The 72,089-nt window shown below is 42.2% G+C and overlaps 2 protein-coding genes across 2 annotated transcripts; both read right to left on the bottom strand.

Moving 5' to 3' along the window:
* Positions 1-10,755: 10,755 nt before the first annotated feature.
* LOC115796808 (ALK and LTK ligand 2-like) lies at positions 10,756-31,247 on the bottom strand. The gene is made up of 6 exons (XM_030753259.1): positions 30,754-31,247; positions 29,850-30,067; positions 19,687-19,737; positions 19,283-19,363; positions 16,471-16,546; positions 10,756-12,456 (listed from the first exon to the last, which is right to left on the bottom strand). Exons 2-5 carry the CDS (start codon positions 30,055-30,057, stop codon positions 16,482-16,484), a joined length of 405 nt encoding a protein of 134 aa, XP_030609119.1. The 5' UTR covers positions 30,058-30,067; positions 30,754-31,247; the 3' UTR covers positions 10,756-12,456; positions 16,471-16,481.
* Positions 31,248-43,085: 11,838 nt separating this feature from the next.
* LOC115798374 (mucin-17) lies at positions 43,086-70,248 on the bottom strand. The gene is given in 11 exon segments (XM_075074455.1): positions 43,086-45,973; positions 47,122-47,209; positions 47,727-50,060; positions 50,063-51,746; positions 51,985-52,463; positions 53,325-53,559; positions 53,864-53,938; positions 54,314-54,459; positions 57,031-57,141; positions 62,428-63,088; positions 70,147-70,248. Coding segments are annotated over 11 exon segments (6,624 nt in total). The 3' UTR covers positions 43,086-45,264.
* Between the last annotated feature and the right edge of the window lie 1,841 nt (positions 70,249-72,089).

Here is a 72,089-nt window from a genome sequence, read left to right as displayed (position 1 = left end):
ATTCACAACTATTAACATTTTCTAAAGTGTACAAAGAGTTCTTGTTTTCATTAAAACATCATACTGTTGCACTAATAAAAATCCATCTATTCTCTTCTGCTTATCCTTTTCAGGAGGGCTGGAGCGTATCCCAGCTGTCATATGGAGACAGGCAGGGTAGACCCTGTGATAAACAGATAAACCTATATTTCACAATTTATAGGGTGCAATAAACTATTTGAATTTGAATGTGAACTGCACTACATACATGCAAAATGTACATGCCATCACACTGTACACAGTGGCAGTGGAGCAATTTGTCATCTGAATAGCCGGTCTTGTGCCAAAAAGTGCTTTCTGCCCAAAAAATGATTGGTTGTATTTAAATTTCTGCAGATTATTTTTGGCCTAAAATCTTTGAAACATGTCAAACAGCTCTCTCATGAATGATATTACATCATTTTGTGCAAGAAACAAAACTCCTGTCACAAGGTAGAAGCTGCAATCACTTCTTGGCAAAGTGACTTTCATATATTCTTATTTAATGAGAGCAAAAACTATCATTGGCATTAAAAATATCTTTTATCCCGAGAGATCTGCCAAGAGGGCTGCAGAAATTGCAACAAATATAACATTACAGTTCTATAAAGAGTAGCCAAAAACGACTGCATTGATTTTAATGTAGATACAATAATGCAGAGTCATAAATACACTGCTCAAAAAAATTAAGGGAACACTTAAACAACACAATATAACTCCAAGTAAATCAAACTTCTGTGAAATCAAACTGTCCACTTAGGAAGCAACAATGATTGGCAATCAATTTCACATGCTGTTGTGCAAATGGAATAGACAACAGGTAGAAATTATTGGCAATTAGCAAGACACACTCAATAAAGGAGTGGTTCTGCAGGTGGGGACCACAGACCACTTCTCAGTTCCTATGCTTTCTGGCTGATGTTTTGGTCACTTTTGAATGTTGGTAGTGCTTTCACACTCGTGGTAGCATGAGACGGACTCTACAGCCCACACAAGTGGCTCAGGTAGTGCAGCTCATCCAGGATGGCACATCAATGCGAGCTGTGGGAAGAAGGTTTGCTGTGTCTGTCAGCGTAGTGTCCAGAGGCTGGAGGCGCTACCAGGAGACAGGCCAGTACACCAGGAGACCTGGAGGAGGCCGTAGGAGGACAACAACCCAACAGCAGGACCGCTACCTCCGCCTTTGTGCAAGGAGGAACAGGAGGAGCACTGCCAGAGCCCTGCAAAATGACCTCCAGCAGGCCACAAATGTGCATGTGTCTGCACAAATGGTTAGAAACCGACTCCATGAGGATGGTATGAGGGCCTGACGTCCACAGATGGGGGTTGTGCTCACAGCCCAACACCGTGCGGGACGCTTGGCATTTGCCAGAGAACACCAGGATTGGCAAATTCGCCACTGGCGCCCTGTGCTCTTCACAGATGAAAGCAGGTTCACACTGAGCACATGTGACAGACGTGACAGAGTCTGGAGACGCCGTGGAGAGCGATCTGCTGCCTGCAACATCCTTCAGCATGACCGGTTTGGCAGTGGGCCAGTAATGGTACTGTAATGGTACAATACTGAGCCTCATTTTGACTTGTTTTAAGGACATTACATCAAAGTTGGATCAGCTGGATTATAGTGTTTTTCCACTTTAATTTTGTGTGTGACTCCAAATCCAGGCCTCCATTGGTTAATAAATTTGATTTCCATTGATGATTTTTGTGTGATTTTGTTGTCAGCACATTCAACTTTGTACAGAACAAAGTATTCAATGAGAATATGTAACATTAATGTACATATCTTCTGAATAAAACCTATTGCTTTCTGTGGTTTACTGTGTATGCTTTCCATTTTTGATTCAACTTCCTTGTTGAATTTTTCTCCAGCTGTCATGGTCCTGGGCTGTGCCCAGTGTTTTTGTGTTTCTGGTTCAGGTTTATCAAGTTCTGGTGTCTTAGTCTTGGTGTCCACTTCCTGTTTTATTTTGGTATAGTCTTGATTTTTGTGCAGTGTGTTTAGTTATGTTTCCCCTTGTCTCATCAGTGTGATTGTGTTCAACTGTGTTACCTGCTGTTTCCACTTTCCCTCGTTATTCCCAGGTGAATTTAAGTCCTGTGTTTCATCTGCTTGTTGTCGTGTCGTTGGTGTTGTTATGTTGGAGTGTTTGTGCGTTGTCTCGCTTGGTTTTGACTCATGCTCTTTGTCTGGCTCTCCCATGGATTTTTGTATTTTGTTTTTCTGTTTTATTTACAATAAACATCTTTTAAATTATGTTTGTATCCGGTGTCCTGCATCTGGGTCCATCTCTGCCTGTCACACCGCCCGACATGACACCAGCACCTTTGGCTGGTTTCCCTACCTGCTGTGTGTCATCCATGTAGCAAAATATTAATGATTAACCAAGTGTTGTGGATGGATCGTTCTCTTTGCAGAAATTTGGTCCATTTTTGGTGTCCCCTTCTTATTGAGAACAATTTAACCCTCATGTTACATCTTACCTGTGCTAAAGTGGCTATAGCTCTACAGCTAGCCACCACGTAGCACACCATGATATCTCAGCTCTCCCAATTTAAACAACCCTCCAAATGTTGCTGCTATTTAGTTTTGTAACTTTGTTCACATCCAAACAGTACTAGAAATACTTAAGTCAGAATGTGGTATATTATCTCTAGATGGAAACTGCAGCTAACTTTCAGCTAGTCTAACCCCAGTGTTAATTTTGACAGCAAATTTTGATTTAGTTTTAGTCATCCATCCATCCATCCATTCTCTTCCACCGGGTCGCGGGGGCAGGAGCCTAAGCAGAGAAGCCCAGGCTCATCCGGGGGGACCCCAAGGCGTTCCCAGGCCAGCCGAGAGATATAATCTCTCCAGCGTGTCCTGGGTCTACCACGGGGCCTCCTCCCGGTGGGACGTGCCCGGAACACCTCACCCAAGAGGCGGCCAGGAGGCATCCTAATCAGATGTCCGAGCCACCTCAACTGGCTCCTTTCAATGTGGAGGAGCAGTGGCTCTACTCTGAGCCCCTCCCAGATGGCCGCACTCCTCACCTTATCTCTAAGGGAGAGGCCAGCCACCCTTCGAAGGAAACTTGTTTCTGCCGCTTGTATTCGCAATCTTATTAGTTAGTTTTAGTCATAATTTAGTCATGTGAATAGTTTTAGTTTTAGTCTAGTTTTAGTCAACGAAATTATCGTAAGAATATAGTCGACTAAATCTACAGTCGATTTAGTCGACTAAAATATAAAGGGTGTAAAATGTAAATGCTTTTTCTTCAGTTCCCTTGAATTAGTTATTATACACACTTACACAAAATTAAACATTTATTAAAAGTTATGGAATATTATTAATAATATTAACATTAGTGTTTCACCTGCTTCCCACACACCTGATCATTAACACCACCTTACTGAGATAATCCGAGCGTTTTACAGCAGGACGCTCTGAAAGGTACAGGGCAGTGTTCAGGACTAAGATTAGGAAAGGCTAATCCACCGCGGTGTGGAGATTTTCTCTAAACACAAACGCTAAACTGGGAAAAACACTTTACCCTGCATGACATTAAAATGCTGACCTTTACATGGAGATCTGGGTGACTGGTTTGCAGATGTTGTTTGCAGATTTGTTGTGTTTTTACCCGAGATAGTCGCCCCACATGGTTTACACATCGTTTTGTTTGTCACGACGTCAAAGGACAAATGTGTCCACACATCGGGTCTTCTCTTTCTCTCTGCTGACATTGTTTACATAACTTAGTTCTATCGGAAGGAACGACCAATCACAGTTTGTCCTTCCCGGGTTTAGAGCAAATTTGCGCAACTGTGCGTTTGATTGGATGTTTTCCTAACTTGTCCCGCCCTATCACAAAATTAAATCAGTTCTGATTGGATTTCATCCCCACCAAACATTTTCATCTCGTTTTCATTCGTTGATGAAAGCGTCAGTTAATGTCGTTATTGTTTTTATCCTTTTAGGTAGTTTTTGTTTAGTTATCGTCTCGTTATCGTCATGAAAAAAAGAGTCGTTGACGAAAACTATGACGAAAATATTTCGTCAATGAAGTTAACACTGTCTAACCCTTATAAATCCTCTTTTTTATGGATGCCCTGACTTTAAACTTTGATGTAACACTTGGGAGAACAACCACACTGTTTGTTTTATTTAGTGTTTGTTTTCTTTTGGGAACCAAAGATGAATTTGGCCCCAGAAATGGTTAATGATGTCATAATTAATAAGCAGACAGATAGGTGACGTATTTCCCACTAGCTGGAAGTTATAGTGTAGTTACACTCATACAAACATACCAGCTTAGAAACTGTTTATCAAACATCAAACATGCAAGCAAACTGGACCAGAGTTGGCTTTGAAGCAGACTCAGTGATGTACATGTGGTCTCTGACTGTTTGCTGCAAAACAGATTGTTGGCTTTCATACGAGCCTCGATTAACCAAAGCAAACTGCAGCGAGTTCACCTCAGCAGAGAACTGCCAGCACCAAGAGTGTGTAAGTGGGACAAGATGAATACAAGCTGTTGGCAAAACTGCAGTAGAGCTGGTTGAACTGCAACCAGATACACACACACACACACACACACACACACACACACACACACACACACACACACACACACACACACACACACACACACACACACACACACACACACACAATAATTAATTATTATAAAATTACTGTAAGCAATATTTTAGGCACATCAAGCCAAACGCAGACAGACAGATCACTACCTTGTTAAAGGAATTACATCATTGCTATTATTACTCCAGGTGTGTTATTACTATATCAGTTACCATAGGAATAGTCAGGAGAAATTCCTGCAGCTGCAGACATGTTTTTGAGTTTTTTCCTTGTTAGAAATTGAAAAATAATAAACAAAACATTTAACCACTTGTCTTTTTTTCCTTAGTTTACACCACTTTGAAATGTTCTACAGTTATTCAGCAGTTCAGTCACACACTATTGTTTGTGAGTGTTTTGTTGGCACTAAAATTAAAAATAAAGACCTGTGCGTGTTGTGTGAAAAGGTCAGAGACATTAGTCAGATTGGCTCAGAGACAAGAGAGAAAATATTCCCTTCAAACATGAAACTGTGCAGCAGCCAAAGTCAACAATTCTGCTATGTTGTTCGCCCTGTCGGAGACAAACGGCTCCTCCAACAGCAGCTTACGCATTCACATCCGGGCTCATCAGAAGCATGGTTTCCCTCTGACGGTGAACGACCTGACAGGACAAAGGCTTCTTAAACCTACTCACTATAAAACACCTGAAAAAGACATTAACACACCCATAAAGAGATTAAAAAATGATCAATCATAAAAAATGACTGCAAAGTAACAGCAGAACAACAACAAATGATCACAGATGAATGTAAAAATGATGCAGAGAGACCTAAAACCAGTGCCAAGCCAGCAAATACAAACCATAGCGTTCTCCAATCCATCAATCCATTAATTAACTGCTTATCCAACCCCAAATGGCATTGCAGCTGGAGTGGATCCTTACAGTCACAGGAAGAGACAGCCTGCCAATCGATCACACAGACAGCCATTCAAGCTAACATCCACACCTACAACCACCTTTGGAATCACCTTCTGTGGGAGCAAACCTGAGCAGCATCTTCCTATTAATGTTCATTTACAATGTACATAACCTGAAGAAAACAAAGTGCCTGATTTAGCCATAATATGTATAATGGCTTGTGAATGGGGTGGTACCTTCTAAAGTACTGCTGTTGTACCCTTGACTAGGTACTTACTGTACATTGTGTACCTCAGTTTGGTTTGGTAGCCTGACTGTGGCAAATAAGAAGAAATTAGACGGGACTGTTAGAACTGGAGGAAAAATCGTTGGCCGACAACAAATCTGTCTGGATATCCTGTATCGGCGTGCTGTCTTAAGGAAAGCTGGTCTATTGTTCTGACCGAGAGCAGCCTCTTTATTCTGATTTTGAATGGATGCCCTCCAGACGATGTTACAGGCTGCCCTTAGCCAGTAAAAAGGCGTATAAAGGATCATTTGTGCCAAATGCAATTAGTATACGGAATAATATGATGTAGTGTCTTTTAATAGTCTTATTGGAGTTTTTATGTATTTATGTGATTGTATATGTATGAATGTGTGTTGATGATTATCATTGGTGGTGAACCGAAGACAATTTTCCACTAATGTGGACAATAAAGTTATTCTTGATTCATTGTAGTTTGTACCTTATGGAGACCAGTCTTTAACCTGTGACGATAACAGTACAAAATATTATCTTTAAAGAAGGTGCAGAACAGGGTATCCATGACAAATATGTAGCTACCTTGAGGTCAAATAACAACAGAGCACTTCGCTCTCAGACTGCTGGCTTACTTGTGGTTCCTCGGATACTTAAGAGCAGAGGTGGGAAGTAACGAAGTACAAATACTTCGTTACTGTACTTAAGTAGATTTTTTAGGTATCTGTACTTTACTTGAGTATTTATTTTTCTGAGTACTTTTTACTTTTACTCCCTACATTTTTACACAAGTATCGGTACTTTCTACTTCTTACATTTTCAAAACAGACTCGTTACTTTTTAACACGTCAGGGAGAAGTTTGCGTTTCCGGTCAGTGCGCCGTCAGTCATCAAGCGATCTGAGCCTAAACGGAGGAATATTAACATATAAGAGACAATCATACTGGCGTATCCTCCATCATCAGGGCTTATCGGGTACAAAGGGATTAAATACACAAACCCATGTAATTAATGTCTCATTTATAGCGCTATAATCAGGGGTCACAGCGGGCCGGACCGAATCCGTAAGTTATGCTCGCGGGACATAAACAGCTTAGCTAGCGCTACTGAAGAGGAGCGAGCATGAAGGGAGTAACGTTTGGCAGGTAAATGCAACGTTTCTAAATGCTCAACAAATATCAGCAAACACACAAAGTGTGTGCAGTTTGTCACACAGTGTGTCTGCTAGCTAAAAGAAGAGCTGCTGTATTTCAGGGAGAGCAAAGAGAGAGAAGTTCACTCAGAGATGGAGAAAGAGGACAGGAGAGGAAGAAGAGAGGTTAGATTAAAGGTAAGGACTGGAAAAGAAACTGAAGTATGCTGACTTTGTGTAATTCAAAGATTCTATGAAAATACTGCAGTTTAGTGTTTAATAAATAGGTTAGCTTGTTGTACTGTATTTACAGTAAAGCTCTGTGTTGGTGCACTTTGTGTTCATGGTCAGAGTTACAGGTTACATCAGTGCAGCAGAGATGAGTCTGAATCAAAGCTGCTGATGCTGAGATTCATTCATTGAATCCAACATTTCTACAGCCTGTATGCTGTCAGTGTAGGGGATGGAGATCAGCTCAGATAGCTGTGAAATACTGGGTTACATCTTTGTGAGTTCACTTCATCCACACAGAGCAGTAAACCTCAGAGCAGCAGCAGCAGGTCAGCTGGTCACAGCCTGCACAGCAACATCATTTACTGCAGCTACAATAGAAAGCTGTGATTCTTCTCCCCATGCAGAGCCACTACAGCTGATCTTAGGGTTCCTCCAGCTTCTGAATCCCACTGTAACCCCTGAGTATCCTCATGTTTGTGTTTAGGTGGCGACACAGTCACCCTCTACTATGGAGGACACAGAGAACAGAGCTGTGTTTAAATTCCCTTTCACAGTTTGTGATTCAAGCTGAGTACATTCATTAGAATTAAAATTTAGATTGGAATAACGTTTGTGTTCTCATGTATTATTTTATATCATTACAATAATATATAATAAGGTTCAGTTAGCTTTACACAAAAATAGCAGGTAGAAACGTCCTCCAAAGAGCTACTTTTACTTTCTTACTTTGAGTACATTTCAGAGCCTGTACTTTTTTACTTTTACTTAAGTAAAGAAGTTGAACCAGTACTTCGACTTTTACCAAAGTATTTTTTAACACAAGTACTTGTACTTCTACTTAAGTACAGAATGTCAGTACTTTTGCCACCTCTGCTTAAGAGTAGAATGGGAGGCAGAGCCTTCAGCTTTCAGGCTCCTCTTTTGTGGAACCAGCTTCCAGCTTGGATTCAGGAGACAGACACCCTCTCTATTTTTAAGATTAGGCTTAAAACTTTCCTTTTTGATCAAGCTTATAGTTAGGGCTGGATCAGGTGACCCTGAACCCTCCCTTAGTTATGCTGCTATAGGCCTAGGCTGCTGGGGGGTTCCCATAATGCACTTTTTCTTTTCATTCACCTTATTTACTTTACTCCACTCTGTATTTAATCATTGATTATTATTGATCTCTGTCTCCCTCCCCTCAGCCCCAACCAGTGACAGCAGATGACTGCCCCTCCCTGAGCCTGGTTCTGCTGGAGGTTTCCACTGTCACCAAGTGCTGCTCATAGGGGGTCATTTTGGCTGTTGGGTTTTCTCTGTATTATTGTAGGGTCTTTACCCACAATGCAAAGCGCCTTGAGGCGACTGTTTGTTGTGATTTGGCGCTATATAAATACAATTGAATTGGACTGAATTAATTAGTCTTAGAAGGAAAATTGGGGTAGATTGTACCCGTAAGAACAAAAACTTACTTTCACTGTGCCCCTCTGTTTCTGAAAGTGAACAGTCTGGTGACAATGTTATATTCAAAAACACAAAATTTACACTCAAATTGAAAAAATTTTAAAAGATAAACTGCAATGACAACATTTATGGGACTTAATGTGTGTAAATTTTGAAAATTTTCCTGTTTAGCATATGATGAAAAAACAAAAACAAACAGCTGAGTCACCAAGGTTAAGCTAGTCTGAGGTAGTGATGAGTCCTGAAGAGTACCCACCTTCACAAAAGAAGATTTGGACCCTCTTCCTGACCTGTAAGACTTCTTTAGGGATGTTTTCATTTTCACAGACTCCAGGCATTAAATTTGTGAGAATGTTGTTACTGTAGCTAAAAATTATGGAAACGACTATATTTCAAGTTGAGCTTTGCTTAAGAAAATACTAACCTAAGGCCCCACGGGGTTTATTTTGGCAAATACTCATGTAGAAACTCATATACTAATGGACCAAGTACAACTTTCACCCGAGCAGCCACAAAACAACAACAAAACTCAACGGAGTTACTCCTGCTACAAGTATAGCAGGAACAGGGTGACAAAATAACGTCAGCTCTAAATATAATTACATATTAATACAATGTGTCACTCAGCATTCCTCTCGCAACAGAGGATTCATTAATTTCAGGTGCACTATTTAAACCAAGAGGAATTCCTTTGATGCCACTTTAAGGAAACCCTGCAAAGAGATTGTGCAGTCCAGCACAAAGTAGTTACGATTCGAATCTCTTCACAATTTTTAACCATTAGAAAAAAATATTCATAAACATCTCACAGATGTGTCATTATGTACAGCTACTTTCAATACCACATATTTTCTCTCTGATTGGTCTTTCTCAGTTAACATCAGTAATTGCTACCTCCAAACTATCAGCATGTCCATTAGACCCCATCCCTACAGCACTGCTCAAAGAAGTCCGACCATTAATTAATGCTTTGATCTTAAATAAGATGAATCCATCTCTGTTAATGGGCCAAGTACAGGACTTTAAGGTGGCAGTAATTAAACCATTTCTTTGTTGACGATAATATTTTATTACAGAGAGCATGTCTAGGCCTAGGCTGCTGGGGGGTTACCATAATGCACTGTTTCTTTTTTACTCACCTCTTGTCACTATGTGTTTATATACCACTCTGCATTTAATCATTAGTTATCATTAATCTCTGTCTCTCTTCCACAGTGTGTCTTTTGTCCTGTCCCAACGAGTCACAGCAGATTCAATTCAATTCAATTCAATTCAATTCAATTCAATTCAATTCAGTTTTATTTATATAGCACCAAATCACAACAAACAGTCGCCTCAAGGCGCTTTGTATTGTGGGTAAAGACCCTACAATAATAGAGATAACAGAGAAAACCTAACAGTCAAAACAACCCCCTATGAGCAAGCCTTTGGCAACAGAGGGGCCTGAAAGCTGAAGGCTCTGCCTCCCATTCTACTCTTAAGTATCCGAGGAACCACAAGTAAGCCAGCAGTCTGAGAGCGAAGTGCTCTGTTAGGGTGATATGGTACTATGAGGTCTTTGAGATAAGATGGGGCCTGATTATTCAAGACCTTGTAGGTGAGGAGAAGGATTTTAAATTCTATTCTAGATTTAACAGGGAGCCAATGAAGAGAAGCCAATATGGGAGAAATCTGCTCTCTCTTTCTAGTCCCTGTCAGTACTCTAGCTGCAGCATTTTGGATCAGCTGAAGGCTTTTCAGGGAGCTTCTAGGACAACCTGATAATAATGAATTACAATAGTCCAGCCTAGAAGTAATAAATGCATGATCTCTCACAGTGTTACTGGAGGCCAAAGTAATGCCATCCAGTGTAAGTATCTGGTTTGACACCATGTTTCCTTAATGTCTTTAAGACATTCCTGCAGTTTAACTAATTGATGTGCGTTATCGGGCTTCATTGATAGGTAAAGCTGAGTATCATAGCAATAGCATAGCATAGCAATGAAAATTGATGCAATGCTTTCTAATAATACTACCTAAGGGAAGCATGTATAATGTAAATAGAATTGGTCCCAGCACAGAACCCTGTGGAACTCCATAATTAACCTTAGTGTGTGAAGAAGACTCCCCATTTACATGAACAAATTGGATTCTATCAGATAACCATGATTCAAACCACTGCAGAGCAGTACCTTTAATACCTATAGCATGCCGTAATCTCTGTAATAAAATGTTATGGTCAACAGTATCAGATGACTGCCGCTCCCTGAGCCTACATCTGCTGGAGGTTTCTTCCTGTTAAAAGGGAGCTTTTCCTTCCCACTGTCACCAAATGCTTGCTCATAGGGGGTGTTTTTGACTGAACTAGAATATTTGTGAATGTCCCATTAGCTGAACAACATCCATAGGCTTCGGGACAACATGTGCTGCAATCCAGGCTATGACTTTACAGGGAAGATCTTGCTTATTTCTGAAAGACAACACAATATGCTTTTCTGTAATGATCTAAAGACGTATGATTCAGGTGCCACCCAGCCATCATTTTCCACTTGTCTGAAGTGGGTTGTGGTAGCAACAGACTAAGCAGGGTACATTATACAAGGACCTAATGGCCCTTAACAGTGGATGGCGAACTTTATACTCCTGCAGTATACCCCACAGCTGTCCCCTTGAAACCCATTTACAAGCCTTCTCCAACTATACAAGTCCAAGTAGGCTGGCTAGTCGAACTCCCATGGCTCTTCCGTAAGTCCTGCAAGGATGAACGGGAAATGCAAGGATCCATGGCCAGGATGGATTCCAAACTGCTCTCTTTGAATCCAAGGTTGAACAATCTCCCGAAATCTCCTTCCCAGCACCCTGGAACCCTGATAACTGGCATACACCCTCCAGTCCCTCCTTTTTGAAAATGGTGACCGCTGCCACAACCTGCCACTCCAAAGGTGCTGTCCCAGACCTCCATCCAATTTGAAAGGGGCATGTCTCACAATGTCTGACCACTGACCAATCAATTTCAAGGCCTTTATATCTGTCAGGTATATAAGGAAATATTAATAAAAAAACAAAACATAGGCTCACATTTGATATGATGGCTTTGTACTATTTTCAATTAAATATAGGCAGCATTTTAAAAAACTTTGCATTCTGTTCTTATTCTAAGCATTAAATTTTTTTTTTAAAATCAATTTCATGAACTGTAGCAATCTACAGTAGCAGCATAAAAATTATAAATAAAAAAGCAAAAATGAAGTCAAATTCGGACATGAATATATATCAAACGATTATCTTTATTCCTCTTTCTGTATGTACATATTGCACACTGGGTGGCAGCTTTAACAATATAAATATATGGAATATTACTTTAATTATAAGTAATTATTATATATCATGTATCATAAAACACATTCAGCATCCATTCAGAGGTTTTGTCCATTTCATTTCCTCCTGCATCTTTGAATGGAAGGTAAAACCTTGGCCCATCGTCCAAAAAATCTGAAGACGTTTTGTCCCAGGTAAAAGTTTTTTCTCAATTCTGTTTCCAAACAGCTCTGTGAGAAACCAGAAGCTTGTCAGAGGTTGTCCAGTACAGCAGGAGTAGACCAAAGAACAGAGTAGAGGTAAAAAAAAAAAAAAAAGGCAAAAATGAATCGACTAATGCCGAGAAAAGACCATACAAAGTTGAATAAAATTCAAAGCTCTGTTCAAAAGCATCCAAAAAAATCTGAAATTAACAGCTGAGTAGAATAAAACAGAAAACTGTGGATGTTGATGGCCAGTTGTAGATAGATTTCGGCTGAGCTCACCGGCTCAGTGGATTTCAGTGGTTTGGTCATATCGGCTGGAGAACTTTTTCTGCTACTGGTCATCGAAGGGGATGAACCTTGTTGGTGCACCCTGGTATGCCAACATTACATTCATGTCCAGAGTCTGTGAAGAAGGGATATAATAGACAAAAAATTACTAAGGTGATGATGATGGAGGAGGTGGATTCAAAAAGATATGGATGGAAAAGGTGCCACAGGTTGTTTCTCAGGGTTCACAGCTGATGCATGTCCAAGTAAAGGCACTATATGGACCTTAAAAATAAATTTAAAAAAATTAAGAATGTAACAAAATAAAATTAAAGATTTCCAGGCTTTTAGGTTTAAGTAAGAGTCAGCTTGAGCTTTGTAGTTTTATAGCCTCTTTAGAACATGTGGTTCTGTGTGGTCTATAGTTTGACATAATGTACAAGTCCGACAGGCTCCAAATATTCTCTTACCGGTTCTACGGGTTCCACACATTACAAAAGACCTTTTATTCAAGTTTTACAGGTTCTGCCTGATTTTACTTTATATGTTGCAGATGTTCAACTCAGTAGATTCTATTGGCACGAGACTATACTGATTTTATGAGACGTGTTTCCTTAGTGTACATCCTGCAGACTTGGAACAGGTTCTACAGACACTGGGCTTTACAGGCACTAATCACTCAAAAGGCTGCACCTACAGGGTTTAGAGTCTGGTTCTAACTTAGGCTTCATATAAAAGGTCAACGAGCCAAGATGGCCATCAAATTATTTTTTCATCGATTTCTACACAATCACACTACTTTTACAACCAGATTTGACTCCCCCTGCTGAACAGGAGAAATAATCCATGTTCACGTTCATCCAGGTACTTCCGCACTGAAAATAATCCCTTAGTGAGGACTACTAATGAATATTCAAATTTTGACTATACAAATAATTTTGTTTTATTTTAACATTTGATTCTGAAAATTAATCCACACCAGCAGCTCACCATCTCCTGAGTGGTACAGAATGCTAAGCTTACCCATTTGTCCTGGTGTATTAACAGATCACCTTGAGGTTAAATTCTCACTGCTTTAGACTTCAGACATTCTGCTGCCAGAGGAAGGAGAGAGCCATAAAGGGAGTGGGCTTGCTGAAATATTTGAATGGTGCGATATTATGCAAATAACTGCATGAAATTTGATTGCTCCCGTAGAAAAATGCTACATCAGCATCAATGGCTAACATCTGTTCATGTCACCATAAAGCCTGGCAATGATGTCTGTCTTTCTGCAAGGTTTTACTGTCTCTAAAAAGAAATACTGGATCTCAATGGTAATCCTTGGATTCTTCCTTGGCTGTACGCTGGTGGACCATCTCTTGTTTTTAAGGCTTCTTAATGGTTATTTAGGTTCTCCTGGTTCCTCATATTCTGCAAACTTCTGCCATTCTCAGGGTTATTTGGTGTTAAACTCTGTTTGAACTCCTCTCTTTAGTTACTTGGGTGCTAAATATTAGCCTAACAATGGTCACACTGTGTTGGGTCTGTTGATGTTCTTATCCTGTGGTCTTGTGGTCTGTACTGAAATGGCTGCTCGCTGGAAGCGTGCCGTGTGCTTTGCACTCCGAGTAGTTTCAGATAATGCTGTTAATTCTGTGCTTTAGTTGGTCTTCTTCAGTGCATCAACAAGCAACAAACATTTTCTATTTCTTTTGCCTTGGGAATGATCAGCTTCCTTGGTGGGTTTCCAACATTAAACTTCCAAACCTAAAGGTTCAGCAATAAAATATATTCATAACTGTTTGTACCCACTCTAATGTTTGACCTCTATATTTCTGTTGGTGTTTCCAGCCTTTAGGCTTCAGGGTCACCTCTAAATATAAGTCAAAGAGTACTGATAGTTTAAACATTTATCATAACCTTCTCAGAGGTATAGTGGCAAGAAAAATGTTTGAAAACCCTCCATTTCCTTACAAAATGGGATTCAATTCAATTCAATTCAATTTTATTTATATAGCACCAAATCACAACAAACAATCGCGTCAAGGCGCTTTGTATTGTGGGTAAAGACCCTACAATAATACAGAGAAAACCCAACAGTCAAAACAATCTGACCTTCCTTTCAATCAATTATAGACAATTTGTCTGGAATGCAAAGAGAACGTGAAGGTCCTTTTTAATGACTTCTCCAAAAGCAACATCAATGTCACGGCTGCTGCGGCAGGCAAGGCAGGGAGGACCCCAATGCAGGAGGCAAGGCGAGAGCTGAATTTGTATTTCACTTTTATTGTACAACTCAGAAGGACAAGGCTGGTCAGGGGCCAGCTACACAAAAACACTTGAACTTGAAACTGAAAAACTAGAAACACACAGCAGGACCATCAACCTAGACAAAAACAGTGACTTAGGACCCAACAAAGGACAAAGACAAAAGCAGACAATAAATACACAAGGGCTAATGAGAGGAGAGACAGTGGGTGGGATGACAGCTGTCCACAATCACACAGAGGAGACAAAGGAAAGCAAAACTAAATGCAAAACACAAGGAACACGAGACTATCAAAATAAAATAGAAAGTGACCAATCACAACACACATGCAGACCTAACACAATAAAACCTGACAGAGGGAATCTAAACATCACACAAGGAAACAACAGGAAGGGAAACTAAACACAGAACGGCCAAGGGAACAAAACAGACACAGGAAAATAAATGAAGGGAAACCTGAATAACATACAAATAACTCAATAGACAGAACGCCCAAACAACAAACTGAGAAACTAAACTGTAATAACTAGGAAACAACCCAAACAGTAAAACAAAACTAAACTACACAAAAGGAAACTAAACACACTGAGCCACCAGCCCACAGCCATGACACTCAAGACAGATATTCAACCAAAGGAAATGAGATTAGGAGTGGAAGACCGCAGTTCTCCTTGTTTGAGAAAAAAACAAAGATATATCTAAATCATGAAAATTTTTTACAGCTGCATAAAGCCAAAAAGGGCTGCTTATCTGTCCACAATTTCAGGACTGTTCCAATTCTGTAGTAGCAACAGTCCTGAATCTCTTCTGTTGCTACTCCTATGAGAGGGCATCCTGGAGAGATAAAATCAAGAACACAATCCTCAGATACTATGTTTCCACCACAGAGGTGCCGGTGCTTGTGCCAGTGCTGGTGTCAGTTTCAATGAACCAGCGAACCACTTAAGAACGAGCCCACGCTTCCTCCGCATTTCTATGAACCGCTCCTTTACGTATAAGTGTGGGCGGGTCATCGTCTGGACACGGAAGCTGAAGGGCACAAACGCTCCCCTTTATGGTGCTGAGAAAATATTTTAAAGTCCAAAAAAAAAAACTACTGCGGCATCTGTGTGCAGCACAGACGTAAACACAGACTGTGTTTATGAGCAAGACAACAAATACGCACTTTGCATCCTTTTATCTGTGATTGGTTGGAGACCAGCTAGCTTGCGGGGCCCGAGTTGAACCCGTTTTTCAGCTGAGCACCAAGTGTGGAAAAACCGCTGAACAGTTCAAATGCTGGCACTGGCACCTGATCAGTGGGAAAAGGGCCAGAAAGGTGAAGGAAAACCCAGAAAAACAATCTAGGTTCATGTATCCAGTAAAAGAAAAACACTGTATAAGAATGGCATTAAGGACACCACTGCCCCCCCAACACACACACACACACACACACACACACACACACACACACACACCACCACCACCACCACCACCACCACCCCCAAACCTGGGGGGGAAAAAAAGAATGAAAAAATTTTTAAAAAATTAACACCTCATCCCAGTTAGCGGTGGTATCAACAGATTCAAAATTCCAAGAATTTTATTTTCAGGAGAATGTCAGGGCAGCAGTGAGTGAGCTGAAACTCAGGAAAGGTTGGCTTATACAACAAGTCAATTAGCCAGATCCCAAAGGTTGATGGAGAGGAAAATTCAAGTTGTGCGATGACCAAGTCATGGTTGTTCAATCCAGAATCACATAAATCTTGACAAAGTCAGTTTTGTAAGTGCGATTCAAGAGTTCACTTCAATCAATGCAGAAATCCTGCAAACTCCAAATGGATCACAACGTTTGTATTGCTTTATTTTGTTTTTTCTGGCAAGTGTACATTTGGTTCCTTACGGTTGAGTCTGTCTTACCATTTGTCTGTTTATCGCTCTGAACAGCGCGGGCTCTTGGCCAGCTGAGTCAGGAGACGAGCACATCTTTTATAGTCTGGAAAGAAGCAAAAGTTAAAAAGAAAAAATAAACCCATTGTTTATATGCAGTTTTAAAAAAAAAAATACATTTACAACATTTCCAAAAACAAACAGCAGCTGTACTATCACGCGGTGTTTAGCGTAGCTTAGCATGAAAACTGGGAACAAGGAGACCTGGTAGCCTAGGCGACAAGCTGATTTGACAAGCTGATTTTATAACAGTAGTCAGTCATACTTCACCAAAATGCAACTATTAAAAAAGTGAAAAACTTTTTCACTTTCACAAGTCATAAAAAGAGTGTTTTAGTACGTTGCATGAAGTACTGACCTTTAGTACTGACTTTTTAAAATTGAATGGTATGACACAGAGACTAATTTCCTAAATGATAGAACTTCACTGTCAGCTCTAATTTTCGTCTTTGTCAGTTTTTATGTTCTCGGGCTTGTTTAACCCTTTGAAGCCAGGCGATCACCGCTGAAGCACCGGTTACTTGTGCTTAATAGCAGCGAACAGCTGATTAAAACATCAGCGCCGAGTGGCTTTTTACAGGAACTCCGTGACCGTTTGTCCTATTGGAAAAATACAAACGGTTCCTGAAAGCCCAGAAATTGCACTTCACAGCCGTATAGGGGTATTACGGTATTTGTTGCCAGAAGTCCACACACGGTGGCACTTTTTTAAGTACGCTGTGTCACATTCGACATGTTTGGAGGTATAAGGTTAAACATTTCATTCATAGACATAATTGTATGTGCTGATGTCTGGAACAAAAATACAAAACATGCAGCTCCTGATTGTTTTGGTAATTTGTCCGTGTACGATGCTCAAAAGTGCACACCGTGAGAGGATATAAACTTCCTCTTTTGAACAATTCAGATCAAATTTCTTTTTTTTTAAGAAGCCAGTGAGATGGATTTTTAAAAACTGAAAAATGAGGGGAGCACAAAGAATTCCTCTGTAAATAACCTGGATAAAGTATGTGCAACTTCTTGGTTACATTGTTTGTATAGATGCTTCAATAAAGCTAATTTCCAAAGTCACCACCATGAATATACAATGACATCAACTCCAGATGTGGAGATAAGAAACTTAGATAAACATTTTTTCTTCTCTGTCGTCTGACAAACATCCAGCCAATAAACTGATGGATTTACTGTGTAAACACCCTCTGAACAAGTTTGAACCTCCACAGCTCCTAACTTTCACCTTTAACATGCCTACCACTGCTTCCACACCAATGCACACACACACACACACACACACACAGACAGACAGACAGACAGACAGACAGACACACACACACACACATGTTTGTAGCCACGTCTCTGTGAGAACCTTTGTTTAGATACTTTAATCCCAGAAGTCTCTGTCTGCTATGGCTGACTAGTTTAATCTTTATTGTACAAAGACAAAAAAATCCAGGCAAGCAATAAATTAAAAGTGGGGAAAGTGCACCTGTACAAATACAGTACATGACTAATAATAAATCTAATATTTCAGGGACATATGCAAAAAAGAATATTATACTCAATGTGGGTATTAAAAGATAATTATCATGGATGTGCGCCGCATATCAAAATGTCCTCTCAATTCATAAATGTCCTCAGTCGTGAGCCTTAAATCTCACAGTCGTCCTCACAAAGGCAGCTGTACACACACACTCGAGAACACACACTGACTCTCTCCAAGATAAACAACAAGCTACATGCATGATTTAAAATCATAAGAGCTGCTGCTGTTCTGACATGATTACACTGATAACAGTGTAACACAGTGTGGTTGTGTGTTAAAACATGTCTTATCCTGTTTTTTCAATCTCAAACAAACTCCTGCATGAACACAGCACAGTGACACACACACTAACAGTAAGGCATCTGACCAGCAGTCACTGGTATGACTCTTAATTCATTCTGAGGCTTTGTGTGGATTGAAGATGGGGCATGTTTTTTCCCTGCATCACTACACTGATTTAGAGACTTGTTTTAGACATCAGGTTTAAGTTTAGACTCTGGGTGCTGGGAATGCCTCATAAAAGCACGGGTCCTCAAAAAGACAGAAAGACCAACACTTGTGTGTGTGTGTGTGTGTGTGTGTGTGTGTGTGTGTGTGTGTGTGTGTGTGTGTGTGTGTGTGTGTGTGTGTGTGTGTGTTAAAACCAGGATTAAGATTTCAAAAAACTTGGCAGAGAGGTGAAGCATGACCAAAGGAAGAATCCATTTAATTTTGGGATGGGTCTGGATGACGTTCCTTTAAATTGAAACCTTGGTGGAAGATTTGCTCTCTGAATGCAATCCTACTTTCCTGCAACAGCAGTTATGGTTTAATTGAAGTTGACTGGATCCATACATAACCTATAAGAAACGTCTTGCATTTATTTACATATTTGCCATATTTTCCGTTTATCCTAAATATTCAACCCTGGATTCTGGTAAACTCCTCAGTCTGGTTGTGAAATCAGTTTTTATCTTGTAAAATTGTAACAGAGGAGGAGTGAGAGGATGAAACAAACAAATATTTTCCATAATAACTGAATGATTCATTAGAGTGCTTATCAGTTAAGTAGATTTTAAACTCACATCTGTAGAAAATAGAAATATTCACTTTAAGAAGCCAGTGCAATAATTCAATTTTGTGTCAATATAAAGGATATCTTTGATTCTCATTGTTGGTCCCCATGTTTTCATAGTTGGGTCATATAGAAACTAATTTTCAGAGTGCAAGATTTTATTCAGTGACAATGATATTACTTACAGGCAGGGTCTGTGCAGTCCCTGGTTTTGTGGTAGAGTCGGTGGAACTGTTTTTTGCACTTTGGGCTGAAGTATAGAGGACCTGAAGACAAAGAAAAGTTGTAGTTAAGGCATAAAAAGTCAACACAATTATGAGCTTTGTTTGTAGAAAGAGCTTTGAGTCCTTTAACAAAGGCAGCGTTGGTGGTCTTTTAACCATGGCCACATCTCGCTGCAAACAAAGGATTTAACAGTCAAGCATATAATAAGTTAAAACAATTGACATTTGGGCTTTATGTAATAAAGTAATATAACTATCAAATGTTTCTTTATAGAATGCTGTTTCAAATAACATTGGGACTCAGATTGCAATAATCTGTAACATAAACAGAATACAGATTATATTTACTTCAAAATATTTCATACCTGTCAGGTGCATGATGAAATTCAGCTTGTGTGGATCTTTGGGATGAGCCTCTGAAAAGCAAATAAACAGTTTATAATGACAGAACTTGCATTGGGGTCTCTACAATAGCAGCAGTATCGGGGTATTATCTTAAAAGATAAATATCGCAGTCTGTTCATGGCTCGCTATAATTTAATGTGTTCGAAGATAGAAATAGCAACATTAAAAACACTGAATTATTTAAAAGACCAATGCCACTCAGGAAAAATGAGTTCTTGAGTCCAGCAAAAAGATACACTGTGTCTGCAGCCAAATTGGGATTGGTCCCACAGGTCAAGAGACCAGTCAGCGATCCCCTGGCAACCTTCAGTTTCTAGTAAAAAGTCTATTCTCCAACCAGTTTCTGGCAGTTGCTAAGTAAAACTGAAGAGGTAGTGCTGCATGGCACACTTCTTTCAGTGGCTTTGATCATTAGCAAATTATCGCTGTTGCTGGCTGTTTGCGTAAAAGAAGCAGACTTGTCTGCAAACACTTGCCAGCTACTTGCTCAGTGGTACTACAGCTGTGAAAAGGGAAACGCAGAAACAGAGACTGTTCGCCTTCAAAGTAAAAGTTGTTCTTGTGGGCAGAGCAGCGGCTTTCCACCCTCGTTGGTAAGTATGTTTCATGACATAGACACAGACACTAACGCAATCACAGCATAACGAAATTGTTGTTGTAGTTATTTTTCCAGGTATTGCTTGTTTTTTTGTTTTTTTGGTATGTTGTCTTTTTTTCTTTCTTTTGTAGTTTCAGCATTTGAATTGTTTTTGTTAGTTTAGTGGTGCTCTGTCCTCTTTTTCTCTTCTCCCCTTTCTCTCTCTCCTTTTTTTTTTCCCCTCAGCCTGTCAGCTGGAATTACTACATGTATATGTACACAAATAAATAAATAAAATAAAAACACAAACATTGACAAGAAAAGCTTATAGAGACTTTATAGAGCTTATCTTGGAAGAACAAATATGTTTGGCACAACAGTGCATTCAGATCACGATTCTGCTTGCAAACACTGCCAGACATGACAGGCTTTAAAAAAAAAAAAAAAAACATGTTGGTTCAGTGGTCAGGAATAACCGAATCACCAGGAAATTTCTGGTGCATCACCCTCTTTGCCACTGATTTCACCTAGGGACAGCCAGCAATCTCCAGCAACCACTTTCCAACTAATTTGGGGATATACACTTCTCAAAAAAATAAAGGGAACACTTAAACAACACAATATAACTCCAAGTAAATCAAACTTCTGTGAAATCAAACTGTCCACTTAGGAAGCAACACTGATTGACAATCAGTTTCACATGCTGTTGTCAATTCCATTTGCACAACAGGTGGAAATTATTGGCAATTAGCAAGACACACTCAAAGGAGTGGTTCTGCAGGTGGGGACCACAGACTACTTCTCAGTACCTATGCTTTCTGGCTGATGTTTTGGTCACTTTTGAATGTTGGTGGTGCTTTCACACTCGTGGTAGCATGAGATGGACTCTACAACCCACACAAGTGGCTCAGGTAGTGCAGCTCATCCAGGATGGCACATCAATGCGAGCTGTGGCAAGAAGGTTTGCTGTGTCTGTCAGCGTAGTGTCCAGACGCTGGAGGCACTACCAGGAGACAGGCCAGTACACCAGGAGACGTGGAGGAGGCCGTAGGAGGGCAACAACCCAGCAGCAGGACCGCTACCTCTGCCTTTGTGCAAGGAGGAACAGGAGAAGCACTGCCAGAGCCCTGCAAAATGACCTCCAGCAGGCCACCCATGTGCACGTGTCTGCACAAACAGTTAGAAACCGACTCCATGAGGATGGTATGAGGGCCCGACGTCCACAGATGGGGGTTGTGCTCACAGCCCAACACCGTGCAGGACACTTGGCATTTGCCAGAGAACACCAGGATTGGCAAATTCGCCACTGGCGCCCTGTGCTCTTCACAGATGAAAGCAGGTTCACACTGAGCACATGTGACAGACGTGACAGAGTCTGGAGACGCCGGGGAGAGCGATCTGCTGCCTGCAGCATCCTTCAGCATGACCGGTTTGGCAGTGGGTCAGTAATGGTGTGGGGTGGCATTTCTTTGGAGGGCCGCACAGCCCTCCATGTGCTCGCCAGAGGTAGCATGACTGCCATTAGGTACCGAGATGAGATCCTCAGACCCCTTGTGAGACCAGATGCTGGTGCGGTTGGCCCTGGGTTCCTCCTAATGCAGGACAATGCTAGACCTCATGTGGCTGGAGTGTGTCAGCAGTTCCTGCAAGATGAAGGCATTGAAGCTATGGACTGACCCGCCCGTTCCCCAGACCTGAATCTGATTGAGCACATCTGGGACATCATGTCTCGCTCCATCCACCGTCACGTTGCACCACAGACTGTCCAGGAGTTGGCGGATGCTTTGGTCCAGGTCTGGGAGGAGATCCCTCAGGAGACCATCCGCCACCTCATCAGGAGCATGCCCAGGCATTGTAGGGAGGTCATACAGGCACGTGGAGGCCACACACAATACTGAGCCTCATTTTGACTTGTTTTAAGGACATTACATCAAAGTTGGATCAGCCTGTAGTGTGTTTTTCCACTTTAATTTTGTGTGTGACTCCAAATCCAGGCCTCCATTGGTTAATAAAATTGATTTCCATTGATGATTTGTGTGAGATTTTGTTGTGAGCACATTCAACTTTGTATTCAATGAGAATATTTCATTCATTCAGATCTAGGATGTGTTATTTGAGTGTTCCCTTTATTTTTTTGAGCAGTGTAAATGTTTCCCTAGTGACCGCTGGTTGTCAGGAGGTTGCCAACCAGTCTCTAGACCTGTGTGACTGAGACATGGGTTATGAGTGACTGGGGCTTCTCCAAAATCCTGATTTTATACAGGTGATAAAGGTCATTTAGGGTCACTCCTGAATTTTTGTTGCACACTGACTAAACCTTGCTGTCTATATTTCGTTTTATGGTCCAGTGACTTCTACCATTTGACAAATTAGAATGTAAGAACAGGTTCAATAAAAAATTATCATAAAAGTGTTAACAACACAAAAAACTAAGATTTCAGTAAAATTATATTCACTGCTGATCTTTTCTACAGACAGCATCCATGTGAACATCAAAGGTCATTATGTTAAACTCTCTAGCTGTGTCCAAATTCAGGGGCTGCATCCTTCAAAGGCCGCATTTGTAGGCCGATTACGTCACAGCGAGGTGACGAAGGTTGTCCAAATTCGAAGGCTCCTCCAAATGCGATTGACGAATGCGTCCTTCTTTTCTCTAATTTGAAGGATGGGTCCGGTGTATCCTTCGTGGCCTACCATATCAGATGATTCTTTGCGCATCAAAACTCAAAGACAACAATGGTGGAGGATAGTGGCCAAAAAGTTTGAAAAATGACTGTTTCTGTGACACAAAATAAACTTTTAAGATGTTTTCAGGCGAGAATGTAAATGTGTAAAGGTCAAATATCAGCTTGTTTTATCAATATAACGCTTAATTGCAAAAAGTGCTCCGCCGTTTTCAGAGCTGTCCGTTGCCGCTGCTCTACCAGCAGCTCGCCTTGCTAGCTGTCAGCTGACCGGGCTATCAAGGCCTGCTTTAGCCGGAGAGAACGCCCGAATGCCGGCACATTTTTCTCAAACCCCTGCTGGCTTTCACCGCTGAGTGGAAGTTTATAATTCACTCAGATGTTCTCTAGCGGCTGATGTTTGGATGTTTCAGTGTTTCATTTGTTCCTCAGCAAATCGGTTTGCCTGACAAGTTAAGCATCATAACTGGATAGTTTTATTCAACATTAATGTTTCACTCAATATAGTTGGAAATTAATCATTCGCTCAACTGTGTTCCGTGATGTTGAAATGTGTTATGCTTTTTTTAACGGCTTATTTTGAATTAAAGACTTAAAATTAAACCACAAAAAGGAGCAAAAGTTCGTTCTCCGTTTAACCAGCTGCTTTTTCACAGCTGTGCATCACACTGTCACGGTTGCTAGGCAACATGAGCTACGCCGAGGTGGGGGCAGGTGACGCTGATATGAAGGCTAGACCGTCCAATTTCAAAGCTGTTCACTTCCGGTCTTTGCGGTCTTCGTGGGCTGCGAAGGACCCGGTCTACGTAGGACGGGTCCTTCGAAGGACGCAGCCCCTGAATTTGTACACAGCTTCTGTCATGTTACTGCATCAGATATTAACTTTAGGGGCTTTCCAGTTGACTGCAGTATATAAATCTACTAAAATCTCTTTGCCGTGGATGTACAGACAGCTATCACTGGATACTGAAAGGAACTTAAAAAGTAAAAGTTTTTGTTCTAACAAAGTCCATATTTTTTCTGTGGTTTTGAAGCAGATTTATGGAGGGTAAAAAAGTTGAAAATAACACTGAACCTTGTTTTGAATCTTGGATTATGACTCTGAAGGAGCAGGAGAAATTGATTTTTTATGCTAGGCCTATAAGTCTGGAGAAATTTAAAGGTCAGTAATCAACTACATGAGCAATTTGTTACAGTCACTGCTAAGGGAAGGATGGCAGCTAAGCACATGTACTTCAGTATTGCAATTAAACAAAATTGTATAATACATTCTGGAGGAAGCTTTAGGTAACATTTAAGTAAAATTATGGGTGGGGATACCAGGCATGATAGGCAGTACTGAACAAGCACATTGTGGTTATTTGTTGTTATAACAGGAACTGTAGAGAAGAGGAAAGGAAAGGACACGAGGTATTTGGATGGCATCAGAATTCTTTAGGGTTGATGTGACCTTTTCAAAGTTTGCATGGTTTGTTATTAACAGAATGAGTCAGTTGTTATGGCAAATTTTATTTTGCCTTTGCAGTCAAGTAATATGCTTTTTGTGGCCAGTGTTCTATTAACATGAAAGTGAAGTGAAATTACACAAAAGAAAGACTGAGGGGTAGAAGGCAATGACGAGGTTAAGGTTTAAGAGCTTTATATACTGTGGCAATTGGTGTGCGATTGATATACATTTAATTGTGATGTTCATTTATTCATTGGTATTAAAGTAGTAGTGTTAAGCTGAAAAATGTTTATTAATCTGTTCGTGGAAGCTCTAAGTATCAGTTTTCTTTTCTTTTCAGTGGTTTTGACAGTGGTGGGGTTGTATGTTTGAGAAGGTTAGAGTTTATGAGAAAGCTGCCACTGGAAAAAAAGTGGCTCAAGCTGGTTACCGCTCTCTATGTCCATGCAAGGAAGTTGGTCTATTTCCAATGTCCGATAGGCGTCAAAGTAGGAGACTCCACCAGGCAGTGAGATTCATTGTGTTAAACCTGAAGCAGCTGTGGGTGTGAACAGAGTTATCATGATACCTTTATTGATCTGTTCAATATTAAGCCAGACAGAAGGGGAGCTGTTTGTCTAGTGTTGAATAAACTGAAACTTCTGGGCACTGAAGTAGTGGAAAAAAATTGAGGGGTTTTTTTGGATGATAGTCATTTCAATTTATTAATGGGTTTAGTCTCATCCCAGTGCAAAGAGTTTAGCTTTTACAGAGTTGTAAATAAGACTATGGACTGACTAGAGGGAGATGGAGGGATTTGGTACATATACCAAGATGTCATCAGCATATAGAGTGACTTTATGATAGTGTGAATTGGTGAGTATGAAATGATCAAATAGTATTGGTGATAATGGGATTCCTTGCTTAGTACCATTGCTTCAGTTCAATGATCTAGATATTTGTGGATTTGTGATAACACATGCTGAAGGCATGCTATGTAGGATCCAGATGAGGAAGTAGGGGCCAAAGCCAAAATGGCTCCTTTAAGTGGACAGGTTTAGCAAGGTTTAATACCTTGTTAAGTTTGTTTTCAACATGGAAGTGTCAAAAACTGCAGTTATTCTAACATCTACTCAAGACTGGTTCCATCAGCCTGTCAGTTCCCATAGACTTCAATGTTAAAATGTCCAAATTCACAACAGAAATTAAAGCCTGTTAAAGATAGTTTGGACTCTATAGCTAATTTCCCTCCTTTGTAACAAGTGTATATGGGGCTGAATTTTTGTACAACTCCTTAGATTAAACTAAAATTAAATCTTAAGGTTTGCATTATTAGGCTCTTTGACTAAAAGCTGACTATACTGCTAGCTGTGTGCTAGGCTTTGCCTAAACTAATTCAAATGCTCACATTTGTGCTGTGGGTACCTTTTTGGAGCATGTTTAATGTGATTATCTGACAAACGTAGCCTGATGCCTGTGGGATAGTTTTGGTGATTGAAAGGGTTGTATTTTATTTATGTTACTTAGCACTAATTAGTAGGTATCTGTCCATGAAAGCAGCTGTATAACCAAAACATTGTGAGGATGGTGGAAGCTATGCTACCCTTGGGTGAAGACGAAGAAATAGGACGTGCAGGTGTGTTCAACAGAGACGTTAAGATGGGGGCAGATGATCCACAGCTATAAGAAGAAGCAGTGAAGGGTGAAATTTGCAGCAGTGTCTTCAGTATATATATATATATATATATATATATATATATATATATATATATATATATATATATATATATATATATATATATATATATCCTTACTTCCCCTCCAATTAAGAGGGTTAAGCAAAATGCCAAAAAAGTAACAAAAAGGGCCAAATTCTTATTTTTGACATCAATTAGTGGACCGGAAGTAGGGGGTGGGGCCAGGTATTTCACACCCATTGTTTTACAGTAAGCAGTGATATGGCATGGACTTGTGAATTAAGCACCTATTTCGCTGTTATGTAGATGAATGCTAAAACTTAATGGGTCTGCTGATAACACCCTTAAAGCCTTAAGTGAACTGGAGGAATTTTTGCTAGAAAAAAAAATTCACAAGTTGGAAGTCCAAGCTGAACAATCTTAATAAATATCCCGAGATCACAGACACTTGGGAGATTTATTAATAACAGCCTAATGATGATGAATCAATGACACTTTTTTTTTTATTGAACCTTTTCTAAAGGAACTCAACTGTACTGCAACTCAAACATGTATCCAAGCTCGGTCACAGTCTCAGAAGGTGGAAAGGATTAAGAGTTTAAGTGAAAGTAACAACATCACAGCTTCAAAATGATCCTTTAAAAGTTAAAGTCCTGCGCTGCCATGCTCGACAGCTTTCAAGATAAATGGCAGCAGGTCACATTCTAATAACAGATCAGGGCCATCTCATGTCCAAGAGCCACAGAGGTGAAAAGGGTTAAACAGAATAAACAATAGTTTAACTGTAAGCTGGAGACTAAAATCCCAGAGGGAAAAAGTTAAATATGAACACGGCTCTGAGGCCATTCAAACAAAAAGCTCCTTTTATTCATCTGCATTGTTCTATCTTTCTGCGGCACGTCGTCTGCTTTACAGTGAGTGCAAATACAGCTAAATACAACACAGTATGAATCATTTCCAAAGCTGAGTGCTGGTTATGTTTAATCAGCTGTGATTTGTACACTATGGAAATAGATCAAACTTTGGATGCTCACACCCCCTCAGGCTGCCAGTCTGGTAGCGTGGTGCTGGTAGTGTTGGGTCAGGCTGGTTTTGGTGCAACCTGCAGATGATCAAATGGATCTGGGATGTTTTTAAGCTTGGTGTCATGTTCCTTGAGTTGCTTCCAGGGATTTTTGTTTTTGTGGTGTTTGATGAGTGACCATGTTTAGGTGGGTGGACTGAACGTTCCCCAGCTAAACTGAACTCTAACCTGTAAGTGGTTTTAATGTTTTTGCTGTTTGCATCAATAACCTGGACTTGATTTAACATGCAATGAAGGAATGCTATGTTTTCATCATGACTGATGTTTCTGTTTTGTTTTTTAACACTCTAACAAAGCATGCTGGGAATTCTGCTGACAGGCTAGTTGGTCAGTGTAATTCAAACAGATTTATGACTGACGTCATCTGAAAGTAAAAAGAAGACATTTTAACTACTTGGAACCATCATTAAAGGCTTAAACTGTTCCTGTTGTGAGATTAAATTAGTTTCTGCTGCTTTTTAAATGCTTTTAAATTTCAATTTATTGATGCAGTCCTTTATAAAATTACAAACTTTTGCTCTGGCTAACTTTTTTCACATGTAAGGTGAGAATGGACAGCCAGCGACTGTTTTTCTATGAAAAGTGTGCGGGAGGGATTTGATTCTACTAAACACAACGCTTTACTGTGAAGAAATGTTGGCTGAAAAGGCCACTAAAACATTCAAATTATCCTTCAAGAGCCGCCTGATGTGCAGATAACTCGGGATGACAGCACTCCGCTCCATTAAAATCATCCTGACAGAAGATCCTCTGAGGGTCTGGCCTCTGATCGCAGCTCTAATGGAGCCGGCTGTAAATGCTCTGATGATTTAAGATGAGTTTGTCTCGCTGATCCAAACAACAAAAAAATCTCAAGTGGCTGAAAGTGTGAGCGATTGCTCCGTCACCTCTGAGGCATTTCTGCCTTTTCAACACCAGCTGCAGATTGATGGACCACACTCAGATTTCCAGAGACTTTTGGATTTTCTGATGTTGTTTGTCTCACAAAACAATGTTTAAAAGTACTTCATATAAATGCTGCTTAGCTTGGGAGCTCTTAGAGAACCATTGTCAAACTACTCCAATAAAAATAAAAAATCCTGCTAGCAAAATATTTTTAATGAGGCTGATTTGCATCTGTTCACTCTGGCCTGCAGCGCTTTTTATCCATCCAAGTTATTTTAGTGTCAGTTGCTCAGTTTTGGAGATATCAGCTGTTGAGAAGTCCATCTGAAAATAATACAACAGAATGGCACATGTCTTGTGTGAGCAGTTAAAGTTCACTTTAACTTCTGTTATAGGATCAATTCTAAAGTGTCAAAAGTGAAATCTACTTAAATCAAAAGTATTTGTACTGCAATGAAAACGTTCCCTGGATGCTAATATGATGCATTACTTCATGTGCAAATGGTTATTGTGTGTCTAATGTTGGATCCTTCTGTCAGTGGGCTTTCATGTTGTGCACTCTGGATTGGGAAGTGTGTGAATGTTGACAGGACAATGTTGCCTCAAGTGTTTAATCTCGGTTTCAGCTTTTTAGCTAAGACTAGACATCATAAGCATGTAAATATAGGTTTCAAATTGTTTTAATTGTATCCAGAAAGATCCTCATTTTTGGCTTTTGGCTGGTTCTAACCTGCATGCTAACTTGAAGGACTTCCATGGTAGAGAATTGCTAATCTAACATAGCTAATTATAGTTAGGTGTGTTCCTGGTGGCTAATTTGGGATTTTAAACTGTTGATTATATTCTTCAGTGTTCCTTAAGCTACATCAGTTTACTTTGACACTGTCTACGTACAACCATTCATTTCCACATGAAAGCACTGCAGGACCATGCTGCTTTGTGGGGCTATCGTCTGGCTTCTGTTGGATTTACTGTCCAGTCTTGGTGTCCAATTGTCCAGGCCTTTGGTTGCACAGAGTGGAGTGGTGACTGCACCACGAGCAAACTAACCGCTGGGGTTGTGAAGCAGGTGGGACTCGGTCTCGGGACAAAATCAGGATCAGTTCATGAGCACTTCAAATAAAAGCAACTGTAAGTCTGGAAGTTAAGGGTGAAGATAACACGAGGGGTTAAGAAAGGATAAAAACCATCATCTGGCACACATTTTAAATGAAGCCATGTCTGTTTAGAGACGGGAATCAGCTTTTATTTGCTAAAAGTTCTTGGAGTATTAAACAGCTAAATCATCCATCCCTTTCCACTCATCCAGGTGTTATGTCGCAGGGCCAACACAGAGAGACAGACAACATTCACACCTATGGGCAATTTAGAGTTACCAATTAACCTAACCTAATTAACCACTAACTGCATGTTTTTGGACTGTGGGAGGAAACCCACGCAGACACGGGGAGAACATGCAAACTCCACACTCTGGGCCAAGGAATCGAACACACGCCTTCTAGATGTTATTCCAGCTGTGAGGCAGCAGTGCTAACCACCACGCCACCGTGCGGCCGTATCCTCCTAAACAAAGTTGTATTTAATCACATCACAGCAGCGGGGGCTCAACGGGACCCGAGGCCCTGCGGCCTTTTACTTATGCGCTCATTCATCATTTTTGACTGAGCGGATGAATGACTTCCACAGTTCAAAAACAAGCCGCAGACCGCAGAGTGATAACGACGTTATCTCAGAGTTTCCATCACCAGCAGTTCTGCCATCAGTACTGACCCAGTCCATGCTGCGACCCGTGCTGAAACCCCCCGGGCGTCTCCGTCCTCGTCCTCGGGTACCGGCCGATCAGCTCCACCATGCTGCGGCTGTCCGCGTGCGCCTCTGCTCGCGTGCCGGGGCCTCGGCGCAGGGCCGCCTCGGGGAGCAGCAGGAGGAGGAGGAGGAGGAGGAGCGCAGACAGGAGCGGGTGCCGCGACAGCAGCATCACCGCGGACCTGAAGGTACACACGAGCAAGGTTCAGGTTATTTAATAATCAATGTTCCTCTGGGAGCATAAATCCGTTTCCCCGTGTGGTGGATCTTCTGACAACATCACATGATGTTCATCTGGACCCAACTTTGGATTCAACAGTTTTTAAGCTCAAGAGAGACCTTGAGTCAAACTTTTTGATAAATGAAAAATGAAGATCATATGACGCGATCAAAAGATAAAAGCACTCAAAGGAGCTCTTAATAAAACATCTCCTGTTTTAATAAAACCAAACTTACCTCAAATAAACTCATATTTGCACAAAACACATGGGTTAAAAAAAAACGAAAAAAACTTAAATAACGACAAAACGAGTTTCCTGAGGTTCACTACTTTAAAACGCAGGTAATTACCGTTTGTCCAGCGTTTTTAGGCGCAGATATAAATGTGAAAAAGGCGCATTTTGCACCAAATTATGAATTAATTCTGTACGGCGAAACTAATAATCATGGAAAGAAGTTGAATGCAAACTATGACCCAAAACAAACATGGAGTTTAATGCTTTCGCTGCACCTTCTATTAAAAACAAAACAGTAACCTCACAAATGCCGCAGTGATTACAACAAAGAGTTTGTGTCAGATTTCACGTCTATGAACAAACTGGTTTAAAGTTTTAAAGGCTGCTCCCACCGCTCCCAAACTCCAGCTCACCTCTCCTCCCGGTGCGGCTCTTGGTGCGCCTCCGGTCCCAGGCGCACCGCTTTCTGATCCCGGGCTCTCCCTCCCGGCTCCTCCCGGTCGGGTAATTACTGAACTTCTGCTCTCTGTTGTGTTTTCTGGTCTTTTTATGGGTCTTATATTATCCCGGGTTAGTTTCGAGCCGAACCGCGTGCCGAGCTCTGGGGCCCGGTGGCATCTTAGACAGGCGCTGAACTCCTGCGGAGCGCGTGGAGCTGGGGGAGCACCTTCATCCTCATCCTCGTCTGGTCCTTCCCGCAGCAGCAGCAGCAGCAGCAGGCAGACAGCTGGACGGGATCATTCCTTTGCTCTGCGTACCGAAGAGAAGACCCCCTGAAACTCGGACAGACTCTAAAAGCGTTTGGCACGAAGCACCTGCAGCCCGGGACACTTGCTGACCTCCTTTCTCCAGTCCACCAGGGTGATCAGCTCTCTACCACGCGCTCCTTTCCTCCTGTCTTCAGCTCTCTACACGCGCAACTCCTACAGATTACGGAAATACAGGAGGGGGAGGAGGGAGGTGCGTGCGTTTGGATAACATGCGCACACAGAGACACCCGCGCACAGTCAGTGACAGATGAGTTTGTGCCTGCACATAACAGCGGTGCACCACTCCCTCTCAGTGGATGGCAGGAAAAATGCTTTTTCACGTCTCCCGATAACCTTCTCTCCTCTCAGTTTTGGAGTGTTTGGTCTCTTTGCAGTTTAATTGAACTGTTTGACCAGTTTTAGGACACGAGTTAAATATCTGACCTTGTGTTTCACAGGTTTGCCATGAGGCCAAGCGAGGCTTGGGATTTGGTTTGAAAGTTAGCTGTGGTTAGTTGTGGTTCAATCCAACTATTACTCACTAACCACCAGCACAGACTCACCTCCAAAAAAAAAAAAAACCTTCTCAAAGCTTTGAGTCACTTTAAAATTTGAGCTGCAGCAAATTTTCAAAAACACATTTATTTTTATATTCTATTTTGATATTCTTCATTTAAGTAAAATTCTTATTCCTGTAAATTTAATTATACCTGAATTTAGAGAATATGGACACTTACTTCCACTGATTTATTTATCTTTTGGACATTCATCAAAAATTGCAGTTTAGTATCTCAAATTTCATACTTAACAATGCAAGTTATTGATCATGAAGCTTTCAGACCACATGGTGGAGTGGTGGTTAGCACTGCTGCCTCAGTTGCAATGACATCTAGAAGGTCTGGGTTTGATTCCACCTTGGCCCGGGCCTTTCTGTGTGGAGCTTGCATGTTCTCTCTGTGTCTGTGTGGGTTTCCTGGCAAAAACATGCAGTTACTGGGGTTAGGTTAATTGGTCACTCTAAGTGGCCCATAGGTGTGAATGGTTGTCTGTACAAGGTGTACCCAGCCTTATGTCTGCCTGACATTTTTTCCAGTGGCAGAATCAAGCTTCCATAAATAACAATAAAAATAATTCTCATTATATTACCTTATTTTCCATCTTTTGCCTAACAGCTACAGATCTGAATCAGATGCTACAAGATCATTTGGTCGATTGCATGAAAGTCTCCAATCAGAAAAAGGACACAGGATGTATACTAACTGATTGGTGGCATCACCAACATTGCCAGTGGCAGGCTGAGCACAAATAACTGGCAATACTGGCTGTTTTTTGTGAATATGAACACAGGCGTGCTTAGACGTTTTGGCTTGCCCTTTGGTGCAGATGTTCTTCTGTGCTCCGGTATCTGGAAGATTGGTCCTGAAATAGTTTTAGCAGAGGCAACAGCATAGCTGGTGAATCTGTCTGTCATCGTGGTGAAATGTGGTCCTGCAGAGGCCTGAGGCAGGTGTTTCTGTCTGTCTGTCACAATTCAGCATGATAGGATCACAGCTGTGTGAGATACCGTTGCAGAACTTTATAGGCATGTATTTGAAATCAAAATGAAGGCAGAGTTTGGTGAACTGATGGGTGGAAGCATCAGCATGTTGGGGGGTAGAGCTATGGAACATAGGAGGTTCAAAATAGATTGAAACCAGAGACCATGGCACCAGGGGATCACACCTGCAGCTACGCCAACAAGCTGTCCGACCACGCCTGCCTTTGAGCTTCACCTTCATTTTGGTCTCACCTACATACCTGTTATGTTTCGTAACTGTGTCTTGCATCATTGCAAAGGCAAAGTGTTGAAAAAATCTGTCTGAAAACATCCAGACAGACATCAAAGCTACTGACAAACACGTTCACACGGTAAAAACTGTTTTTATGCCTTCTGCTTGTCTACAGACGACCATAATGAGTCCGTCTGCTGTCACAATTCAAAGTTAGTCCAAGCAGTAATTAGATTAGCTTGGTTTGGTGGCCTAACTGAACACACACATATCAATGAAGTCCAGCATTCGTGTCCATACAGGTGGTTTCTCCGTCCACTGATACATAGCAGTGAGACAGCTAAACTATTGAATTACTTAATGGTACACAATCTGATAGATTTAGGCATAAAAAGCCGTTTCCCATGTTAATGACCTGTGTTGTCTTGACCCATCCATTCACCCTGGGCTGCTCTTTGTGACGACTTTAAAGCTGTAAAACAGCATCATCAGACTCCCCCTTTTGCACCACTCTGTGACTGCTAAGGGGCACTTGACATTAAATCTAACTAGGGGGTGTAATAAACAGCTGCACAAACAAAGCGTTCTTGATTTCTTATGTAACAACACTTTTTTTTTCCTAATTCATGACTCCTGCAACCTCCCAGAAGAGGCTTTGCAGACAATTCCAAACCCTCTTCTACCTTGAATGATATCCATGTAAAACCACAGAGGAACCTTTGGAAACTGCTTGAGTTTTTCTTAACTGCCTGCAAGGGCCCAGTGACCCAAGCTGCACTGCAAGAATCCATTTTAATGATCAAAAAGCTTCAAAAAATGTCCACAAAAGCTTTGCAGTGTCCTCAGAAATCATCAAGTCTTTCCACCAAACACACCGGGCTGTTCTTCACCTCGAAATCTCCCTGAACCAATTCAAGAAGCAACGTGTCCCGTATGTCTCATGGCAAAAAGTAGGAGTAGGGTTAAAGGTTAAACTTTATTAATATCAAAGCCCACACAAACAGGCTAACAACATGAGGTCCCTAGTGGCCTCTCGAAGACTGGGAGCATTTTTAGAAGACTTCGTATAGGCTAACAAGGGTCTTCAGGTATTTGCAAGCATTTTAGAACAGTTTTTAAAGTATTTTTTTTATTTGGGGGGGGGGGTAGCAGAAATAAATGAGTTTTGAGTGGCTCCTGAGGCATTTTGAAGGTGCTACAAATGCTCCTTGAGGCTTATAAAGATTTTCCTGTAGTCACTATGGCAGAGTAATATAATATTTTTATGTTATATTAGGGTTTTTTTTTTTTAGGACTTTGAAACCTTCTTGACAATATGGCACATCTTTGAAGATGTTATTTAGAAACTTTGAGGGACTTCTCTGGATGCGTCTGTAAAGCTCCATGTGTCTGGCTGTAGGAGCTTTTGAGAGGGAGGTCATCATGTCCTGTTTTATGGTTTAGTGCCCTCTAGCAGCTGCACTTATCGTGACTAAAGTGTTTTGAAACTAGTGTTATTTTAAAAGATGCCTTGTCTTGTTTTTGTTACAAACTAACATCGAGTTTGGTCACATTTTAATACGAGTAGCACCCCCTAAGCAAAATTTTTAGAAGAACAACAAAATCACAATCACACAATCACAAGGCCTTACCAACCTGCAACACTGGTGGTCAAGATGCCCAATCTCCTGTGTTTGCCTGCTTTCCTGTCTGCATAGCATCGAACATCTGTCCCCATCAGTGGTGGTCACTTCTCTGACTTCTGCCTCACTAGTGAGCTCCCATCCCAGGTCCGGATCCAGGAGAAGGCCCTGCATTTCCATCTAAGAGCTGATGAGGCTCTCCAATTCTGAGTTGTCCGATTCATTAACGCTTTCCAAATTCAGAAGTCTGGCCTCTCCCCTTGGTACAGTTTATCTTGGGACCACTTTACCTTTCCCATGCACATACTTTAATGCAGGGCTCTTCAACTCCAGGCCTCGAGAGCCCCTGTCCTGCAGGTTTTAGATGTGTCTCTGCTTCAACACACCTGAATCAAATATAGAAGTCATTATCAGGAGTCTGGAGAACTTGACTGCATACTGAGGAGGTAATTCAGCCATTTGACTCAGGTGTGTTGGATCAGGGACACATCTAAAACCTGCAGGGCAGGGGCTCTCGAGGCCTGGAGTTGAAGAGCCCTGCTCTAATGGCATCTTCTTCCAATACTGGAGGGCTAATTTAAACTGGGCTGTGCTCCATGATGAAAATAACGTCTACAGGTCCTGACCAAATTAATCAAACCTTTCCATAGAATTTGTACATCATGAAAAACAGGATTAAACTTTACCTCAACTAGAAAACACTGTTCAAAAACAGGCCTAATAACCACAAGGCTTCAGTTATTATTTAAAAACACACGTCTCATGCTATGAATGGCAGCCTGTACTCAAAGTTCCACCCTTATTTGTTCATCTGCTCTATCAGATATCAAATCACTCAGCTGCACCAAATGTGTGTGCTGGACTGTACATGTAAACACATTTGCACATTAGTTCATGTACTCCTCTTTAGGAATGGTGATTTACCAGAAATCAGGATTTATCTGGAATGTATGTGGGGGACATCGCAAGGTCATGTATGCGTAAATATAGCATATATGTGTGCTTGCATGTATGTATGTGTGAGTGAGATTAATAATGTTTTTCAAACCTGTATTTATACAGGGTTTAGTGGGAGGGCTGCAAAGGCAAGACGTCCTGCATCTCCAACAGAAAGTTGTTTATTCATGCAGGTCATTGCAGTGCAGACAAAGTTTTCTCACGGTCATTAATTCTACTTAGTACATATCCAGACCTGTACCACAGTACTGCGACTTTTACTACATGCCCTGCTTTGGAACTTCTCCAAGAACCTCTGGAACCTCCCCAAGGAGCCCATTACAGGAGTCTTTAAAAACACTTCAAACCTTTTAGCCTCAACTGGCCCTGGTATCAGAGGGACCTCTGGACTCCCATGAGGACTTCATGCCTATAAGGTTTAGGAGTCTGTGTGTGCACTCAAAAGTCTGATTGGACATCACTGAGATCTTCTTTGAGAAATTTGTATATCAAAGACATTCCCCAATTCGGTACACATGACCCCTTGAGATTTCCTGCCCCCCCTTGAAAGACTCAGTGGAACTTGGATAACAGTTCAGATGTCTTAAGTACCGTGTTTTCATCTATTTTTATTCTCATAGGCCAGAGATGCTAGAACACATTTGAATCTGGGGGAACTGCTGGGACTGAAACTCTAAATCTGTGCTGTACTTTTATGGAGGTTGGAAAGTTAAAAAAAACGATACATTTGGTCTTTACTGTAACACCGTAGATTTTAAGTGTTACTAAATTATGTTTATTTAGAAATTCCTCAAGACAGAAATGCAGACCCAAATGGATCTATCCAAGTCATGTTCAGCAGTTAATAAAGCTGCATATAAAAAAATGAAAAAAATCATTCCTCAGGTTGAAACTGTGAAAGATCAGGAACCAACTGACAAAATCCAAAAGATTTGACATATAACGTCCAATTCAATGAAGACAAAAAATGTACACATAACTTTTTATTGACATACTGTAAGACATCATACAGTAATACCTCCGGCCATCCTTGACAGGGTTATAATAGTTTTGGATTTTACATTATCGTTTAGTTTCAGTTAGTTTTTACTTTTGTTTCTCTAATTCAGTTAGTTTTAATTAGTTTTCAGAGAGGTTTTGCTTGTTTTTATTAGTTTTTATTTTAGGTTTATTGCTTAGTTTTAGTTTAGTTTTGGTAGTTTCAGTATTAGTTTTAGTATTTTCATACTTTATCAGGTGCAAGATTCAATGCGCAAAAGTGACTATTGTGTAATAAAAGCTCAACAAAAGATACCATAAAGAAATATATTCAACAATCAACAGTTCACAAGACAGAAGCACTACAGGCTGAATGTGTAATAATTAGGACACACATGAACATCAACAGGGAGAAACAAAGAAAAAGATGAACTCCCAAACTCAATAAATTCTACAATAAACTCCCAATAAACTCCAGTGTCAGTGCAGTAGATTAACAACACCTACATGTGGTGTTTGACGAAAACAAACTCTTTGAAGGAGTCAAAGGTCAAATCCAGCTGCATCCTGATGTTCTCACCACCCGAAGCTGCTTCTGTTTTGGAGCTAACTTGGTTAGATGCTCGCTGATTAGACTTGCAGGGTCTTTGCAGCCTCTGTACACAACCTACAGAAGTGTCTGACCTCATGTCCGCATTTATGCTTGTGTAGCTGTGTGTGTTGTGTGTGTTAATTACCTTGTGGTCGTGTGCTGCGGTGCCAGCTGGGACTTTTTTTGGTCCTCGCTCTTTGTGCTCAGTTTTTTGGCTGCAAACATATTTGTCCCTGTTTTTCCACTTCCTTCATTTCCTCACGTCCATTCTGACAGCAGTCTCCCTCCAGGAATCTGCTGACATTTGTGAGTCCTTATACTGACGCTTTGATTATTATTCCTGATTGTTATTCTCTCACTGATAAAGTAGACAGAAACGCACAAGAACTGAACAGGTTAATCACAGCGTTGCGGCAGCGTGGACCTGCTCTGAACCCGGTCGGTTCAGAGCGATTCTGCTGCTTTCTCGTGCACACGCACGCACACAGCTGCCCCACGGCGCTCCCAGCTTAAACTCGGAGAGCGGAAAAATGATTAATCCACAATAATTTCAGTTAGTTTTAGTTAGTTTTTTAAACTCACAATACAGTTTTAGTTAGTTATCGTTTTTTCCTTTTAATTGTAGTTTTTATTTATTTCAGTTAACGACAATGTTTTTTCAATTTCAGTTTTCATTATTTCGTTCGTTTTCGTTAACTATAATAACCCTGCTCCTTGACGCACCACAAAGATTTTACGTCCAGTGGCCACAAAGGGACAAGTGATGAAACCCAGTTCCTCTTCACAAATGGACAGACTGATCTTCACAGGTCTTCAAAAAGCCACAGAGTATTATAATTTGGAAAAATTTCACACTAGAATCACCAATGAGTCCATTTGGAATATTGACTATTACCCAGAAAATCACTGAGCCAACTTAAAAAGGTCACCTCCTCTAGTAACCTTGTGAGGCACATCATTTGGAATGAATAGGGTGAACCATGATTTACTTCAGCATAGTGGTTTATTTAGTTTTGAATCGATTATTTTTATTGTTTAATGGGTCCCGACATGGTTTGTCACCTCTGTCTGTCCCTTTTAAACCTCTTTAGAAATCTTAGAACGTATCTTAAAGACATCATCAGGACATCAGGAGCCTTTAAAGGAAAACTAAGGACCTCCAAAACCATCTAAATGGGCTCTATGGATATAACTCAGGAAAATTCAGTGGATGTGATGTTAATGTTCACCACAAATTCTAACTTACCTCAGAGCCTCCACTCCAAGCATGAACAGTGAGCAATGCAGGCTCCATCACAAACTCAACATGAGGACAAAAGCAATGATCACTGATGTGGCTTCAGATAATATTCTGCAAATGTCAGCATTAGTAAGCAGCATACTGACCTGTAAGATTCATGCTTCTAAGCTCTTACAGCTGGACTATAAGATCCCCTTCAGAAGCTCTGGAACCTGCTCAAAACTTGTGCACTCTTCTGCAGCACATGTTGCAGACTTAAACACAAGAAAGCCCTAAAGATTACGAAAGCTGACCAACTCATTTATCAAAGACTGTCAGCTGGATGGGATTTTTCAGAAAATATTAAGAAGCAGGAAAGAATTTTGACCCTGAAAGAGAAAATCAATGCCCAGTTATTAAAAGAATAAACAGATGAAGACATCTGTCATGTTCGCACTGGTGCAGTTTCTTTGTGATGAGTGAGATGACTGAAAGCGTTCCGTTCTGCCAGATTCATTTTGTGTTTTCATTCCACACATACACACAAACATCTGCTGTCAGAAGAGCACACCCACGCATACACAGGACATTTATCCAAATTCTCAACCACATGTGATTAAGGTGAAATCCAAGAATAACAATTGTAGAAAAGGTGGGAGATTCATCACTCTTTCAGTCTGTGTGAGCAGACATTCAAGGGCTGCATTTATGTGGCGCCTTCTCACCTCAGTGGTTTATAAAGCACTTTATAGTTTTTGCCTTTTAATCAGCTATTAAACGAACACACCTATGATGGCAGAGCTGCCAAGGAGAAAGTTCAGTCTCATTGCCTTGCCTAGAGACACTTCAGCATGTGGACAGCAACCAGCAAACTACCCATTCTACCTCCTAAGCCAAAGGCCACCATGGTCAGTGGGTGTGGTTTTTGTTCTTCTGTCTTCTGGTTCAGAGCATAACTGGCACTGCACCAGCATCATTTTGGTGGAAAAAGCAGCAAAAGAGAATCAAAATTACCAGAAAGAGAAAGAATGCCTGCTTAGAGGCAGATACCCACCATACAAGACAGAAGTGCTCAAAGCAACTGCAACAATGACTTCAACAAAGTGACCAAAAACATCCAAAAGACACACAAAAAAAGACACGAGTCATCAAACTAACACTTTTTAAAACCATCAATATGGTTCCATATGGTCTATAACTAGTTCCACGGACTTCCAGCAAAAAAAAAAAAAAATCCTGGTGCTGGTAGTAAAAAAAGCTGGCACAATAATGGCACCACAAAATTGCTGGGCTCAAACCAGGAACCTGGAACCACTGATGTTGGGGTCTATTGGAAAAGCAACAGCAAAAAATCATCAATATTTGGCAGATTCAGCCCACAGAATCTGTCAGTGTGATTTTCTGTTAGTACTACTGCACAATGATAATCAGTACTGAATCCTGTGGGCTGCTTTTCAAAAGTCACCAAGGTAGAAGTGGCTGCACCAGCAACATCAGACAATCAGGGACTTCATAATGACACAGATTAAACAGAGTCAGGGGTCACAGTAAACTACGTGTCCACAGAGTTTAGGAGACTCTGTGGAGGTCTGAACAAACCCACACAAAACCATTACAGCTCTGGAAATCTGTCTGAAGTACCTTAGTGATTAACTCCATCGCACTTCCTTCTGTTGTATTCCTCCATATTTGAGGTCACAGCACCAAACTAACCACCAACCAGCTGCTCGATTTCTGTGCCCGGCAGTCACACGTGTCCTGCTTTCAGGCCTCAGCCAGTCTAACATTAATAAAAGCTTCATAAATAAAATGCCTTGTGTCTTTCTTCTCCAAGTGTGGAGGTAAAAAAAGTAATAATAATAACAATAATCATTTCATTTTCTGTTTTTCCTCAAGGAAAGACAAAAAAATCCCAAAACTGCAGCCTCATTCAGACAATACAGATATTTATTCATGTAGCCGATGCATCTGACCTGGTCCATGTAAACCCACACAGCTCCTGGCACTGTGAGGAACAAATTATCTGTTCTTTTAGATATCTCAGTGATGACGTTGTGACAGGGGTTTTTTTATGGGAGGTTATTAACTACTAAACAACTTCAGCTTATCTGGCTGATCTATCTGTAAAGGATTTGATTTATAAGAAAAGTAAAGGGCAACCTGTTCTCACTATCCGGGGCATCAAATACTGCCCTTTTCAACAAGGCTCCCTGTCACAGTGGTAAGTGGCACACATGGTTATGGCAGCAATGACATGGGTCTGTAACTAACAACTCATGTGCTGTCAAATTGACACACAGCACGTAAGCATCATTCTTTCGAGATGAGGGGTTACAATAACCCAAGTCGCCAACCTTTCCTTAACTTGAGGCTAAACCCCACCGGCCAGTGAAAGCAAAAAGCAGGTGAAAAAAACAAAAACAAAAACAAAGGCTCAACAAGCATAAAGGTCCAGTTATGAGAGGAACTATGCTCTCCTGACAAAAACAAACCACCACCCCTCCAACCTCATTGTGTGACTTGTCATTTTCTAAAAGTGGGCCATTATTTCTCAGTTACCAATATTGTCACATCCCACAGCCATTGGCAATGGTAGTGAGAAACAAGCAGCATCTGACAGAACGGGAGCATTTGGTGCCCTAGGACAAAAATGTTTTGGTTTAGACAGAGAGCTAAAGCTTCTTTCACAACCTCTGAAATCCCCTTCTTGGCTCTTGGAGCCTCATTTTAAACCCTGACATGTCCCCTGAATCCTGGAACCTGTTGATAATTTTCCTTAAATAACCCCTGAAACTATAAACAAGGGTCAAAGTTTCCATAACCCTCTGGAACCCCCAAGAACCTCCCAAATGTCTTCAAGGGAGTCTTGAAGAATGTCTTGCTTAAGACATTCTATTGAACTCCACTACCGACATTGGGAACAACCAGAACAGCTGAAATCACTTCATAACACATTAAACTTCTCCAAAACTCTTAGACATCTTTTGAACCTGCTTTAGAAGTGGTGAAAAATCAACTTAAAAATCTGGATCTTCCTGTGGGATCCATTAGAACTTGAACTTGTTAAGGACCAATGGAAGATCTGCATTAACTGTCTCAATGTCTGTGTAGGTTCTCAGTCATCCAGGTCATTATATACCCTAGGTGATCAGGACCCTGCAACACTGGGCAGAAAACGTTCCCTCTGAGCCAGAAGGGAAACAAAAGGAACGCACACAACTAAAGAAAGCCCTCAAAACATGTGGTTATCCCAACTGTGCGTTCATCAAATCAGCCAAAATGCACAGGAAAGAAGGTCAAATACAAACCAGGGAGACTAAGAATAACAAGCGGAACAACATTGTCATCTCTTAAACGCCCTCTACATTGGAGAAACCAAACAGCCTCTTCACAAATGAATGACATAACATAGAAGAGCCACCTCGACAGGACAAGACTCAGCTGTACATCTGCATCTGAAGGTCAAAGGGCACTCGTTTGAAGATGCCAATGTTCTCATTTTGGACTGGGAAGACAGATGGTTTGAAAGAATAACAGAGGAGGTGGATTACGTCACCAACTTCTCCCCGCTTACAATCCGATCATGAGTGTCCTTCCCAGGTGTCTCAACCCCCATTCAAACCTTTGTTCTGGTGATTTCAGTAGATCACATGATACAATGGAGTGAAGTCCCAAATTGGTTTAACCATAAACCACTAATTGTAATGACCCACACCTTGGCACATGTGTTTACGCACATGAACAATAGAGGGTCATAACCACCTCCAGGGGACTATGCCTACGGTTTAAATACCTGGGTCTCTCCACCTTTTGGTTTAAGAACTGAAGAAGCCTTTGGGATCAGAGGTGTCTTCAAGAAACAAAAAGAAGTCCAGTCGCTTTTTTTTTCCAAAGCTCCAGAGACCACTTCCTCAACGAAATCTTCCCTGAGATCATTTCTAGTACTCTCTGAGCTGCTGGAACTTTCTCAGAACCACATGAACCTAACAGAATCTCCACAAAATCTGGATTTATACAGAGGTGGAAGCACCAGACAGACTCGATTAAAGACAAGGCAGCAGTTGTGTTTGAGGAACTCCAGTCCATGCAAACCCGGATAAAAAGTACCACCCAGTGGTCACTGATACAAACTGCACCCTGATACTCTTCAAATCTCCTCTGAGAGACGGTTTTCTGTAAAAAAACAATCCAGCCACCTTCCACTTTCTTCTGTTTATCCTTTTCAGGTTTGTGGGGGGGCTGGAGCCTATCCCAGCTGCTATAGGACAAGAGGCTGGGTACACCCAGTACAGGTCACCAGCCTGTCACAGGGCTAACACAGAGAGACAAAAAACCATTCACACCTATGGGCAATTTAGAATCATCAGCTAACCTAACCCCACTACTGCATGTCTTTGGACTGTGGGAGGAAACCAGTGCAAACACAGGGAGAACATGCTAACTCCACACAGAAGGGCCCTGCCAAGGTGGATTCAAACCCAGGACCTTCTTGCAACAGTTATACCCACCACACGTTTGACATTTACATATAACTTATCTTTACTGAATGTTAAGTTATGAAATAAACGGCAGAGTGAAGAAATGGATGGAGTCTGTGTTTAAACAGAAAAAACATTTAAAAGGGCACCGAGACTCCTGAACCAGCACCAAGAAGTGGAAATGAATTAAAAAGAGACTCATAATGACTACAAACAGACGCAAAAGAACCATAAAAATTACATAAACACCAAAAGACAAAAGAAAGAGGCAAAAAAAGTCTCTTTAGCGCACAATCCTTTAAAATAATACTAATAAAAAAGACTAGTCATTATCTTTGTGCACAAATTAGACAAAGTCACAGCTTCAGAAATCAGTTTGTCCTTTATTGCTTCCAGTTCCATACTCATCTTTTCCTTTTACACACATTTCCATTTCTTTCACTTCCAGCTTTTTGCTGCTTCTCTACACATTCAGCTCTCCGTTTCATCCCATTCATCACCGGCACCTCTACTTTCTTTTCTCACAGTGCTGTCCTCCATTATTTCAGTTTCTGACTTAAATTCACTTGTTTTTATGGCTAATACAGTAAATCTCAACCTCTTATGTTTACACAGAGAAGATAAGAATATGTTTCTAAATACAACGACTCCACCTCAAAGAGTTACATCCTCGTTCTTATTCTCTGCTGCCCATGGAAGCTTTTTCTGTCACTGAAAAAAATCACTTTGCCATCCATAAGTCCAAATTTCAGGTTATTATCTCAAAATTTCAAGTTAGCTATCTCCAAAGTTCAACTTACTAAATCAAACTAAGTCAGAAGATTGAGATAATAACCCCCCGACTTTGCTGTTTTTCTTTCAGTGGTGTAAACAAGCTTCCACAGCTGCCTCGGCTGAGAAAAAATAATCTGACTTGAGGCTAAAAATTGAGGCTGTGTGACTCGTTAAGCTGGAGGCTGAAAATGCTGTACAGAACAGAAACAAAGATTCAGCTGCAAATGATGTAAAAACATGAAAACATGATGAGAGAAGGACGAGTATTTACAGAACAGGACCAAATATGCTCCTTAGTAGTTACAGTCTCAGTGAGTGCAGCTGGTAATAATGTAGAAAAGCAGACTCTTAAATGATGAGACTGAGCCAAACATCGGAATAAAACACGAGCTGCAGAAACATTTACAGTGTGGCTTCAGCTTACAGAGGGATCAGCTCAGCAGGACTGCAAACGTATTCAGACACAGTAAAACATCCCAATAGATTGTCCAATTTTCTGTGTAAGAAACATATTTAATTTAGTTTGTTGTCCAGATATTTTTAACTAATTGATTGTAATATAGTTTTTAACTGTAAATGTAACTTTTTTGCGTCCACTACAGAGGACATGAGGGCTCAGGAGGATATATGACACCACTGGAGTTAAAAAAAAAAAAAGAAAAAAAAAAAAGGAATATTTTCTGAATCTGATACATTTTTTTGTTCTTTGAATGATTTTGTTTTCTGTGCAAACTGCTCTTTAATACTGAAAATCCCTCTGATGGGGGCCCAGAGGGATCTCGTCATCTGGAATAGTTTTTGATATTTTATTGAGAACGTCAAGATTGTATCTCCATGATTAATTATTTAAATTTGATTTGTGAACGTGAATATGATGTGAGATGTCAGATTTTGCCCTTCAGGAATTTTTGGCCTCCACTTCCAGTAACACCAGCATGTAAATCTGTCCATATCGTTTTGGTAATAAACCAATCATATAATTTTCTTGGCAGTATTTACTGGTCAGAAGAAAGTCCTCAGAAGGAGTTCAGAAGATATGATAATAATAAATAATGACAATCAGCAGACTACTACGGTGGCCCCGAAAGGTCAAATGCACCAGCAAACAGAAAAATGCTTTGAGGACACAATAATGTGACCGACCAGCTGCAGAAATGAAGATTTTTTGTGGTTTATTTGTTTTGTTCTTTGCTGGTGTTTTCTTGACCTCTCAGGGTCACCATAGACTATCAGTTAAATATCAATAAAATCTGCTCAGAGGTTTCTGATATCCAATTCAACACAATCTGTACTGACTAGAAGTTACTGATGACTTTGGGGGAGCTTTAAGATATGAGTATAAATTTTCTGCTTATCACTATTACTGTTATTATTTTACTATCGTAGAATATTTAAAGTTTGATCTCAAGAAAACAAGCTTCTCATGTGAAGACCACTCGGCAGCAGAAAATGAATTTATCAACCTCAAAGACACTTACTGTTCATGTTGGAAACACACTGTGTGGTCAGAGAGTGTTGGAGTAAAACTGCTGCGCCGTCACAACGAGCTTCTTTTCTTGAGACCAGTAATCGTGGGAAACCTACAAGCAGGAGCACACACGTTCTTTTAAGGTGTCTGACATGGTTAATTGGGAAGTGTGCTTCAGTACACTCAGTTAAATGCTTCAGGTGTGACTCAGTCAAGTTTGCCGAGGCAGTGCCCCCCCCCATTCATGACTACATTCAGGTATTCTGTGGTGTCCAACATTCATCTGCTCCCCGCTGCATCAGGAAACCCTCCTGTCCATCAAGCAGTCTCAACCAGTGCCAGATTGGATTCTCCATCAGCTCCTGATGACTTGACGAAAACCTCTTCATCTTCCTCCTCATCTTCCCCTTCAAAGATGGCAGTCATGGGGGCCGCAATGAGGCGGCAGCGGGCAGCAAAGCGGCGGCTGGCCGAGCAGGGAGGAGTGAGGGAGCGCGGGCGCATGGAGGAGGATGAGAGGAAGAAGAAGGGAGAGGAGGAAGAAGATGAAAAGAGGAGGTTATTATAATGCCGTTGACTCCATTCGAACATCATGGAGAAGCTCTGGGCACACTGAGATGTGGAAGATGCTGGGACATCAAGAGTCAGGTGGGCATTGATGTCAGGTGTTTCTCCAGTTTGGGAGGATTTTATTTGGTCTGATGACGTGCGAGGTGGTGGCGCACTCTGAAGGATGGCTCCAGCAGTGGGAGCAACAACTTTCCGAAGCCTCTCAACTGCCGAGATTCGAGATGACGGATCAGGTCGACTGCCCTTTCTCAGCAGGAGAGCCTTAAAGCTCTCACTTCTTGCTGATCTTTGACTCCTGAGTGCTGCAGGTCGCATCAGGTGTGGGTCAGTGGGGGTCACTGGAGGGGAGGAGGAGGAGGAGGAGGAGGAGGAGGAGGAGGAGGAGGAGGAGGAGGAGGAGGAGGAGCCACAATTCTTGTCTTCTGGATCCCTTCTTCCAAGCATCTTCCTCTTGGACCTGACATAAATGTGACAGAAAAGGATTAAAAATAGTAACTCCATATCTCAAAGCTGCATGCACTTAATCACATGGCTACTAGAAGCTGCTCAGTTTCAAAAGGTTATAGTTAATATCAAGCAGGAAATTCTGGGGATAAAAAATGAAAGCAGCATCAAGGGCACAAATTTGTAAGGAAGCTTCTAATGTAGGGTGTGTAAATGACAGGAAAGGAACGACACTGGAAGGAAACCCAGATGGAAACACTTTCATTAAAAAGTACAGAGGAAGTTAATTAGCTGTGGAACAATGAATGAGTCTTTGAGGATGAACAGGTCGTCAGAGAAACAGTACTTACCTGTTTGGAATACATCCTGTCGCTTTCTCTCTGGAGGTTTGAATCTAATTGGAGTTCTGTCAATCAAGTAATGTCTGGGGAGAATTTTGTACCGTCTGACTCTTTGATCTTGTCACACCTTTGTTTCCCTGCCTCCCCAGTGGGAACAAACATCTCAAGTTTGTCAGTGGTTTACCTTTCCAAACTTATTCTCTTAGTCTGTCAGTGTTCTGTATACATGAATACCAATGATCTCTGGCTCCTCCAGTCTACACGCCAAAGTATCCTTGGGGCAAGATACTGAATGTCAAATAATTTCTCATCATCCAGTGGAGTGTGAGTGGGCGTGGTTGAAAGCACTTAAAGGTATAGAATAAATTGCTGAATGAATGTGTGTGTGAATGTGTCACTGAGGCTTGTATAAAAGTGATTTGAGTGCTCTGTTAGAGCAGAAGCGTGCCATACAACCAGTTCATTAACCACTGCATGAATTTGATTGGATTGTTTAACATCAACAATTTATTCATTTTCCTATTTGGAGCAACAAGGAAGGAAAAAGGGAAGAAAGGGTGAGTTTCTACATATGATAGGAGCATAACGAGGAGCTAAATATTTCTGCTGGTGTTGGGGATTAACACATAGTCACTAAACATTTGTTGACCAATCAAAGGCTTTACCTGCAGCCAGACCCCAACTACCAGGGCATTCACGCTGTGCCTTCCCATACAGCACTGCTCCACAGAGGCAGAGGTAGGAATCAAGCAGACAAGTGAGGATGTGGTTTAAAAGTTTGTAGAGCTCCAGTGCTGAGTGTGCGTTTGTGTGTTCCTACCTGTGGATGATGGTGAACAGATCCTCTGTGGTTCGCGGTCGACCAGAAATGAACATCTGATCTGCGGAAACGCTGCCAAAGACATCATCTGGAAAGGAATAGAAATGAAGTCAAGAAACCTGAAGACTTTAGTTGAACTTAAATGGAGAAGATGAAAAATAAAAGAACAAAAACATTATTTTAAGGTTATAAATATACCTGCTGGGCTCTGCACACCATTTATAGACATGATGCTGCAGCAGAAATGTAAGCTCCTGTTGAGCTGCAGCCTGACTGAACTGAACCACATACTGTACCTTACATAGCACCTGCATATTTTTGTCTACTCTCACAGCTTGTTTAGACAGGAAACTTGGCCTACTTTGCTCCACACCTGCACAAACATAAGCTTTACCTACATTTACTGAACGATTACTAAGACAAGTAGTGGGGCCAGCTGCAACAGGAAATGCTTACTTACCAACCACATATTTGAGCATTTGCAGAAAGACATACAAACATCTGCAAAGGTGGGTCAATATAATGGGCAACAAGGCCGCTCTGTGCCTCAACCTGAAATGGATAAGTGGTTCAGAAGAGGAATCTATGGTATTGATTCAACTTACCATCTAGAGGACTGCTGGCCTCCGTTGAGTTTTCTTCTCTTCTCTGGGAACCCCTCTCCTCTTCTTGTTCACCTGGCTCTTGTATCAGAAGGTCTGGAAGTGACAGCTCCCCTCGCAGGCTGTCAGTGGACAGCGCACTGCTGAGAGAGTGCCTGCTCTGACCAATCAGAGTGTAGGAGCTCTCAGAGTCACTTATCTCTTGGTCCCAAACCTTAGTGACTCTCATCTTCTGGCTAATTTTCACTGTCCTGTCTCTTGACATATCTCTCTCATCTCCAGACGAGGATGAAGAGGATGATGATGATGACGATGATGAGGATGAGGACGATGAGGGGGAGGGTTCCATTTTTGCTGACATCATTAGCAGTTGCCTGCCTGGCCTTCTCTTCCTCCTTTTCCTCGTTTTGTCGTTTTTCTTTGCGGTGGACGACATTATCATCATCATTCTTGCTGTCTTAATCCTTCTCTCTTCCACACTTTCTTTACCGTCTTCCTCTTCATCTTCAGCTAGCGATGACCTCATCATCCTCCTCTGAAATGTTGTATCATCATCCTGATAAAGTTTCGTTTTGATATCACCACAGCAAACATTTGTTTCCCCAGTTTGGGTACCTTCTGACCATGTGGAAGTAGTTCCTTGGACCCTTGAGCTCCCTAATGGGCTACAGGTAGCCATCCCCATGATCCTTGAGGAGGCACAGGTTCCATATGTTCCCATGGTCCCTAGGGAGTAGTTGGTCTTTGAGGTACCCAAGGTTTCATTCAAAGCATTTCTAGCCACTGTGGTTCCTATGCCTATGGTTTTTGAGGTGCTACTGGTGCCTGTGGTGCTCAGAGTCTGTGAAGTACAAGCAGTCCCAGAGGTCCCCATGAGAGCCCCTTCTGTAGATTTAGATGCCAAGAGTGGTTTCGTTGTTCTGGGTGAGGTCAGTGAGAGATCCGGTTTCTTGTGCAGGATTGGTGGTTTTATCCGCTGGGGGGAGCTGGCAGGTGAGCGCGTGGTGATGTCAGCAGGTGTTGCGTTAGTTGAGTGCACAGGTGTCACTGAACTATCACTGGTGGATGGCAAGTGCTTTGGTGAAGATGGGCTATGAGTCAAATATTTGTCTGAAGGTGTGCAGAAAGAATTGTCAGGAAGCTGTGCTTTGCTGTTGAGTCCTGGAGAAGATGCTGCAATTTGTCCACAGCTCTTCAACACTCCTAGTTCTCGTGTGGCCTTGGGCGAAGCCATGAGGCCCAGAATGCAAAGATCAGGCTTCTTTGGTGGAACAGGCTTCTCCGGAGAGCGGAGCTTTCTTGGGCTACTTGACTTTAAGTCCTTGTTACAGTGTTTTATATCACTGTGCATCAAATCTCCATCAGCAGCACGGAGTGGCTGAATTTGTGATTTATTCTTGTCATTTTTCTTCACTTCCTCTTTGCTCTCAAACAGCATTTTTCTCTCTTTAAGTTCTGTCATTTCAGCATGTGTTATTACTGTTTCTATAATGTCTTGTTGTAAAGAAAGACGTTGGTTTATTGTGCTGCTGTGGTTTTTGCCCGTATCATGAGACATTCTGACCCACGGACTCTCAGAACTGGACACTTCATTGTTAGCCAGTTTAGCATTTATGTCTGAATTTTTCCTCCTCTGTTCATTGGACTGTATCCATTGAGGAGTTTCACCATTTCTCAGGAGAGGCCCGGGACTTCTCGGGCTAGCAGGATGAGTAATGCTTTGTGGGATCTTAAGATTGTTAGAATCTGACTCATTGTTGGGTTCTGACATCTCACTTTTTGTTTGGTGGCAGAAATCATGATCTGATTCGCGTCCAGGCTGGTTCATTTCAGCATTGACTGGGCTGTGAAGGCTAGCATTATCTATCAATGCAGTAGCTATATTATCTTCATTGTTGGCAACATGGCAAATATCATTTTCTGACCCTTTATCAGCTAGCTTAACACTGGTGTTGGTTGAGCAATCAAGATTTCCTTTAGCCAAGTCAGTCGAGTCTTGTTGAGCTTCTTGGCTTGGTAGATCCTGGTTACCATGGCTACCATTAAACGACAAAGTGCCAGCATCAGCTGATGTAATATTGGTTAGCAGGACCTCATGGTTCTTGACAGAGCGCAGCTTAACACCCTGCAGAGCTTGGGCAGTGACCAGGGGGCAGGGGTGTATTTTACTATATTGGTTTGGAGACAACCCAGGGCTTGGTGGGGGGAGGACAGAGGCAAAAGGTGTGGGGAGAGAAGACAAAGGAGGAAGAGGAGGAGGTGGTGGTGGTGGAGGGAGATCAGCAATTGGCATGTCTGGGAGTTCTGAACATGGGGGAGGAGGAGGAGAGGTTGGGGAGGAGGGAAGTTGTTGGACGATGACACTGTGGATACCAGAGCATGATGGGAGGTCTGCCTCACAGCGTATGAGTAGGGGGGAGGGGGAGGCCGGGAAAAGGGAGGTAGAGGAGAAGGCCTGGTGAGGAATAATGATGGGAGAGGAGGTGGTGGAGGTGGAGGGGGCAGAGGAAGAGATGATGGTGGAGGCAGAAGAACAGGCAGTGTAGTGAAAGAAGGAGCAGGTGAGCTGGACTGTGGTAAAGGGGGAGGGGGAGGAGGAGTAGGAGGAGATTCGTGAACGGGAGAGCAGGAGACTGGAAGCAAAGGAGACTCAAGTACAGGAGGCGGAGGTGGTGGGGGAGGGAGGTGGGCATGTCTGGCAGAGGATTCTGAGGATGTGCAGGAGGAGAGGGAAGAGGTTGAAGAAAATGAGGATGAGAGGGAGGAGAAGAGTGAAGACTTCCTCTCTGGCACTGGTGGCTTTGGTCTCCCTTCACATCGAGACCTTGTCCTTGGCAGTGAGGAGGCAGCGGGGGACATGGGGAAGGAAGTAGAAGAGGAAGAGGAGAAAGGTGAGGTTGGGGGGAGGGAGAAAGCTCCAGGACTTGTTGTGAGAGGCGAGGATGGGGTAAGGGGTGAAGACACAGGTGTGCCAGGAGTTGGAGTGTTAGACTGACTGGAGTACCCACTAGAGGGTGAAGCAAGTCGCTGAAGCCCAGCTACAGAAGAGGAGGCTGGAGATTGGTGGTTGAGACTAAGACTCAGCCCTTCCTCCTCTGAACCTGGAGACCCAGGGTTGAGAGGAGTTGGTTCAGGGTTGGAAGAAGGAGAGTCAGAAGAGGTTGGTGCCTGGTAGACTGGGCTTAGAGGCTCGAAGGTTGAAACTGTACCACAGTTAAAACCACTTTGGCGTCTTTTGGTGCTGCTTCGGGGCACCCAAGGGTCCTGAAATTTCTGTGGAGATGAGGTGGGTGTGCGCTGCACAGTGCGTTCCAGGAGGGGGCTGCGCTCCACCTGGGGAGTAGAAGAAGAGCGGGAAGATTTGCTTCGACCTGGCCGGCGTCTCAAAGAGTCAGAACGCAATGGTGGAGGAGGCGGGCGCTTGGATTTGCGGAGGGAGATGCTGCGAGTGACGCCACGAGAGGAGTAGGAGGACGTGCTTGACTTCCTTTTCTCCCGGTTTAGCGAGGAAGAGGAGGACATCTGCTCTGAACACAAGGAATTGCTATCAGTGCAAGAAGGGGAGGAGCGACCAGAGGAGATGAGTGGATCACAGTTCCAACCTTCATCAGAAACACATCTCATATCCTGGGAAATGCCACTGTGGACACTGGAGCTAGGAGAGAGGGTGTTGTAGTTCCACCTCTCCCCAGTGTAGGACCCACCATCAGAGAAGCACTGGGTGTCCTGCTTTGTGGTTGTCAGGTCATCCTGTGCTGGATAATGAAACTGAGGCTCTGAATCAGTGATGGGGGAACAGGAGAGGGAGTGGGAATGAGAAAGTGTCTCACTATTGGCCTTATCACTGGGGCAAGCCCACTCTGATAGCAGGGCACAACTAGGGGTTGAAGGGACAGGTGATATAACAGGTGAGGAGGGAAAGGAATAAGTGGAGGAGGAAGGAGACTGAGGCATGACTCTGGCAGTGGGATCAAAGGGCAGCAGGGGGTGACGATCGCTGGGGAATCCTTGTAGATCCTGTGACTGGAAAAGAAAACAGGAATAAAACAGAGAAAATTAATTTAAAATGTACTTTATGCATCTTCCAACTTAACATAACTTATGAAATGGTTTCTAATGGCAGCTTAGAAATTTAGAAATGCCAAGAAATGACCAGTTCCAAGCACAACTCCAACATCAGTAGGACATTCCATAGTATGCCAGTGTTCTGGAAGTTATGTTTTGATTGTATTGGTGTCATAATAGGTTCTCCTAAACTGACCTGGTAGCAAGATGAGGAGGCACTGAGAGTCCTGTAGGACACACTGTTACAGCTGGCCTCGGAGTTCAGAGAGGAGTTCGTTGCCGGCCGGGGGAGGGTGTTGATTTCCAAGGATGGTGAGCAGCAGGAGGTGGAGTGGCTACCAATACGTGGGGAGGAGGTAAGGGAGGCCATGAGGCTGGACATTCCCTCTCCTTTAGGGGCTCGGATCCTCCTGGTTGATAGCTGCCCCTCCTTTCTTATTTCTCCGCTCTGCTCCACCTCCGTGTTCCTCTGTCGATGAGGAGAGCTGCATTCAGATGCAGGTCGACCCACAGTTGAGAACTGCCCGGGAAGAACCTCGGAGACCGTGGGAGACTTCAGGAGGGCATTATCCGGTACCCCAGTAACTGTCTTGCGGCGGCTCAGTTTACGGGGTCGCCGGTTTAGTGAGTCAGCATTGGAAAGTGTTCTTCTGGCCTGACGGTCAAAACTCTCCCCTTAAGTGTAAACATACAGGAAAACACAAGAGTCCAAACATGAGAAACCAAGTCCCTACAAGTCCTGAATCCAGTCCGAAGTCCAAGTTTAGCCTAGAAACTAACTTGAGTCCTGTGTTAGCTGATTTAAAGTTGAAGTCATATTCTACCTTTGATGTTTAGGTCCCAGTCAGAATAATAGAATAGAATAGAATAGAATGCCTTTATTGTCATTATACAGGATGTACAATGAGATTGGAGAAATAACCTGAGTCCTGGTAAAATCAAATGTCCCTGTAAGGTCTCCAAGATAAGTTTCAGGTCAAAGAAAAATCTCAATTCCAAGTAAGATCCAAAGATGGAATCACTTTTTTTTTTTCAAGAAACTTTTATCAAGTGAGATCAGAATCCAGATTCAAATGGAGACAATAAAAATCAACTCAGTTTTCAAATGAATTTGTAACAGGTTCCCAAGTCAAAGTGGGGTGTCCTGAGGTCTAGGTGGGTTAGCAAATCAAACCTCAAGTTGGATTTGAGTCTCACATTAGACAAAGACTGAATTACATTTCAAATCTGAGTCCAGTCCAGATTCATGCAGAGAATTTGAGTATGAATCAAGGCCACAAACATTTTCAGCTAATATAAATCAGTAAAACTGTGTTACAGACAAATCTCAGGTTCAAGTAATGGCTGATTTAAGCCTGAGAAAAGTTCAGAGTTGAATCTCAGATTTATGCCTCAGTCCAGTTTTGAGCTGGAGTTGAATCCTGATTCTCAGTGAATATAAACAGTATGACTGAAGTCAATTTCAAGTCTTAGTTGAGTTTCAACACTGACTGCAGAGTCCTTAAGAACAGAATCTGGATCTGAGTCCGGCTGTACCTGTTACGTTGATAGGAACAATATCTGCTGCGACTGCTTCGGCCTGCTGCCTCATCCTCTCCTCCGGTGTTGGAAGTCGAGGGGGCGGTTCCATCTCCATTTCAACATTTGGCTCATTTGTATTCTCATAGTCATCCCAACAGGAGCTAAGATGGACCGGGTTCAGGACCAGTGGGGTCAGGGGTCGCCTGTTGTTCAGGATGAACTTCTCGTCTTCCTCTGAGGATGCTGAGGACTGACAAAGAAAACAGAAACTCACACTTTGGTTTACGTAAATAAAACTGGGTTTTAACTCAGTCAAACCCAGTGCAGCAGTGCTGGGGTCTAATCTAGCCTGGAAGGGTCAAAGTAAACCTGTGAGTAGCTGAATTTAGAGTCTTGTCTAGTACCACAAGTTTAGTGTGACCCAACTAGTTAAGTTTAAACCCTGTAGACTTGGAGTTTGTTGACTGTTGGGGTAAAAACTCTGATTGGGTGTGAATGTGATGCTACTCTACTTTAGCTTGATCTAATCTAGTGTATTATAGATCCATGTTTACCTTTCTCCTCCAAACTGAACACTTGAAACAAACTGAAAAGCAAGAGCGAGAGAAAAAGTCCAAGACTCTGGACCTCTGAGAATGAGAGAAAATGAGGGACGGATGAGAAACAATGAAAAAATAATAATTAAATAAAAGTAAATTAGAGAGAATGTCCAAAGAGATGATTTATAGACATAAAAAAAATGGCAGCAGAGCAGTGTCAGTACTTCAGTTTGACCAGCAGGTGGAAATAAAACACAGAGATTTCACACTGATGCGGCAAACAGACAGAACTGGACCAACAGACCAGCCAACTCCAAGCACAGTTGGTTGGTCTGTTGGTTGAGCCTCAGTCTGAACTGGCAACATTTACTGACAGGACACTGGCCAGAGAAGGTGGTGTCAGAGTCTTCAGTCTCATTAATAAACACCACTGCATTCATATTAACATCTGTACACGTTTCTCACCATCTTCCTGCTTTTGTCCCTCCACCCTCGTCGTGCGGTTCCGTCTGATTGGTTGATGCCGGAGAATGGAGGGAGGGTGGGGCTCGGAGGGCGGGGTTGAGATCCACTGGGTCCGCTGTAGCCATGCTGAATCAGCCCGTTACATGCTACAAACACACCACGAAGAAAGAAAACAGTGGCTTGAGTTCATGAGAATGACTGTGGAGTGTTTGAGCTCTGCTGCTGTAATCAGCTGGGATCGGTGATTAAGCTCAGCCTTCCTCCTTTGTGTTTTCTCACAGTGACATGTGGCGCTGCAGCTGCTGCGATGCTGCAGAGCGTGCTGCATGCAGACCCCTGCAGCGCTCTGCAGTCTGCTCACAGGCTGCTCTCACCTCTAGGCTTAATTACTTCTCAGGTAATCGGCACAGAACCAGGATTTATGGTTTCGAGTGAAGGAACATTTATAAAGCTTAATTATTTAACTGAAAATTTAGGAACTTAAACCCACAGTAAATGGAGTTTATTGCACTAATCTGTAATAAAACAGACAGGAGGCTGTAATCAGGACTGATGCTGATTGAGGATTTATTGCAGATTTCAGAGACTAAAACATTTAAAGGGATAACAAAGAGAATAGTTTAATGTGCTGCTGCTTTTACAGGCTCTCCCGGCAGATTTGTTGGTGTAAACAGCCAAACAGTGTGAGCCCTAGAGGCATGACAGTGTTATAAACAGAGTTACTGCTGAGCAGCCACTGCAGTGATGAGGGCTACACTTCCACCTTCTGCCCATTCAGAGCTGTAATGCAAACATTACAGAAGAAGACGTCCTGTTTCAGCAGGACCTCCCTGCTTCTCTGTGAGCGTGTCGGGTGAGAAGGTCACTGTGTGGTGTCAGCTAATGCTAATCCTACAGCGCGCGCGCGCACACACACACACACACACACACACACACACACACACACACACACACACACACACACACAGGTTTGCAGGTTCGCAGACTTCTTGAACGTGACCAGAAATAATTTTCAATTTTCTTCTTTGAACTTTTCTTTTTTTTAAGAAATTCATAAAAAGCTGAAAAACTGGCTGCTTATTACCCAGACTCTGTCCTGTTAAATTAAAAGAGAAATTTTCTATTGATTCACAATAATGCCCCCCCCCCCCCCCCCCCCCCCCCCCCCCCACACACACACACACACACACACACACACACACTGTGGGTCCACAGTAACCAAAAACAAGGAGACTTTTGCTGTTTATTAATCTAGTGAAAATCAGTGCCTCTTGAGGAAATCATATTAAATCTTCTATTATTATAATATATTAAATGATATTTAATATATTCTCATTTTATTTAATTTAGTATTTTTAAATGTATTTATTTTATATCTACATTTACTTATAAGTTTTTATTTTTACTTTATTTCTTCATGTATTTTTCATGATATAATGTTATTCATTTACTTTATCATTTTAACATTTTGTATTTTAATTTGTTTTAACACCTGTAAACTCGCCTGGGGAAGGATACAGTTTCAGTCCATTAATTGAGGCCATGAACGGTTTCTCATTTAGCCTATTTTGCAAACTGACCAGATGCTCGGTGTCATTCCTGTGTGTGACTTCCTGCCCTGCTCATCTGCTCTGTGCAGCTTGAAAGGACTTATAATTAACTTGGATTGCAGAGCCACTTCAGAGCCACTTCTGAAATGTGGGATTCTCAAGCACTGGCTTTCTTGGCTCTGGTGTTTTCAGTCATCTCTCTGGCAGCCGCATTGCAGCTTCTCCTCGTGGGACTGAGGTACTATTGAATCAGATTTCTTTAAGTTCATGCGTGAACTTCACAGCTCATGATTCCTTTGTTAAACAGTCTGGTTGCTGTTCTAGACTCAGGTTCAGCCTGAAGCTGCTGCCTTTCTGTTCACATTCGTCTTCCTAATTTTATCCAGGCTGTCTCATTGTTTGAGTTTATGAGAGGTTTTACTCTCCCTCTGTACTCAGAGCTGGTAATCATTGATCTTTGCTGCCCGTGTTTTTCACACTTATACAATCCAATTTATCTCTGGTTCTCTTCGACATTATATCCTGCAACCGTGGAGGCTGGAAATTGGCTCAACTTGTCTTTGTCTCTATAGGTTTTGAATGGCATCGACTCAGACTCGCCCTCATTTGAAAGCACAAAGACTCACAATTCGAATGCTGTGAATTGTTCAAAGACATCAGCAAATGCACTGTAATTTTTTCTTACTTTTCAATATGAGTGCAGACACAGTATTTCCTGCAAGCTGGTTTTCACTGTAGGGTCCAAAATGCTGTTTTAGTCTTTGTTAGTGAAAATCTGCCCTCTTTCCAGTGGCCAGCAGGGGGAGACTTTTTTTAAAAAAAAAATCAAGTCTGGTTGTATAGAAGTCTATGAGAAAAATGACCCAAAGTCTCACTTGACCTCTGACCTCAGTAAACACTATTCTGATGAGTTTCTGGTCTGAGTAGCTACTTCCAAGTCTTAATGAAGAAAACATGATGTTCCTTTTGGAGATTATGGTCCCATTAGAGCCATAAAGGACCCAACATCAGAGGAAGACTCAGGCTGTGGCTAAGTCAGGCAGCTTGTTTTCATCTAGAGGCTTTCTCATGTCTCTCAGTCCAAACTGTTTCTCTACAGATACAATAACAGGTAATCTCACATTTTTTGATAGTTTAACTGTCCAAACACGGAAGTACCGCTCTCACCTCGCAGGTCATCAGCGCTGCCTGATCGCCTTTTTCCAGGGATGAAGCGCAGACCCTGCTGAGGCTTCTGGGTAGTGTAGTGAACAGACCACTTACTGTCCCCGTCCCCTGCTGCACAAAGAGAGAGAGAGAGAGAGAGAGAGAGAGCTGAGTGCGAGGCTGCTTTCTGGATTTTAATCTTGTTTCAGCAAATCTATTCACACTCAGAGGAGCGGTGATGATGAGAGCTGCAGCACTCAGCACTACCCAAGGTGACCTCCACATTACAGGGCTTTTATTGTGAAAGACCAGCAGCTTGATTAGCTGTGGTATTCAGTGGACAGATGTGTGGACAGATGTGAAGTTGAAGTCTCAGTTTTCAGCATTTTAGAGACAGCTGAACCAAAAGCAGCTCATTAATATAGAGTAAGAACTTCTTACAATAACTCAGGACAGATGTGGTAAAATCTTTGTCTCCCTGTGTGCAGAGCAGCTGTATCATCAACTAAATTATATATTTTTACATTTTTATTTCAGTCATTCATCTCAAACTGATAATATTCAACAAAAAATATAAAAAGATAACTTGTTGACATTAATCAACTATATCTCTCTTTCATCCTGTGATCTAAGTCATCATTGATGATTACAGGTACCCTAACCTTGACCCCTTGTAAGTCTTGGCAATAAAAAGACAAATAAATTAACACTATAACTGACACACATAAAGAGCTCATTGAGGGAATGCCAAGGGTCCTTGAGAAGTTCCAAAGATCCTTTAAGAGGTTAATATGGTCCTTGAGATTGCTGATAAGATGTCATGAGGGGTTTTGGTGGGTTCTTCAGAGGAAGCACGGAGAGGCTGAAATATGTAAAATGTCCTTCAGTGATTGGCAGTGGTCCTTGAAGAGGTCTGATAAATACTTGAGACAGCTCCAGAAGTCTCTGAGAAAGCATAATGGGTCTTTGAGGAGTCTCGGTGGTCCTTGAGGTTCAATCAAAGGTTTATGGGGTTTCCATCGGTTCTTAAGAAGAAGATGCAGTTCTTCTAGTAAGGCTTGAACAGTCTTTACAGGGTCTGAGTGATCCTTGAGGTGGTCTGATAAGTACTTGCAACCATTCTGTAAATTTCTGAGAAGGTATCATGGGTCTCTGACGAGCCTCAGTGTGTTCTTTGGATTTTGAGGAGGTTCTGCAGGGTAAGAGGATTATACATCCCTTGATACAGCAATAAAGGAATTGCAGGAACCACAAAGAAGCACCAGAAATGATAAAGAGCACATCCTGACTCTAGAGGTGCTTTAACTGATCCTTGATAAGAGCTGGAGAGGATAAGTGGTTCTTGATGGGGTCCCAAAGGTTTGTGTTAGGTAGTGGTCCCTGTGGCAAGTTTCAGTGGGTTATTTCAAAGGTTTTTTCCTGGTTGTCCTTGAGAGGTAACAGAGGTCTGTAAAGTGAATTAAATTATTCTTGATGAGGTTATAGAGATCACTAGGAGGTTATAAATCTCTGAATTACTTTTCCAGATGGGAATTCCAGGGATCCATGAGAAATGACAGAGGTTTTTAAGAAGCCTACATTGTTCTTGAAGAGGTTCTGGGGAGGTTACTGAGAGGTTAAAACCTTCCAAAGACAGCCCAGGGGTCTTTGTGGAGATTCCAGAAGCCCTTGAGTAGGTACCAGAAATGCCTGAAATGCCTAAAATTAGCCTTGATTAGGTTCTTGATATCAGTCAGATTGGCATTAAAAAACTGTACTGCAGACCTTGAACAGGGTCTTTGAATTCACATTTCAAATGCAGGTTAAATTGGTGATCTAAACTATGTTTGACAGGATTTTTACATGCACCTGAGAGCCAATCAGAGGGTGGTATTCTATGAGGTCATCTTTAGCGAGCTATATCTCACTCTACACATACAACTCAATTGTAAATCAATCCTTTGTCAATACGGCAGCACTCACCTCTGGTCTTACTGAGATATCTGAGGACGGATTTGATCGCCGTTCCGATCAGAACCATAACGACGCCACACGCTCGTTTAGACGCACACACCGACACACGCACTCCTGAGGCTGCAGCAGACAGAAAGAGAGCGGGCGAGCAGCAGCAGTAATGCAGCTTGACTCGCTGCAACGCCGCTCTCCTCCCACTCCTCTCTCTCTTATTCTCTTTTTATGTCACTTGCTCCCCCCTCTTTCTTCCTTTCTTATCCATACACACACACACACACACACACACACACACACACTTGCCCTGTTGGCAAGAAGCCAGCACACGTGTGTCCTTCATGTGTGTCGCCAGGTGATGAAGGTTACCCACAAATACTGCATTATCACACCAACACATGAAACAGGGGGCTTTGTAGATGAAGGGAGATGAAAAAGCAGAATTCAAAGTGTGTGTGCGCCTCTGATGTGCGACTGTTCATCTTTTATTCTCTGTGTTCTTGTTTTTCTATCTTTGTGAGGACCATAGAGAGTGAGGACATGCTGTCAAAGTGTAGACATCAGCATCGGAGGGACAGGATGAGGCTACAGGACAGAAACAACTTCAGGGTATAATAGGTGATAAATGCAGAATACTGGTTTTCCATCCATCCATCCATCCATCCATCCATCCATCCATCCATCCATCCATCCATCCATCCATCCATCCTCGGCTGCTTATCTAGGTCCAGGTCATGGGGGCAGCAGTCTAAGTAAAGATGCCTGGCCCTCCCTCTCCCCAGCCTCCAGCTCCTTTCCACTGGGGGGACAGCAGGGCCTTCTAAGCTAGTTTTACAGGATGGCTCTACTGTGAACTTCTCCTGAATGACCAAGCTCCTCATCCTCTCATTAACACAGAGTCCAGATAACTTTGGAAGGAAACTCATTTCCACTGCTTGTGTCTGTGACTTCAATCTTTTGGTCACTAACTACAGCTCATGGCCATAGATGAGGGTTTGAAGGTAGATCTAGTCTATTTACAGCTTTGCTTTCTCACTCAGTTGCAACATCTGCATGACTGCAGATGCTGCACAATCCATCTCTGTTAATCATGCACCCCTTTCCTTTCCATTGCTTAGGGCAGAAGCCCTAAGCAATGGAGTTCAAGTATCTCAGGGTTTTGTTAATGAGCAAAACCCTGAGAGACATCTACATCTGTGGTCCCATTAATGCTTAACAACACCTACAGATTTTGGACCACATATAATGCTATCCAGATTATGTCTTTAAGTAAAGTATTGCTTATTTCAGATGACCACTATTCTTTAACTGTGTTTTAATATCAGACCATAACATATCTAATGGTCTGGACACTGGCTAAAGTCAGTTTGATGGTTTTCATACCTGTCAGGTGTATAAAAGCACGTTGAGTGCTCAGCTAGAGTAGAAAAGCACTATATAAGGACAAGTCCATTTACCATTTACCATTTCAGGGCAAGTCCTGCTTATTTCAGCAAGACAGTGCCAAACCATATTCTGGAATATTTCAACAGTTCCATAGCAAAAAAAAACAAAAACATTTTGGGTGCTAATCTTTCATTTTCTGAAACTCCTGAAAGGACCACTGGCCTCTGGACCCACTGGCCTCTGGACCCACTGGCCTCTGGCCCTGGGGCTGGTATCTGGTAGCTCTATCTCCATAATACATGGCTTTCTACATGTGCCATCCGAAGTACTTGTGGTAACGATGGTAATAGTTGATGGAGTTGACAGTCACCTTCATCATCACCTTCATCATCACCAACTGGGACAATTCCAGTCTGTAAGTGTGCCGACTATGTGGGCCAGTGGAGCAGCTAATTACTGTCTTCGTGGCTGACAGCCTGTCTGTCTGCCTTCACCTTCCCACTGTTTTAATTAGTTTCATTAATTAGACAGTAAGTAGGACACACTATCATTATGTCATAGTCTTATATATAGTCTGAATCTGTTAAACTCTGAACTCTCAGCTGTCCAGTCAGGAAAGAGGAGGGGTGGGGCTTTGCAGCTGTCACATACCACTGACTGATCAATGCTAACGTTTCTTTGTTTTAACATTTTAAATGCTGTCCGGTGTGGCCACAGAGGCAACATGACATGAAGGTAAAGGAAGATCCAGCTGTGGTTTACCTGGATGACACGGCTAACATTCCGGTGGAAGTAACAGACGAAGCTAACAGGTAGCAGCTGTTGCAGCTAAAAAGCCTGTTCATCCCTTATTCCTGGAATTAGCCATTAGGGCAGCGTATGGAGCTACAGCTAATCCTTGTACACACACACAGACACACACACACACACACACACACACACGCGTGCGCGCACACACACACACATGCACACACACAGGAGAAGATTATGCACACAGGGGAGGTAATTAACTAAGAATATGGAGAGCTAGTGAGATTTTCTTCTGCATGTTATCAGCAAATAATAGCTGACTGGTGCTGTGATGCATTATTGATCAGACAGTCACGCAGCGTGTAAGAGAGTGTGTTTACACAGCCACAAGAGACCTGCAGGCAGTGAGTTGCTGCTTTAATATTCTCATTTAAACATGAAGAAACTGTGAGGCAAAGACTGGACCAGACTGGGACAAACAAATCTGGCAGATTTGATCATATCACACTTAAATTTTATGTTACTAATGTCACTAATCATATCTGTAAAACCTAGGCGATTCTTTCATGAGAAAGCTCTGCCCAGGCCATCAGGGAGCAAACTGAATCAAACAGCTTAGGATCATTTCACACGCAGTGGAGCATGGCCTGAGAGCAAGCACATTAAAATCTGGATCAGATTTAGGACCAAAGTGAGCCAGGCAAAGCCAATTCACATCATATGGTTTGGAAATGGTCAAACAAGAGGAGCTGAGAACGTTCTGGAGCTCAAAGAGCCACATCAGGGAGATCAAACCACACTTCCTGTGACCATTCAAGACCCACAATTCAGCACCATTCAGGGCAAACCAAATGAGCGAAAAAAGTAACTGTTACAATCTACCACAATATCGGTGAGTGTCTCCCACTGTTAATCCAGGCTAGCTGGAACCAAACCAAACCAAACTAAGCTAGACTATTTTAGACCAGACTGGATCAACCCAGACTTAGTTGGTCAATTGAGGGCCTCAAAAATGCAAATGAGCCAATTCAGAATTCTACTGATATAAAAATGGGTAAGAAGGGACTGAAAAGCCTAACAAAGTGTGTCAGGTTACCTGATATCATTTGGCACCACATAAACCCAAATACGTGGGACTATCAGACTGACTATTACCTGAAATCTTTGACCAAAATGAGTCAAAGTGGTTGTACAACTCTAAACCAAAAGAACCAAATTAGGATGAAGTTGAATATTTGGGATTCCCAGCTTGGACTGAGTAACAATATCACTTCTAGCAGTGGAATACCAAGTTTAGTTGCAGTATTCCAATTACCCAAATTTCTTGGATAGTACCTCTGTGTAGAAGGGGTGTAGTTTGGGTGGCTTCCTTCCTGGAGCTCTTCCATTGGTGGCGTCTAAAGCAAGAGAAGGTTGTCTTGTGCTTCCTGCTGGGGCGGTAGCGATATTGTGGTGGTGGCTCTGGCTCCTTGAAAGGGGATGTGATGAGATGAGAGGGGATAGGCACAATGTAACCAGGACGAGGCTCTGGGGTGGGGGGAGAGGAACTGGTTCGACGTCGCTGAATGAGCACTGGGCAGGTAGGGCGCTGCAGCTGAAGCGATGGGGACTGTGGAGGGTATTTCCCAAAAGCTTCTGGACTAAGGAAAAGTTTCCCACGAGCCTCTGGGGTAAAGGAAGGGTTAACATGGGAGCCTGGTGCAAGATGCTGGGGGCGGAGCCAAGGGCTGTTTCCTTGATACTGCAGGTGAGTTGGGAGGGGTTTTTTGTCACCTGAGGGTGATGGGGGCTGGCCAATGCCACCTGCATTTAACCCATAGATGGCATCATGGTGCTGGTAGATTTTGGCTCTGAGCAGGCGCCGGCGCAGGCTGCCCTCTGTTTTTGGCTGCAAGGCGATCATCTTGCGTGGAAGAAGTTCATCTCGCTCTTCATCAGGACCAGAATTCCAGCATTGTGATGTCACACCAGGCCCCACCCCCTCCCCACCCAGACACTCCACATATGAAATCATTGTTTACGGAGTGGTGGCTGTCAATTTAATGAGTAGACAGATTACAGGTGACTCACCACAACTGAACTACAACTTTGTCGGTATTATCATCTTTTCACAGTAAAAGCCCCCTGTGGTTGTGCCACCCCTTATCATTCAAGCACATAATCAGACTTTATTTTCCAGGTCCAGAAAAGCTTAAAAAAAAGAAAAAAAAAGAAAAACTCCTCGGGGCTTCTGTGCAAAAGAGTTTCCTTCAGCTTTTCAGAATAAAAAAATTTCCTTTGATCGTTTTCAGTCTAAGAATAAAATGAATACTTCATCAAATACACATTTTCCAGCATCTTGAGCATTTCACAATAAAAGATTTAAGATGTTTTTTCACAAACAATGCTTTCTGGTTCAGAACAAATTCACAAACTGTTATCCTTCATAAAAAGTTGATAAAGAAAAGACCCAAAAAAGTAGGCCTTCAAAATAAAAGCACAAACTTTTTTTCTGACCATTCACAAATATTTTAAATTAAAAAATTCAAAAATGTACTCAGTCCTTTATAAGCAAAGCAGACACATCTCTGGATCACGTCTTCACATCTGCAAATGTTCATCTTTCACAACAAACCCTTCAGATTTGGTGTGACAGCAGCAGTTAAAACCTTTATCAGCTCTGTCCTTCTCCTCATTCCTTCACAGTAAAACCTCAGACCTCCAAAACCAAAACCAAAAACCTCCCCTGGCCCATGTGAAAGCAAAAGCGACTGCAGTCCAACAGTAAATGTGATTTTTCCTCAGAGGTGTTGACAGAGTGCTGCTCTCTCTCCTCTCTCTAACTCTAATCTACTAACAGGGATTATCCAGGTCTGCAGATGGTGCGGGACAGGTATTTACCACCACACTCACAACACGTTCTCGGTACTGCATTACTGTGTCAGACTGGGTACTTCTAAATTTAGACCTCAAACAGAAGGTTAACATCCTTCACAGCTTAGTTAAACTTCACCTGCACACCAAAAAGAAAACGAGCAGATGAAACGTGGATTCATCCCCAGCTGAGAATACCACTTCCTCCTGATTTCTGACTATGTTGGCAGCTTCAGAACGTCAGACAAGATTTACATTATTATAACCTCAAAATGGCAGCGCTGACAGCAGCAGATCCTCTTTGGATTATTCACCTGGTTGATGTGATTGAGCAGCAACACTTCTCTTGATTGCAAGCGTGGTAGAATGGACATAATGATGTAGAGCCTGAACCACAGAGGCTGCCATTAGTGACATCCGCCCACATCTGCTGCCAGAGCTGAGCCCTCATTCAGCTGTTTATGAAATCATGACGGCTGACGAAGGACTTCGATTATGATGCACGTCCGTCACCATAATCGAAGCGATATTGAGGATCTCTGCTGGAGTTTGACAATCTAAAGACTTCAAGTTTCTACTTGATTTTATTTTCTCATCTTGCTTTTTCACTGTGTGTTCTTGCACCTCGGTTTGGTTTAAACAAGTGTTACATTAACATAAAAGGACAATTAAAACACTGGCTGATAATCAGTGCTTGACCGGAACGTTAGATGCACACAGCCAATCACAGGACAGCAGCTCAGTGCATTTAAGCATGGAGACATGGCCCAGGCAACATGCTGAGATTTAAACCACGCATCAGAATGGGGGAAGGAAAGTGATTTATGTGACTTTGAACGTGACATGGTTGTTGGTCAAAATGTTTCAGAAACTGCTGATCTGCTGGGATTCTCCCACATAACCATCTCCAGAGGATGGTCAGAAGGAGAGAAAATATCCTGCGAGCAGCAGTTTTCTGGATGAAAATGTCTTGTCACTGTCAGAGGTCAGAGGTCAGAGGAGAATGGCCAGGCTGCTCTGAGCTGATAGGAAGGCAGCAGTAACTGAAATAACCACATGCTACAGCCAAGGCGTGCAGAAGAGCATCTCTGAAGGACACCATCATGAACTTTGAAGCAGAGGGGCTGCAGCAGCAGAGGACCACACCGGGTGCTGCTGCTGTCAGCAGGAAACTGAGGCTGTGCTTCACACAGGCTCATTAAACCCGGACAGTAAGAGATGAGAAAAATATTTTTTAACTTAAAACAGTTTGGAGGCCTGTGGTGGTTTGTTGGCTCGTCCTGATTAACACTGAGCTCATAAGATGTGTTTCAGAAGGAAGTGAGGGCCACAGAGAGGAAGGAAGTCAGAAAATGTTGCTTTTATGAAATAGTTTCTGAAACAAAAACACAAACAACAGCAGTTTTTTAAAGCCATCTGTAATTCACATGAAAGTAATTATCATATTTGTTTACTGCCTGTAAGTCACAGCCAGTGACTGATCGACTCGGGGTTCGCCTGACTGACAGGAAAAGAGTCCCATCAATCTTCAGCTCGCCTCTCCTGCTCACCTCCTTCATCATCCATCGTCTATGTTCAGTGTAGTTGTGTTTCTGAAGTGACTGTCAGGTACTTTTGGGGTGAAATCCTCCTGAGGGAGGGACAAAAATAACCGATCTTGTTCTGGTGCTTTATAGTTCGTGCCTCTAACTCTGCCTCCTTTGCTTTAGCTACTTCACAGAAGGATGATCAATACAGTGAGCTCATAAAACATAATGCACTGATGTAAATACTGTCCAGCTCTCTGTGACTCACCTGGTAAAATGTCAACAAAGAAAAAGTAGTAGAAACACACTGAACTCCAAGATGGAAAACGGGGTCAAAATGAGCTCAAAGAGAAACTAAAAGATGTTAACTGAGCTCATTTAAAACACAACTACTGATTTGTTTTGTTGGTAAAACCAAAACCTTATGAGCCAATAAATGTTTATCAAATTTTATGCATTATTTTTTTTTCAGTGTTTGCTTGTTTTTGCTGGTTTAAAGAGGTGCAGCCTGGAGGATGTCATTAATGAAAGCTCCACCAGCCACGTCTGAAGCTGCAGGGGGAGGACAGCTGTGTTATGGAGGCTCAATGCGATGCTTCAGCCTGCCCCAACAGGCCGGCAGTCATTAAAGACTCACAAACACACACATGCACGCGCGCACACACAAACACACGTGTCAAACTCAAGACTGCACACGTCTCCGAGCCAAAACTTTTGCCGCGAGCCACAAAGATTCAATTTCAGCACAAAACATTTCTGCAGCAGCATCAGTACTGGCAGTATTAGAAGTACTTGTAGTAGTTGCAGTAGTAGTGGTGGTATTAGGAGCAGTAACCATAGTAACAGTTGCACAAAGAGCTGCTGCAACTGTAATCATGAAAACACTACATCTAGTCAACTCCTCACTCCCTCCATTAATCTCTCTCTCTCTGCTCAAAATAAAGCTCACTCGACCCTCTTTAGAGCTCCAACACACACACACACACACACACACCGCAGAAAGGTTATGAAGATAACAGTGTGTGTGTTAACAGTGCTGACAGCTAGAAAACACAATGACCCACATTTCTTAACTTGATGCACTCTCTCTCTCTCTCTCTCTCACCTTTTAAGCAGAGCATGTTGTCCTCGCTCGCCCAGTGTCCCTTAATATGATACTGAGTATATTTGTCTGTGTGTGTGAATCTGAGCTAACAAAGACTGAAGGAAAACACAAGTTCAAACTCAGATACCTCCCTCTCTCTCCCCTCCCTCGTTCTACCACAATAAAAGCCCCCTCCTCTCCCTCTCTCCTCTCAAACCAATCCTCACTCGACCTGAACGTTCTCTCCCATCACTCCTCCCTCCCTCTCTCTCAGCAGGTGACCTTTAACCTACCCTTTACGATGAATATTTCTGTTCTGATACAGTTTTGATCCACTCATTTCAAAATAAAAGCCTGTTCTGGCTCATTTAGGCATCTGTGATAATTTTATTTATTGTCTTACATGTTTCTGAGAAATCAGTTTACATAAAGTGCAATTCTGTAGTGTGTATTACACTCTACTCATATTTCATTAAACATATTGAGTCTAACAGATAAGAAAAACACAACATGAAAAAAAAACAACCAGAAACTTTTGAAGGTTAAAACCCTGAAAAATAAATTAAACTCAAATCATCTGAAAGTGTAGAAGCATTTGAAGCAGGTGGTGGAGGTCAGTGACAAAGAAGAAACAGTAGTTTATCTGTGGTTGTTATTTTATCTAAAACTTTTGCTAAACAATTAAATCCAGATTTAAAAAAATTTAAAACAAGTTTGTTTCAGCCACAATAAGCTTTAATATCTATTACTGTGTTTTTTTTTATTATTTTTCTTCTCAATAAACTAATAAGCAAAATTTAGCTACAATAATTAGACCAAAATAAATAAAATAAACTCAGGACACCAGATTTGTAGATAGACTGATTAATAACTGAAAAATATGACTAAGATGAGAAAATAAGGCGCATAAAACAAAGTGCAGACCCAATAAATCTCTCTTAATCGAAGCTGTTTCAGAGCTGATGAAGCAGTGGATGATGGGACATGTAGTGACCTCTCTCCTCTGCAGGTGGTTGTTTCTGTAGACAGAACCAGCCTCATTAATCACAGACTAACCGAGCAGCACGTTTCAGCCTGATTGTAATAATATTCAATAAACTTTGTGTCTCTGTGTTTCTCTTTAGTCTATTAATTTGTTTCTAGTTGAATTTAAACTGTAGATGAGTTTGTCTCAGTTAAATATCACGAAATTCGGCTGCTTTCGTGTTTTTCCCTCATAAACAAAGAAATGCCTGACAATATTATCAAGCTCTGCAGAGATCTCGCGACAGTTGAATGTAAAACGAGAGTTTTGGTAAGAAGAATTTTGTGATTGGTCAGCGGGGGACCACTGACGCGAGCTGATTGGCTGTGCTCGAGGTAAACACGGAAAAGGGCGTTAGCGTGTTCGCTCAGCAGCTCGGTGGGGGCGTTCGCCCCAAAAAAGACAGGAAGGTTTTATCCGGTTTAAATTTTTTCTGAGTGGTTTTATTCTCTCTTCAGGTTGAGGAGCTTTGTTACAAACTAACACAGCCGGCGGTGGAGGCAGGTGGGTGGAAAACGTTGAGTTTTGTGCAGGTGAGCCTGTTAGCTGCGCTCCGTTATCCCACAGATGTGAGCAGCATGCAGCAGCTGCAGGGTGACCGTTATCCCAGTCCCGGGACAAACCGGGATAATCTAACCTACTGTGGAGGCAAAGCTAATTCTTAAAGGCGTTTCAGTGCTCACACTTTATCACACTTAAAGCTTAAATTTAAACAGAAGCTGAAGTGTGAATATATTTGATGAGGCTGTGCAGAGGTGGAAATAAAGCGATGTCCACCTGGGTGTGACTGCTACATTATTTTCATTGAATGTATCTGCCGCCTCTGTGATTTTTAGAGCTGTTGTTTGGAACAGACTGCAGTGAAAAACTACACTAAAAACCACAAATGTGTAACACCAGGAGGGGAAGATGATCCGGATCCATCCCACCGAGCATCAGCAGGCTGCCTCAGTGGGAAAAATTACTTTTAGAAATGAAAAGGATTCAGCACAACCCTCCGAAAGAAAAACAAACCCTACAAATATACAACACAATATGAGGGCAGATCATCAAATAGTCATGACCTCTGATTCAGCGAATCCATTACATCTTCATACTATTAGTATTAGGGTCACATTGAGAAAAAAAAAATAAACTGTGCACACTTTGAGAATAAAATAAAAGTTTCGAGAAAAAAGTCGAAACACTATTTTGAAATTAAAGTTGTCATTTCAAGTCAAATAACAGCCACGGCTGCTACACCGTCTACACAATGCTTTGGGTAGATGATCAGCTGCCTTATTGTGTGTTGTGATTCTATATGTCCCCTCTGAAGATGCAACCATCGCTATCCTTGCATCTGTCCAGTGCCAGTTTGTGTTTTTTCCTTCTAAGGAAAAAAGCTCTCTTTAACGTCCTCATACTTATCACTGCATTGTGTGTATGTACTGAAAGAGAAATAATTTCCTTGTTACTAAAACCGATTTTAAAGTAGTTTCACTGACTCATGACACATTTTGGAGAAGGTATGGCAGAGGTGGCGTCGCAGTTGTTTGACTTGAAACGACAACTTTAATCTCTACATTTTCACTTTTTTCTTGAAATTTTGACTTTATTCTCAAAATGCACATTTTCAATAGCTGGTGGATAAGAGGTGATGCTGGTGGAGTTGTATCACATCCTTCTCACACCAGAGGCACAAGTTTGAGTAGATGACATCACCGTTAGTGTGAAGAGACAGATACAGCGGGTACAGGGAATCTGCTGTCTGTGACCACGAGAAGCTCCTACACTCCTGTGAACTCCTGATTTTAACATTGAATAACTCGAGCTGGACCGATTTTTGGCAGGCTCATATATCTGTAAATATTAGCTATTTTCTGATTTATTTATAACAAAAACATATAAATACTAAAACAGTAAAGGGGGGGGGGGACACACCCTTCAAACGTGTTAGTGTTGATGTTGCATGATTTGTCCACCAGAGGGCACTCTTCAACTTCCCTTTTAAAATCCGAGCAGAGCGTAAATGAGTAAATAACTAACTAGATGTAACAAATGTTAGGAAAATCTGTTTGAACAAAAAATAGTGGCCGATATATCAGAATATTAAAATTAACAAATATCGGCATCGGTTTAAAGATTCCTACATCGGTTGGAATCTAGCAGTCTTTTGTTGATGTCTAGTCCAGGTTGGAAAAACAGCTCTAAAGTGAAAGTGTGGTGCTGTTCATACAGTAAAAAGTTTCCTTCAGTACCTCCGTTATCCACACGGGGTCGCCACAGCCGGTTGGCACTGCATATTTGATTTGGCAGTTTTTACACCGGATACCCTGACGCATCGCCAAGGGGGAGTTGTGTCCCCAGCTGGGATCGAACCAGTAAATGTGTTAACCACTACACAATAGATTCCTTTATAAGTAAAACCTAATAAACGAGAACAGGACAGAGTGTCATTAATCTAATTTAGTGTTACCCGTCTCATTTCAGCTATGAATTTGATTACTAAAAATGAAAAAATTAAGTTCAAGGATCAAACATTTAGCATCAAGATTTTTCATCTCGATCTTTCTGAGCCTGGTCCACACCTGCTGTGTCCCTTCTTTGCAGGGATGTCAGTCATCATACAGACTCGCGGTGAAGTAGGCGGAGGCGTTGCGGCTCACCTCCAGTGCCCCCACTGTGGCCATTTTTCCAAGAGCCACGCCCACCAGCTGTCCCACATGGCGGCGACCCACCCCGCCTGCCTGGATGGCATGGCGATGGGACGCCTCAGGAACATCCTGATGTACCAGAGCGGCGCCCGGCTGTTCCACTGCTCCTACTGCTTCTACACCAGCCGAGACTTCACCAAGCTCTACAAACACATCATCACCAAACACTGCATGGATGAGAGGGAGGGGGGAGGCGACAATGGGAGTGAGAAGGGTGATGAGGAGGAAGAAGAAGGGAAGGATGCTGCTAAAAGAGAGCACACTATAAAGACTGAGGAGGAGGAAGAAGAAGGAGGGAATGATAATGATGATTCTAAAATAAAGAGTAGCATTAAGACTGAGGAAGAGGAGGAAGGAGGCGGAGACATGCCGAAAAGAAAGAGGAGCAGTGAGGCTGAAGAGGAGGAGGAAGGCGAGGGCGTGGAGTTGATTAAATCTGAGTACGAAGACAAAAATGTGCTGCTGTTCGACGGCACCGGGTACCGCTGCCTCATCTGTGGCTGGAAGAATAAGCTGAAAGCTGTGGCAGTCAGCCACGTGGTACGCAAGCACGACATCCCCAAAGCGTACGCCAACCAGGCCGTCCGACGGGACGTCCCGGCGGCCAACCAGATACCAAGCAGCGGGGGGGCGGAGGAGGAGGAGGCAGCGGTGGCTGGGCTGAGCGGTGAGCTGCTGAAGGAGGAGATGGAGGCCACAGCCAAGGTTGTGCGCTTCATCTCCAACCGCTTTGTGTGCCTCATCTGCGGCTGGAAGACCAAACTCAAAGGTACCGTAGCTCCACCTCCATTTACACACAGACTCTACGTCCTAGGTACAAATACCTTAAACCGTCATGCTTTGTAATGACCAGCAGGGGGCAGACAGCAGTTATACACACTATTCTAGTTGTCTGGTATCCCTATAATGTAAAGAGATCCTGTCCTTGCTGGGGTCCCTTTGGCGCACTGATCGCTCGTCTTTGCTAACAGTTATTTTACCCATCACGCACATTAGTTGTTGATTTGTGTTGATTCGATGCCACATCACTGCCATTCACTTCCTGTTTAACATGTCCAACATGCTTCGAAGCGTTCTCTGTAAAATCTGTGCAGTACCCGTTCATGAAGGTGCCTTAAACCTGCTGTTTCAGTCATTTATGTGCACATATGAACCAATTTGCTGTTTGTGCATCACTTTGTACCTGTAGTGGTCATGCTAGCCTCCAGTTACCAGTGACTGTTATATGTCAGTATTTCTAATAACTTCAATCGCTCACCTCAAAGTTGAGAAACGTAACTGTTGTTACACCCGTCCCTGCTACACGTTCATTGACACGGTCTCTGGTCTCTGCTGTGGGGTCTCCTGTTAGTAGGACATACCTGAAACACATCACCCAGCAGCCATCCTAATCAGATGCTTGAACCACATTCACGGCTTCTTTTGACCTGGAGGAGCAGCGGCTCGCCTCCTGAATCACCGAACTCGCGTCCCTATCTTGAAGAGAAAGCTCAGCCGCCCTTCAAAGGAAACTAATTTCTGCTGCATTCATTCAGTCACTGCCCACAGGTAACAGCCACAGGTGAAGATAGGAACACTGATCGACCAGTCAGAGACCGAGGCCCTGGTGGACCAATCCCTGCCTGCTGACACCAGAGATTAGCTCATGTAGATTTCAAGTCTGTTTACCAGAATTACCTGGAGGACTAACACAAAATTGGACAATAAACCTTTGTGGTAATACACTGCCCCCTGGTGGTAACGTTTTGAAGAACCCAGCAATAAAAATGACCTTTTAAAGTGACACTTATTGAAGCTCGTGTGCGTGCTACAGACAG

Source organism: Archocentrus centrarchus, chromosome 2 (genome assembly GCF_007364275.1).
Source record: "Archocentrus centrarchus isolate MPI-CPG fArcCen1 chromosome 2, fArcCen1, whole genome shotgun sequence".
NCBI lineage: Eukaryota > Metazoa > Chordata > Actinopteri > Cichliformes > Cichlidae > Archocentrus > Archocentrus centrarchus.
This window is presented reverse-complemented; position numbering and strand designations above follow the sequence as displayed.

What these genes read in the sequence shown, in the direction of transcription:
- LOC115796808 (XM_030753259.1), bottom strand. Translation starts at nt 30,057, where the DNA reads ATGCTGCTGTCGCGGCACCCGCTCCTGTCTGCGCTCCTCCTCCTCCTC. An exon ending in TTTCATCATGCACCTGACAG is followed by an intron (nt 19,364 to 19,686) that starts GTATGAAATATT and finishes CTTTGTCTTCAG; the next exon opens with GTCCTCTATACTTCAGCCCA. An exon ending in GGACTGCACAGACCCTGCCT is followed by an intron (nt 16,547 to 19,282) that starts GTAAGTAATATC and finishes GCTTCTTTCCAG; the next exon opens with ACTATAAAAGATGTGCTCGT.